The sequence below is a fragment of the Scleropages formosus genome, chromosome 2 (assembly GCF_900964775.1).
Source record: "Scleropages formosus chromosome 2, fSclFor1.1, whole genome shotgun sequence".
Lineage (NCBI taxonomy): Eukaryota > Metazoa > Chordata > Actinopteri > Osteoglossiformes > Osteoglossidae > Scleropages > Scleropages formosus.
Genome location: NC_041807.1, coordinates 26873930 through 26927531, shown reverse-complemented (window position 1 = coordinate 26927531; position 53602 = coordinate 26873930). Strand labels below are relative to the sequence as shown.

General features: G+C 43.2%; 3 protein-coding genes across 6 annotated transcripts; all 3 read left to right on the top strand.

Annotated features, from left to right (window-relative positions):
* Nucleotides 1-702: 702 nt before the first annotated feature.
* rbm38 (RNA binding motif protein 38) lies at nt 703-12355 on the top strand. Of its 2 annotated transcripts, none has more exons than XM_018756676.2 (4): nt 703-1158; nt 3624-3747; nt 5486-5540; nt 11000-12355. In XM_018756676.2, exons 1-4 carry the CDS (start codon nt 934-936, stop codon nt 11307-11309), a joined length of 714 nt encoding a protein of 237 aa, XP_018612192.1. In that variant the 5' UTR covers nt 703-933; the 3' UTR covers nt 11310-12355. The 2 variants fall into 2 exon arrangements, with proteins under 2 accessions (XP_018612192.1, XP_018612191.1); XM_018756675.2 differs by having other exon boundaries at nt 3624-3762.
* A 13476-nt stretch (nt 12356-25831) lies between these two features.
* On the top strand, nt 25832-38121 carry ttll3 (tubulin tyrosine ligase-like family, member 3). Of its 3 annotated transcripts, none has more exons than XM_018756673.2 (14): nt 25832-26233; nt 28270-28538; nt 29710-29811; nt 30197-30300; nt 30698-30866; nt 31065-31120; nt 32738-32866; nt 33030-33144; nt 33325-33444; nt 33972-34164; nt 34390-34538; nt 34870-35113; nt 36166-36601; nt 36677-38121. In XM_018756673.2, exons 2-14 carry the CDS (start codon nt 28472-28474, stop codon nt 37448-37450), a joined length of 2658 nt encoding a protein of 885 aa, XP_018612189.1. In that variant the 5' UTR covers nt 25832-26233; nt 28270-28471; the 3' UTR covers nt 37451-38121. The 3 variants fall into 3 exon arrangements, with proteins under 3 accessions (XP_018612189.1, XP_018612190.1, XP_018612188.1); XM_018756674.2 differs by having other exon boundaries at nt 28270-28547; nt 33972-34125; XM_018756672.2 differs by having other exon boundaries at nt 28270-28547.
* Nucleotides 38122-38511: 390 nt separating this feature from the next.
* Nucleotides 38512-45868, top strand: LOC108936905 (cytochrome b-c1 complex subunit 1, mitochondrial-like). Its single transcript, XM_018756554.2, has 13 exons — nt 38512-38790; nt 40782-40922; nt 41685-41771; nt 41894-42023; nt 42414-42612; nt 42901-42980; nt 43064-43179; nt 43301-43444; nt 43821-43981; nt 44109-44194; nt 44863-44951; nt 45045-45120; nt 45322-45868. The coding sequence occupies exons 1-13, from the start codon at nt 38728-38730 to the stop codon at nt 45384-45386; spliced, it is 1437 nt and encodes a 478-aa protein (XP_018612070.1). The 5' UTR covers nt 38512-38727; the 3' UTR covers nt 45387-45868.
* The last annotated feature ends 7734 nt before the right edge of the window (nt 45869-53602 follow it).

Below are 53602 nucleotides of genomic sequence, written 5' to 3'. Positions count from 1 at the left end.
CTCTCTACACTCATTTGATAAATTTTCAACGTGTGTTCAATCATCTTAGGCAGACTGAGCATGTTACACCTTTTTACTGTTTTTTTTTTCTTTAATTAAACTTGTGCAAGGACCGCTTTTCAAGTGCTGTGTAGTCAGATACTATATTCCCACCTATTACTTCATACTGTGTTAACTTGTTAGCTAAAGAGGCATGTGATTCATCTTCTAATCAGATGGGTTTTAACTTGTCTTTAACACACTTTAAATGCGTGGTAATTACAGTGGGATTTTCTGCCCGATTTTAGGGTGGGGGGATGTTGCTTAAATACTTTAAATGAACACACTGACTCAGTGACTGTATAGCAAATTTCTGAACTGTAGAGCTGCTCTTAAGTTTAGATCAAAATTGTATCTAAAGCCTAGCTGTCTTACAGTGATTCTGTAATTGTATTATTTATTAATAGTACTATCTTTCATACAACCGGGGACGTGCCCTTCAGTTTTTCTTTGTGTCGTTACAGACAAAAAGCAGGTGCTAGTGGGCAACTTGGGCGTGGGGTGCGGAAGGCGGGATCGTATTGCGTCATAATAAAACTATAGACGGGCGGAGAAAGTCGATAGATTCTCGTTTTCCATTGGTCAAAAGAATGAGGAGGCGCGTCCTAGAGATGTGCGCTATAAAATTCTTTCCGGGAGTGTTTAAAGCGGCACGGAAAAACCACCTGCCGCGAGATCGGAGAGAGAGGGTATGCGTGTGTCAGTACCACCTCGTGCCCCCCAACGGACGCAAAGACGTGAGAAGGGGAAAGGATATCCGTAAAATCAAAACGGAAAACGTGACATTCGGCTCATTTCGGTGCACCAGAATAACTAGTGTTTCCTTTCTGTGGGTCTGTGTGAACCGCACATTGGGCTTAGTATTAAAACAACGCTGACTCTGTTGTAGTATTTATGCTCAGCACGCAAATGCTTCTGCAGCCGTTTGTTACCGGAGCGCTGGACGGTATGCACCCCCCGGCTCAGAAAGACACCACTTTCACGAAGATTTTTGTGGGTGGTTTGCCGTATCACACGAGCGACTCCTCTCTGAGGAAATACTTCGAGGCGTTCGGGGACATCGAGGAGGCCGTGGTGATAACGGACAAGCAGACGGGCAAGTCCAGAGGATACGGCTTTGTAAGTACAGTATTATAGTACAGTACAAAAAACGCAGCGCTTCTCAAAGACGGACAAACTCAGCCCCGCTTGTGTCTAAATTTGTACTTCTCAAATCACGTGTGGCTGTGTTTGACCACGCGTGTTCCTCACTCTCCTGAGACTTTGAGTTTGAGCGGTGAAGGTCGAGTCGCTGTGGTGCGACCGGGTGCCCGACGGCAGTCTTATTCGCGGCGGGTTATACAGTTAAATTCCGGCGGTTATTGTGGGCTTTGTCCTTTTTTTGTGTGAAGGACAAGTTGACGTGGGCAGTGGCGCCTTTTTAGCCTGTAAAAAGTACATTTAAAAAAAATACAGGTTTGTCTTTAAATAAAAATAATTACAACTGTGGGTTTTGTATTGAAAGGTTATAGGTAAGTCCTGTAACCGTTTAGCGCGAGGCGCTGAATGAGGGCCTCGCGTCACGCGTGGGTGGGCGCGCGCGCCGCTCCGCTTTCCTCGTGCTCTCGCGCCTCGCCTGTGTTCTACCCGGACCGCCGCTCAGGGTCCGAAGCCCAAAGGGCGGAATGTGTAAGAAAATGGCACAATGTCTGGTTTCTCTACACACAGTATTCCTCCAGGGTACATGTCTGATGTCACGTACAACAATATTGCCGACGCAATAATTTATAACGCCGCTTTCACTTTTACTTTTTCAAAATCTACAGTGAGTTGTGTGAAGCTGGCGTCCTCCGTGATCCATGTTTCTTTTCTGACGCGCTCTGATATTCGCGGTTCTGTTGTTTAAACGTTGTTTTCCAGAAGATTCTTTGTGCCTCCTCTTTCTTTCAGAAATGTATTGACAGCTTTCCAGTTTAGGCTTTTCAGGCTTTTTTTTTTTTTTTTTTTTTTTTTTTCCCCCGCGCGGTCATGATTAAAACAATATGTGTGACAGAACTTATAGGACACATTAATTGGCAGGTATTTCAAACGGTTTGTTCTCCAGTCGGTAATTTTTTTTTTTTTTTTTTTTTTTGCCCACTTGAGCTCGGGGGTGGTCCGTTTCATAGTCTCCACACGGTGTTTACTCAGCTGCCGCCGGCGCGGGTCGCGCGCTGAGAGACGGGAGGAGCGCCTCGTGCCTTTGAAAAGCGCATGTCACCTGTCACCCTGTGTGAGCCTCGCGAGGGAGCCGTGCGCGCGCACTCAGCTTTGTCTGAGCGGTTTTAATGCACCCTGAACCCCGTGAGGAGCACAGTGAGTGGAGATCCTTCGTCCTTTATATGGTCATTTAGAACAGTGTCTAAGACGCGGGTCCATCCCCAAGTTTGATTTTTCGGTCTCTTATGAGTCATCATAACTGCACTGAATTGCTAATACATTTTTCTTGGGGTTTAGTAAATATCACTTTTTTTTTGAAGTGTCACTCTTGCTTACATTAACAGCTTGTGGTTTTGAGCAACTTCAGCTCTTGCACGACTTGATGAAATAGTATTTTTGTTAGTTCTCTAAAGTTCATAGAAAATGTCATAAATGATGTAAATGCTTTTTTTCCAGTCTTTTGTTTTGAAAATGTAGACTGTACCCCTGTTATGTACCACTTCATTAGCTTTATCAAAATGTCCTTTTGTCACTGTTATAATTAATACTGGAGCCCAGTTTGCTTCTTAAAACTATTGCAAACCAAAATACACTTGAATATTTACCAGGCAGAAATGATTACCAGTGAATCCTACTGGGAGTTGTCAGACTTGCCATCTGTATTGCAGTTGTATTGTAGTTGCAATGGCTTGTTAGCATTAAAAGGTTTTGTAGTTTTCTGTGCTATAATACCACATTGGGATACTGCAGCTCCCAGTTATCTAGCTAGGTTTGTTTATTCAGTGTTTGTGTTTCTAGAAAGAACACTGCTCACACATGTACAAAATAAACACTACTTTTTGGAAGCAAGTTGGTGCCGCATCTCATGTTTGGAGTTCTTTTGCACTACACACACTGTCTGAAACTGCTTGTCCCAAGCAGGGTTGCGGCAAACTGGAGCCTAATCCAGCAACACAGGGCACAAGGCTGAAGGGGGGGGTACACGCTCGGGGTGGGACACCGGCACACCAGTCTGCCTCAAAGCACCCCAAGTGGGTCCTCGAACCCCAGACCCGCCCGAGAGCAGGACCCAGCCAAGCCCGCTTGTAGTTCCCAACAAATGTTTCTAAGTTCAGGACTAGTCCAGTGTGTAAGGGGGGAATTATGGTAGTGTTTACCACACAAAAATGTACTGACTAGTTTGATTGTTGTACACATGTGTGGCCAGTGGTGAAGGGATATTATAATTAAAACCACTGGGAGCTTTAATTATATGTGTAACAGTAATGGGTTTTTTCTTCCTATAAAAAAGATTTTGCAATGTTCTGAAAAAATACAGGGATTCACTTTATGCTAAAGATGCAGAAAATGACATTTTAAATGCCTGAATGCCTTCCTGAGAATCGTGTCCCTGCTAATTCTTTTAGGTTACCATGACGGATAAGGGAGCTGCAGAGAGGGCCTGCAAAGATCCCAATCCTGTCATCGATGGTAGGAAAGCTAATGTGAACCTAGCTTACCTGGGCGCCAAGCCTCGCAGCCTGCAGGCAGGTGAGCAGGCAAGAGGTGAGAACAGACTTGTCACTCAGCCATGCATATTTGTGTATGTACTGCATTTGTCAATACATAGACATACACATGTTCAAATATGCACAGATGCAGAAACATGAATGAACCACATCAGATGTAGAGAGACATTATCACATAGTAACACAACAGATACATTTGCTTAGTCACAATTGGGACATTTTTTGGCACAGCCACTGAAATCTACTCACTGGCAACAGTATCACATTCATGCAGTTCTGTCCAAATTAATATGGGACACATTCATTAAGTATTAACCATTGCCCTACATTTACATCTGTGTTATTGTACTAGCAAGAACTTTACAATGATGTCACGAATCTCTAAGGATTGTTACAAAATCGTTTTTGTCATTTGGCACAGAAAATATATATGTGTATTTTAAAGGTACGTACAAGGCCTCTAAATTATTTATTGTTGTCAAGAACAATTGTCCATAACTGGACATCACCTGGTATTGATGTCCAGGTATTTATCAATTGGTTAATTAAAATGTTTGTATTTCAGCACACCATTAACAATATAATCGTAAGTGGAGGTTTAAATATTTTGTTTCAGAACTAGATAGATAAAGATTCAGATTCTAATACATGGTACAGTGAATCAGATCAGACTGGCTTGTAGTTGTGGATCATCAAGAGTATGCCTGTTACATATTATGGTATGACAGAACTTGTACAAAAGCAGTGTCCCATAGCAGCCAGTCTTGGAATTTAATATACAAATTGTTTTATACAAATAATTGCATAATTTTTGAATTTTATACACATAGCTAGAGTGCTGGAATAATATTTTTATAACTTGCAATTATCTATGAGTTAACTCAAGGGTCTTTATCCCTGGTGCTGGTGAACTTCAGTATGGGTATTAAGAGGGAAGGTTCATCCAGTTTCCATCTTCTTAATAAGCAGCTTGACTTCTGCAAATACTTGGATCTGCTCATCCTTTTAGAAATGCAAGGATAATGCAACCTGTTTTGTCACAGCCTTGAGCAGTGTTCTTTAGGCCTTAATTTCAGCCATATGAGGTGTTCTAGTGGTTCATAGTTTTTTTTTTTTTGGGTGGTGCTGGTTTAACTAGTGGTCTGCAGGAGACTGACTTGTGGATTTTTATGGTGGTCCTTTATGCTCTTCAGTGGCTTGCAGTTAGGTTGGCCATTTCACACAAGTGTAGCTTAAGTGTATGGGGTAGCTCTTGTTTTGTTCTATGGTGGAACAGGGTAGTCTAGTGGTTATAGAGCCATCGCCATAGAAATCGGAGGGCTCAAAAGCAAATCTTGCCTCCTACTGTAGTACTTTTGTTCAGTGTATTTACCTTCAGTTGATGCAGTAAAAATTACCTAGCTGCATAAATGTATAAGTTTTTTTGTAAATTTTGGAGAAAAGCTGAATGAGTAAATGTATTCTGGATAAATCAACTGTTTCTTGCTGTTGTATCAGAGAAATTAGTTTTAATTGTTCTGGGTTTTCAAAAAAATGGAAGTATTGGTAAGCTTACTTTGAAACCATTAATGTCCACTAATGTTTCTTCCACTTCTTCTTTGTGCAGTATACTAACTGAGCCCTTAGTTTGTGTTCTATCCCATATCTTCTGTGAAGTCTTACTGTCTGTTCTTTACACTTGCCTGTACCCTGTTTTGTTGTCCTCTCTTTAGTGTAACAGTTTCATCCCTGTATGATGTATTATGTTCTGTTTCCTGCAGGCCTCTCCTTTGGTGCGCAGCAGGTCCACCCTGCACTGATTCAGAGGCAGCATGGGTGAGTTTGAGGGACTGGCTGTTAAGCATGGTCTCTGGGGTCTTCACATCAGTGGCTTTTAATGAGCTTTCTAATTAAACAGGCATACAGGTTTTCCTTCATCTTTCCCAGGTTTTACTCAGAGTAATTGGCTTGTTGAATTAAGCCTGTTATGTGGTCCTTTGTTGTCCATATTATATTTCTGACACTAGAGAATAATATTGTGAGGAAAATTGTCTGTGATGGGCAGATGAAATAAATGAATCTCACTGTGGATACATGGCATTCTTATTTAATTTTTCTGCTCTTTAGTCTTTTATTGCTATGAAATGTAATTGCTGACATTTTCTACCATATGATAGTGGTTCCTTTTGTGTATGTACAGTCTTCATCTACCTGAAGAGAGTAAAGCATTTTTTGAAAACCTTTTGTAATGAGTTCTCATAATTTGAAGACATGCCTACCATTAGTTTCAGTGATAAATTTTGATTTTATTTTTTTCCCTGAACCCCAAAACTAGCACTCATTCTTGCTGAAATAGTACCAAATTCCATTAAAATAGTCATGTCAATTAATCTTAGTTATCATAATGCAACATTATAAACCTGTTTCCCTTCACCATTTTTCTATCCATCTGCACTTGTTCAGCTGTTTTGTAGTTACTACAGACACTTAATGAGCAATCACAAGCAGCACATGGGTAATGTATGATATTTGTGTGTATTATGTTAACTTTTAATGCAACATACAAAATGGAACATTAAAAATAAGTCAGTGAAAAGAATACAAATCAATTCATACTAAGTAAGCTGGTATTTGTTTCTGCTGCATAGATGAGAGAATGACTATTGGGAGTTGTGTGCAATGTATGTAGTATAAACAAGTCACTGGATAAAGTTTCCAGTCAGATACTAGTTAATTGTAAGTTGCTTTGGAGCAAAACATCTGCTAAATGAGTGTATGTAAATGTCTTGCTGCTGCCTGTTATATCACTACCTGTTTTGGCACCTGCCATGAAGCAGTAAGAAAAACAAGTTTGCTTCCAGATAAGGAGTGTTTTCAGCATGTTTCATGTTTTCACTTCTTGAAATCATTTTTCATGTCACTTGTTGTTTGGTGTTAAAACTGATGATAGTGCTGAAATCTGGAAGCATTTTTAAGGAGCTGGACTGAGGCTGTAGAACATTTACACCCAGGATGCTGGAACCAGGATCCGCTTGCCTCCTGTTTGTGAAATACTGCTTGTGATATCCCACCAACTTCTGCTCTTGTTTATCTCCAGTGTTACCATTCTTTGTTGTCCTTTTTCATTAGAAATGCATTACTTTGCTGAGGGTCTCTGTGATTTTCAGCATTAGCCCAGATTTATCTGCCTGTGCATTGAGTGAGGATTGTAGTAATAGCCCTGTTAACCTTTCCTGAAGGGCAGATTAAGGCCAGTGACCTTCTGATGACTTTGAAAACTTTCAGTATATTGCGAGGCCTTGTGAAAAGATCGTTTTTGTTCGGAGCTGTGAAACATTGACTTGCTCAGTTCCTGTCATCTGTGTTGGGTATTATCTGAATGCAAAGATGTCTTAGTTGGGGTGTGTGTGTGTGTGTGTGTGTTTTTTGAGTGTTTAGTGCTGTTTCACTTTGGAGGTTGTATACTTTTGCATGACCCAGAAACCTGTTATCTTGTTGATACTTGAGCCAAATTATGTAAAGTAAGATGTTAAGTTTTTGCTGTAGTCCACCTGCTTTTGCCCACAGTAGTCAGTTTCCACCTTTCTCCTGAGTAACGGTCTCTCCCAAAGGAGTACAGGAGGCTAGCTTCCTACTCCTCTGTAGTTCTGTTTCCTCATACATTCTCTGCTAGATTGACTGAAGTGCTTGGATCACTCTGGATTGCTCATTGGAACTTGTCTTATGGGACCATCTGAATGGTGTTAAGGAATGAATTTAAGGTGTGAACTTGACATTCTACTTATTTTCACAGATCATTAATTCCAGTAATGTCTAAAAGCTTCCTTTTAGTTTCCTCAGATTTGAATAGGTGGCAGATCATGCCTTTTATAAGCTGCTTTTGGCTACAAACTTTATTTAATATCACTTATTTGCTAATAAAATGTAACAGCATGCCACACAGGGAAGGTACGGTGGATTTCTTCACAATTCAAACCACATGAGAAGGTTGACTGTCAAGCATATACACAAGCAGGTAGTAGCTACAGTAGTAAAGACATTCCTCTACTCGATTGAATCACTCTTGAGCCATAAGTGATGCCATCTGGCTGTTACGAGTTCCAGGGTAAGGGGAAAAAATCTGCATAAGTTTGATGCTGACAGTCAGCCAAGGTATCTAGCATTGCTGCTGTTCACACCTTCCGTAAACCTATCAGGTGCCTCCCAGATATGAGATGCTAGCAGCTGGAGACATCTTGTTCCTCCAGTCAGCTTCAGCCTCTTGCATAACCATGTGGACTTGCTGAGTGAAGCAATTGACAGGCTTGACAATGACATGTATCAGAGGGTTCTGGATTTCTTGAGGTTCAAGCTGGCTGTGCTATTATGGATAACTGAGAATTTGAAAGCCATGTAGAAAAAAAATTGATAACTTGGCTAAAGTTTGTGATCTTGTAGTATGTACATGAAGTAGTGTTATATGGTGTAAACGTGTGACTTGGTCATCTGGTAACGATTTCAATCTTGTGCATGTAAGCTCTATAGAAAGTGCCTGGTGATGTGTCCTACTAGACCAGGATAGTGTATTCAGGAATCCACTCCCATCTCCTGTCACTCTGTTGCACCCTGTGCTCACCACCAGACTCTCAAAGGCAAAAGTGAGTTTGGGTTCAGAGAAATGTATATATCTTATCGTGCAGTATTGTGGCCTATATTATGGAATGAATTTGGCATGTGAAAGCTGAGAAAATTGTCACTGAAGAACATAGAAATGTAGAGGGTAGTTGGAAAATGTAACAGGAGTTTTCCCATCAGTCTGCTTTTCCAGGATGGCTTTCTTGCTATGATCCTGTCCCCAGCCTACCAGTTGGTCTTTGACATGACCTTGTGTCAACTGCCAGTAACAGAACTGGTGTGACCTTTGAGCCACTGTTGCGCCATTCACTGCTCCTCTCTGTGCCATAGCTATAAAAAGTGGCACGCTGCTGTGGTACAGGCTGTGCTCAGTGGGATGGAGAGGCCCTGCATTGCACTGCTCTTTTCCCTGGGGCTTTGGTGTTGGGGACAAGTGGGGACATTTTGTGCTTATGTGTAGGAGCTAAATAAGGGCATCATGCAAGGGGGGGAATTCTTTAAGGCAATGATATTCAGGGTGATATAAGAAGTTTTCATTAAATATTTGTTGCCATATGTATGTCTTTGAATAAAACAGAATTTAGTTTGAAGCTTTGACACATTTATTTTCTTTTTTCCCCTCAACTAATGTGTAGTTTACCTCAATCCACTCTGGGCACTTCATTTAACCCCTGGCTTTGAGGGCAAAACATTTGTCTGAATGTCCCCCCCATGCTAAGCTGCCTTTCTGCCAGTTCTACTGCTGTGAACAGGTCTGTGGTACAGTAACTGTGCAGTTGTCCCGAACATGGCCCCCTGGGTTTGTTTTTTGGTGTAGGTATGTCAAACTGTGTAAGGTCATTTTATTGTTTGAAGGGCTTCGGTCATGGGGGCAAGATGACCGATGCTGTCTGCCTGAGTTTTGCACTGCCTGTGGGCCTGAATTATGCATAATTCTTTCCATTGTGCTGTGTTGCTGTGGTCAAAAACTTTTGAGATTCATCATTTTGAGGAAACCTGCCAGCCTGGGTTCTCTTAAATTCTGTAAAGCTGATGATGACGAATTGTACTGTGCTATAATTGTTATGGTTTAAGATTTTAAGATTTGCGTTTATAAGTAGTTTTTTCCACTGTTTGGGTCATGTTATGCCTACAGATGCAAGACTACAGTTGGGGAGCTCAGTGGAACTTTTGCCTATATGGAGACTGTTGCTGTTCTAGATGCAGCTTAATGTAAAGTATGGTGCCACATGGTTTGCTGAAGTACAGGAAGGAGGAAGGAGCTGGGATCAAACCTGAGCCCCTTCACTCTAGTGTATGTTCTCTTCTAATATCCCTGAAAAGTGACTTTGATTTGTCATAATCACTTGCAGTGCTGTGTATTCCCCCCCCCCCCCCCCCCCTTTCTCTCTCCCCTGTAGAGATCATTCTGGGATGGAAATTGAGATTTTTACAATGGAAACAAAAAGTCTTGTAACAGACCTTTCTCTTTTCTTTACCCCACATGATATTATTTGGGAGTGAATAAACATTTAATGAAATGGCAGTCAGTGTCTGCTGTACACTAATAGGTTCCAACATTTGAACTCATACATCCCTCATATCGAGTTCTATTCGATCTATGGCATTCTCAGCAAAGAAAACTTAACTTGAACTCTGCACCTATAAGGAGCTTGTTTGGATTGCTTGCTGTTCAAGTAAGAGTTGCTGGCTTTTTTTTTTTTTTTAAATCTTCTGTCAGGCAGGATAAAAAAGGAAAGGTTCTCTTTCTATTCTTCTTAGCCACTATGCTATCCATACCTTCTTGGAAGGGTTCAGTGGTATAGCCTCAGCTTACCAGTTTGCAAGTGCAACTGTTAAACAGCTCCCTGGAGATGCAATGCCAGTTACTGGTGTGAAGTTCCTAATTTACTGCTTACAGAAACTTGTTCAACATACAGTGAGCATGAGCTGCCAGTTGCCTGTTCATAGATCATTTTATTTGCATAGCTCTCTGTTTGTAGCTGAACATGCAGAAATGGATGTATCGCTGTGTGGATCTACAGATGTTGTTGGGGGGGACCTGTCAGTACCTAGCTTAGTTTTTAAGCTTTTAATTGTACCTTTTAACAGATGTAACTGGACTTCAAGTATCTCACTGTACTTGAAGGTATCCTGAACCCATGCAATAAAAATTATATAGCAGAGTAAAAACACAACTTATTGTATACAAACCTAACACTGTAAATTGCTTTTAAAAAAAATAAATGACCAAGCCCATTGGTTGATGCAGAAGCAATTGGCCCTTCACCTGATGTTTAGCTGCCAGTGACAAATACTGAAGTATTTTTGGTTTTGGCCCATTAGTTGTACAATACTGTTTAGCAGCTTATGAACACTTATCTGACAGAAAATGAGAAATGAATTATTTAATGTTGCATTCTCTTTTTTTGGATTGTTTAAATTGTTGCAAATATTTAAAGCAGTTTTGTCTTTTATGTTAGGAAGTTATCTAGTTCCTCCATGAATTCGAAAGCTAATTTGAGCCTTGACGCTTGTGAACTTTTGAAATTTCTGCAAGCCTCAGAACCATATTTAACCCTGGTTATTAGCTTAAAAATTGCCAAGGCAAACCCATATATCAGTTTCTTTTTCCATTCTGAGTGTTTAATATTCTGCAATGTAGATGTTTGCTCTTGTTCTCATTTTGTCTCTTCCTACAGGCTAGTCCAGCAGTATGTGTACCCACAAACTTTTGTGCAACCCAGCCTGGTGTTGCCCTCCCAGATCTCCTCCTCCGGCTCCACATACATAGACTACAGTGCTGCCTATGCTCAGTATGCTACCACTGCATTTGAGCAGTACCCTTATGCAGCCTCTCCAGGCTTTCTAGGCTATAGCTATGCCCCAAGCCTTGCTGCCCCTACCCCTGGCCCAGCTCATATTCAACAGCCCCTACCCACTGGGGCTACTCAGGCTCCCGCATTTGTTCAATATGCCCCCCAGCAGCTGCAGCCGGACCGCATGCAGTGACACAATACGCTGGTGAAGTCGAGCAGCAGAGGGACTCATCGCAGCGTGGGAGACAGGATGACAATTGCACTATAACAAGAGGATGAAACTCTGATGCTCCACTGTCTCAGACACAAAGGGCTTCTTGAATTTGCATTCTCAATATTATCAATGTTTTTATTATTGCTGTTTTGTGTTTTCACAATTGTTTTACTTGATGGAAAAGTCACCCAGGCTGAAAAATTCAGCATTGTGCGTTGTAAGCTGGTAATTCAGCAGGACTACTGGGTGCTTATTGCTCAGGCTGGGCTGAGCATGTTGGCTCGGAGAATAGCCACCATTCAGAAGGAGTGTAGCAGTTGTGGCCCTGCTGCTTGATGAGGCCCTTGGGTGGGTAAAAGCATTCCACTGGAGCAGGCTTTCTGCATTGTGCTTTCCAAACCTGAGGAGGAGCTTCTGTTTCGATGTTTACCTGCTCCAAGCTAATGTACTTAAGAGGACAAACCAGGGTTGTACAGTCAGTCTTCCTGAGCCAAGTGATGGACCACTGGTACATCAGGAAATCCACTTTCACGAGGCCTTAAAAACTACAATCTCAATGTTTCCGTTTTTGCTGTCTTGTTTTCCGCCACACTCACAACTGTGAATATTTGTTCACCAATATTTGTATATGGGACTCATATAATGCTTGTAGTGAAATGTCTGTCTCTCAAGGTCATACTCACTTTCTGTACCTGTTAAATTATTCTTGATGGATGTAGATAATCATCATGGATTTCAGTATGCAGTTATGCTTGGGGGACCAGGGTGGTGATAGTTGATGCAAAAGTAAATATTGTAGTTGACACTGTAAATGCCAATATTTTACCTAACAGCTAACTGAAGATAATCATGTTAATGTTTCATTTAAAGGGGACATTTTATCTACATCAAGCAATTGCTGCAACTAAGGGAAAATTACAGTATTTGTTTGATTTGGATAGTTTGGTTTTTTGCTAGGAGACTGATCAAACCTGGCTGAGGTTTTAATACTGAATTATTTTTCAGCATGTTTATTTATGTACAACAAAGCCATACAAATTTCCTATTCAAATAAAACTTGTCAATTAAAATGTCTTTGCTGAATTTGTAAAAAATAAATTAAATGTCTTATAGACTGTTCCCAGTTTTATCTGTATGAATTTACTTTTATCAGCTGTAACCAGTTGCTGTGTATCTGATTCTGGTGATGTGGTGTAAGGTATCCTGGTGCTCTCCTTGTCTGTTCAGCGTGAGTAACTGTATGGCTCTGCAGTGAAATACAATTTGAGTGATCAGATCTGATGCTCACATGCGTGAGACTGGGTGTATTTTCCACACGTGACTTGGTATCGCCTCCATGTGTTGGCCAGTGGTTATTTTGCTGGCAGTAGGTGGAGGATGAGTTTATCAGCAATTTGCAGGGCTTCCACCCTGCCTCAGAACTTCAAGGTCTCTGGCATCCCCGCATGTGAGACAGACCTGAACACTTCCCAAGTCAGTACTGCAGTTTCACGTGATCCGTTCTCCCTGGTGGGGGTTTTTTTTTTTTTTTTTTTTTTTTTCCCTTCCCCCCTTTTTTTTTCATATCAGCTTGACCTAAGTTCCCACTGTTTTGCATCATATAATGTTTACTTAGAGTATTCTTTTTTTTTTTTTTTTTTTTTTTTTTTTTTTTTTTTTTTTTTCCTCCCCCCCCCCCCCTCTCTTCTCTTCCTTCTTCCCCTCCTTTCCTGTGGCTGACATGCACAATGCTGTCCCTGAGTGGAAATTACCTTGTGACTTGTAAAAGTGGCTCCTGCCCTCTTTCCAAAACACTGACATGTATATAAAACATTCATCTGTATTATGATGGCACCATTTTGCCCAAGTTGACAGGAATTCTTGTGAGGTGGTCACCTGGCTATTCCAATGAAGTTTTTCCCAGCTTTGTTTCTCCTTACTCTTCTTCCTGGAGCTCTACTGTCTGTCATGACAGGGTCATCAGACATTGTGGGCATCTGACAGCTACATGTCCAGGATCTGATCAGTCATTGAACAAAACCTGTATAGCTCTCTCAAACACAGAACCTTTCTTGGAGCTGATGGTCAACTGCCAGTGTATCTTGCAGTGTACTGTCTTTATCAGTTCAATTGATCATTATCTTTTCTTTATAAGCAAAGCTTTTCATCTTAATACAAATGAAAATTAGAAAATTGGAGACTTATAACATGTTTGATGTTGATGTCCCTGGTACAACTCTCATGACAGAGAGCCAAGGAGTGATCTAGGCAGGGTGATCACATGCATACTTGTTTAGCATATTAAAAAGCTTTATCTAATCTACTGTTAAACCCTTGATACTGAAGCAGCCCAAACAATGTACACACTGTACAGGTAAATTGGCTATATAAGTACCCAAATATATCTGATTTTGCTGAAGCACAACTTGTTGCCTATGAACTTCATTTGCAGTTTATTTTGACTTTTCCTTTCAGCTACAAGTCTTGAGGTTGATATCCTGTCATAAGTGTTTTACTTAATTCTTTATGGGCTGTTTGTATGCTTGTATTGATTCCAATGCCATTCTCTTGACTTTGCAATTCGTGACCATGTTTACTGCCTAAGCCAACCCTGAAGGTGACATTAAGAGGCTTCAAACTCTGAAAACCATTGGTCGGCAGTAGAGAGATTTTACACAAGAGAAGGCTGTTAAATCAAGTTACAGTAGCGACAACTGAGCACAGGAGAATGGGGCATAAGGTTAGAACTACAGGTATTCTGGTGGGTTTATGGTAGCATGAAAGCTCAACACTGCCAGACTAGCTATGCATCCTTAGAACGGGGCTCCTCTAGGGGGGGAAACTGGTGCAGGAGAAAAGCACGAGATGGTCAGAATTACGGCAGTTTTTCTACAGGAGCCTTTTGAGTTCACTATTCAGCTGCTTCTCTGCTCCACAGAGGAATTTGACAACTACATCTAAAGTAAACAGCGATCCTACCAGAAACCAGGAGCTGTGGCGATGCAGGGATTTGATAGATCTGCAAAGTCCGCTATCTGCCTTGGGCAAGATGAAACCTCCTTGGAAGGAGGTGCAGAAGGCAGTTACAAAAGCAAGAGCGAGTTCAGTCCCATTCTAAAGTGCGGTACCGTACAAAGCCTATTAACATTATCCAAAGCTGTTACATATGCTTTCAATTCAATCTGATTCCATGTGGAGTTTGCATATTCTTCTCATCTCTGTGAGGGTTGCTTCCCCCAGTTTAATGATTTTTTTTTCCCCCCCCCCCCAGGTTAATTGGTGACTACGTTGCCTGTGTGTGTGTGTGCGTGCGTGAGAGAGAGAGAGAGAGAGAGAGAGAGAGAGTGTGTAGGTGGAGCTACCCTGTGATAGACCTTGCGCCCTGTACTTCAGAGAGAGGCTCCAGACCACTGTGACCCTCAGAAATGACAGTCAAGGAATAATAATGATTAAGGTGGAAGTTTTGAGAGAAACCATCTATATGCATGACCAAGCAGGAACTGGCTTGGACAGTTGTAATAAGGACCAAACTCCAGCTGTGATGAGTGTTGTGCCTCTGTGCAAGAGATCTCCATGGTGACAGCCTGATCCCTACAGCACTGAAGGAGTTGAAGCCCTACTAAAAGAAGGTTCTGTGGGCTGCAAGTTCACCGACGTGGCAGACATTGTCCCACAGTGTCACCTGATCTTAAAAAGCTTCTGGTCTGCTGTTCTGTAAAATATGTGAACGGCACCAAACAGTAGCAGTGCAGTGAGCTCTGCACTGTTGACAGTGCCTATTGCAGTGAAGGGATCCACTGCGCCAAGCTTTGCTGGGTGGCCTTTGGAATATGGGAGAAACTGATAGCTGCAATTGTATGGCGGTATTAAGGCTATAACCATCGTGCTGTTCCTGGAGGAGAAAAAGGTGACGATTGGTCCTCTGTGACCCCTCACCTTTATTATGTCTCCAGCAGGAGCCACTTATTTCCGTTGGCCTCATCTCTCATTCTAAGATCTTTTACACAGCTGGTATTACACAGTGGATAGACGGGAAAGTTAAGCATTTGCCTTTTTTTGACCTTTTCAAAACCGTATCGCGCAAAGTTTTAATTTTTTACTTTCAAGCCGTTTTCAATGTACTCATTCGTACAATTTCTCTGCTTCAGAGATGCAAGACATCGCTGCAGTTCTACAAACTTTGTTGCACTTGTATTAAGTTGCTTTTGCAGTGTGTCAATTTTGTGGTTAACTGTCCTTTGGGGGGAGATGGGGAGGGTCACTGACCCTTAAGGAAGCTGCCTTTAGAGAGCTCTGCAGTTTGCATAAAGCCCCCCCATGTCATCACCAGGTTTAAAAAAAAAAAAAAAAAAAAAAAACAAACTAAAGTGTCGCTCATTCAAACACCTACTGATAAGTTCTTGGGCACAAAGAGGGGGTTTCTTTTGAGTTTATTCTTTGCCAGATTTCTTTACCTTCCATCAGCTGGCAGACACCGAAGCCTGCACCCTGTCATTGCACTCTGAAGTCACATTCTGATCCAGCATCTCAGCGGTCCTCTGAAAGGGATGCAGTTGCAAACATAAGGCCTGACACCTACTGACAGGTTGCATCTTCCATACTGCTATAAGAAAAAAAATGTAGTGCATAAAAGGATTAATGTGTGCAAAAAGCAGTTATAAAGCAAAAAGTTAGACTTTTCGGGCTGATTTTCTTTTTTTTTTTTTTTTTTCTTCCCCCAAGATCCAAAGCAACTCTATTTGACCCATTTACACAGCAGAATATTGCTGAGAAAATTGAGGTTAATTGCCTTACTAAGGGGCACTACAACAGAGCCTCTCCTGGGACATAAACCAACAATCCTCAGATTACAAGTATGTCCTTTAAACTGCCCGTGTTACATGATTCTGCATCTTTTGCCAGTTTACAATTAATTGACAATTGCTTTGACTTTCATTTAAACTTGTCGATAAGAAGTGACTGAAATGTACCATCAGTGTTTTTACACATGTGTTTATAAAATATTCTGAAGCACTCGTGCTACTGGGTGGCGTGACTCTTCCCTCTTGGGGGTCTTTGATGAAGTCGGCATGCTCTCATTAAAAGATAAGCACTCGCTACTGCCTACTGCATTATCTCCACCACTGTCACAATGTCCTTCTCTCTGTGTCTTGCATGTATACCTTACATTTCTCTGTAAGTATGTCTTTTCCTAAACCTCAGTGAAGAAGTGAATCCCACACATCTTTATTTTTCTTTCGGGTCAGATATTTTAGGCTGGGATGTGTGGCCTTTACGTATCCGTCAACTCCCCACCCGCTTTTGCTTTGCACCTTCCTCCTATCCGTTCGCACACGCACTAATGAATGTGTTTGCTCACTTTTCCGTTTTGTCTGTATTCTCCAGTGGATAACTGTCATACCTATATATAGGACCAGGACGGCAGTTCTCACTAGCACTTTAAACAGCCATTGGCATCTGGAGGAGAAATCACCAAAGCCCACTCAAGTGCTGGGACTGAGCTGTCTGCTGCATGAGGATGGGCTTGCCAGAGCCAGGGACCCAGTTTATATTTCATGAACACTCTGCCCAAGACATTATTACTGGGTGAAGAGATTTAAGAGCTTTCTGAACAAGAAGACAGAAATGCAGTTCAACACAGAGCCTTACGTCTGTGTGTTCTGGACCAGGCATAGTGGTGATGAGTGTATTGTGGCTTGGTTATTTTTATAGTTATCAGGTCATTGTGTCTGGCCCAATTATTTGGATCTTTTGCATTTAATCTATGTGGCCATATTGTGGGTAAATCAAGTTGTGACATAGCGAGCTAACTGCTGTCTTATTCTCAAGACAGATGGAAAATGCAATCAAGTACTTTCTTCTGAAACATGGAAGTAGAATCTTGGTTAAGCTGAAATAGTTCTGATCTTGGCATTAAATATCCATCTTCTAAGATGCTGCTAATGATTGGAAGGACCACCAAATACAGACCTGGGAGCAGAGGTGATGAGACACTAGAGTGATCAGAGAAGGACACAGCTGCCAGGAAACAAAGAACCAGGCAAGAAGGTGGGAACCAAGGTAAAATGTGTTAAAACGGAGGAATCTTTTGAGACAGGATCAGTGAAAAGAAGCCAAAGTGCTTGACAAAAGATGAGGACCAGGACACGGTTAAAGGTCTACTGACAATGGAGAAAGGAGTATTGACCAAGGCAGAAAGCTTTAACCTGGCACACCAACGACTCCTTTACTGGCTCCAATAGGTCAAGTAATTGGGTCCAAGAAGTCTAGTTTTGTCATTAGGAGATGGCTGGCTGCTGAAGACTGGGAGTCATTGCTGCTGTTCAATGCCATTCAAAACTGCTACATGGCTGAACTTTCCATCTGCTGCCCATTAAAAGTCAGTCCAGCTGATGGAGCATGTTACTGTCAAGTGCAAATTAGTTTCTTTTTCCTGAATGATCACAGTGTTAAGTCAATACTTGTATGCTGAGAGGGGTTTCGCTTGCTGGTGAATTACCTTCATTTCTTGGGAGCTGTGAGAAAGGGTTCAGGTCTGTGCTGCCCTATGCTGGAGAAAAGAGAGGATGAAGGCCGACGCAACCTTACATTAGCTTACGCTCTTCGGTAGCAAGCAAAGTAGAGGTCAGTGAGCTTCACATATGGTAGGGCTCCCAGGAGGCCTTGGGCTGCTGTGCTGCTGAGCATGGTGCTAAACCTGAATCACTTGAGTAAACATCCATCTGTACCAAAAGCCATGTAAGGATTGGCTCTGGCACCGAGAAATAAAAACTGAGTTGATTTTGCCAGTTTCCAGAAGAGCTGTGTGCCATGAGTTCAGTCAGGTTTAGAGTCCACGTGGGGCAGATGATAAGGCAAGGGCCACCCCCCCCTCCGTAATGGTTGAGATTAGAGGACAGCCTTCCTCGCATAATGTTCCCAACTCCAGCCTTCTACCCAGTATGCAGGAGGGCAGCTGCTTGCTCTCACTTTCACCGACACAAACTGAGTGGCACCCAGATTACAGCTCTGCGCAGACTGCGCTGACTGGGAGTCGCAGAAAGTGAGAAAATGTGGGGGTGCTGTGCTCCTCCCGCTCCTCTCCGTTCGCCGCCTTGACTCGGCTCTGCTCCCCCAGACTGCGCTCGCAACCCCATTTTTTGAAAGTACAGCCTGGTAATTATAACAATCTACAAAAGCGCTGTGAATGTTGCACAATTTATGACCTGGTGGCGTGAGCTGTGAACAACAGTCGTCTCTGTGCAAAACGAACAGTGCCCATTTCATTTGCAGGCAGGAGATGCGTTATAGAGCCCCTGGGGGGCCTCCCCCCCATTCTCTAACCCTACCCCCACTTCCACATCGCCATCAGGAGGGAATTTACGCAAGTCTCCGCCAATGACAAAAGTTAGTGGCCGGGGGAAAGAAAAGAAGGAGCTACACTAATGAGATGGGCGGCCCATCGTGGCGGAGCTCAGTTTCGTGCACAGCGAAGCACTTGAGCAACTCCTCGACGACAGCTTATTGGTGTTTTTATAGTGGTTGTAACAGAAAAGACATACAAAGAGCATCTGGTAATTCCTCTCAGTTAACCTGCACCTAAAATTTTTTTTAAAAAAAAGAAAATTTACTGTGAGAAGATTATTGGTACACTTTAGTTAAGCTTTATATGTGTTTGAAAATACAGATTTAACACACACCGGCTGAAACTGCTAGTCCCAAGTGGGGTCGCGGCAAGCCGGAGCCCAACCCGGCAACACAGGGAGTAAGGCTGGAGGGGGAGAGGACACACCCAGGGGGGGACCCCAGTCCGTCGCAAGGCGCCCCAAGCAGGACTCGAACCCCAGACCCCCCAGGGAGCAGAACCCGACCAAACCCGGTGCACCGCCGCACCCCCTTAGGGATTTAAATAATGTGTTATTTGTTCAGATGGGAATCATTTTTATTTCTAAAGTGACAGTTACAACGTGCAGGTCAACAAAATGTGTGTGATCCATTGATACTCGCAGTGCATAATTATAGATAACCGACATGCTTACGTCCCACTGCTGTGCCACCACGTGTCGGCGGTGCCTCTTCGTTCCACGCACACCTATAAAGCAGGGAGTGTCTTCTGTGCCAATGCATGTTTGCTTTGTGTGGTAATTGACTCCTGGGCCATCCGCCTGCCTGCGGGGAGCAGAGGAATGGCACGTCGGCTTATCGCCATTAAGCCCCCCTCCAAACAACATTTGTCTCGCTCGCTCTGACCTTTTGTTGTTCAAATATTGCCAAATACAAACAGCTCCAACGTGGTGACCCACGTTGGACCTTGGCAAACTTTTCCTGCCTCATTGTTAGACTTACCTCCTAGTTACCGCCTAGACAGGCCTTGCGCTGGAAACCAGAGCAAGTCCGCCAGTTCGTCCTGTGAGTTTTCTTTTGGTTCACGTGCACAGCGTATGGGCTCTTTATTGGTCTCTCGGCTTCGCCGCGCACACAGCCGCATTCGAAACCCTGATTAGGGTAACGGTGAAAAATGACAGCCGAACGTGGGGCGAAACCTGAGCGAAAAACAAAGCCAACGCTGGCTGCTTTACGCCCTGCAAGTGTTAGCTCTAAATCATCCCAGAATTTTGCCCCCCTTTGTCTCAGTTGCCACAGCAACTGTCTTTATGTCTGCTGCTCACCTGGCCTGCCTGGGGACCTGGGGCCTTGGGGTGTCGGGCGGGAGAGCGTCGGGGGAGAACACAGCACCGCCACTGTGGCACTCGCTTGCCTATATGTTGTCCGCGCACAGTTTGATTAAGGTACGGCGTGGTGGTAACATCTATAATATCTGTGTGCGCGGGATTCCTTCCCTTTCCCTTCGCCCTTCCTCGTCCGGTCTGCGATGCGTCCGACAGCTGCTTCGTGCCTCAGAGGTCTTGACCGAGTGGGCAACGTCACGCGGGTTTACACGCTACGGTGCTCGGTGCTCATGAGCCGAACTCGGCCGAAAAACAGCAACGCCCCACGGGAAAGATGGAGAAGCCCTTATGTACAAGTCTGAAAAATGGAAAACTACCTTCATTTGCATGCGCTTGCAAATCTCCAGGTAGCCTAACAAGAGCGCCAACTGCCATGCAAATGGCATGCAAATGAATTTCCCCCAGAAACCCTGGAGGCAACAGACAAAGGACGGGAGTGTAAAAAAAGCGTAGCTTGGGAGGGGGTGTTCACAGGTGTATGCGTGCGTGCGTCTCTGTGTCTTCTGCATTGTCCCAGCAGACAAGATGTTCTTGGAAGCACAAACGATGACATCATAATGGAGCAAAGAGTTTGCCATAGTGGAGACAATGGTGTCCTGTCCCTGAGGAGGAGGAGAGCCCAGATGAAAGGCCTGGTGCTGAAGAAAGGCTTCTCACACTTATGCAAACAACAAAACCACGCCGCAGCTCAAGCTCTGCTTTTACGTGCACGTCGCCATTCGCTTCCGATCGCGTGGCAGGCAGGCCGGCGCGTGGAGGAGCACGTTCGCTCAGAGCAAGGGAGGAAAGGCACGAAAAGGGCCGATGGAAGATTCACACCTCACCGCTGGATGAAGTTCATCACTGTTTAACACGAATGGATGTCTTGCCCTCGCTCGCTGTCTGGCCACCAGAAGAAAAAAACTCAAGAACAGACAGTCTGCCTGCAGTTTATGTGTGTGTGACTGGACCTTGGGCGACAACATAATGGAATGACCAGACAGCCCAGTGCATCAAAATACACACACGCAGGCTGAACCCACCAGTCCCGAGTGGGGTCTCGGTGAACCGGAGCCTAGCCTGGCAGCACAGGGCACAGGGCTGGAGGGGGAGGGGACACACCCAGAGCGGGATGCCAGTCTGTTACAAGGCACCCCAAGCGGGACTCGAACCCCAGACCCACCAGTGAGCAGGACCTGGCCAAACCCACTGCACCCCCCCCCCCCCCCATATCAAACTATTACCTTTAAAATATATTTTCCAGAATATTTTTTAAAATGGGCAAAGTGGAACAAAAATGGTTTAAAAAACACTTTATTTCAAAAGCTGAAGTGATTTTCTTTCATAACAATAAAAATATTTTGTTATGCATGGCATTGCATGTCATTTTTTATTTTTTGTATTATGGTATTTTAGAGAAACATTTTTATTTATCTTTAAGTTACTATGATGTCAAAATGTATTAAAAACTCATGTATAGAATACATTATATAGAACTGTGTACATGTAGAATACATGTATAAAATAGAATAAGCTGTCAATCATAACTGGACCCTCCTTAGTTCAGTCATACAAAGATTAACTCATTCTAAGTATATTATATTAAACTACCTTTTGATGCATATTCCCTTTGCCAGTTTTGCCCTGTAACTTGGCTGTAAAACAGTAGCTTAGTTTTTTGTCCCAATAAGTGCAAATTCATCATCCCCCAATGTCATAAACTCTATACTGGCAGTAAGGGCAAATAAAGTTAGCAGTCATGTTGAAGACTCATCCCTTAATTGTAACTACAACATTTTAACGTCAGTATTTTCACATCACAATGAATACAATTAACAGAACCATTAAATGAAATTGTGCTGTACTCAGCCACATAATACAGATTTATTTGTGTTGAAATAAACAAAACAAGAAAAGAGGTGTGGTCAAACAATGCAGCTAATTACCATTTTATTGTCAGTGACCATGACAATGAGTAACACTCTTAGGGAACTGGTGCGGGACGTTGCCAAAAGTCTTGGCTGCGAACAACAATACAACCGCAAATTAATAACCGAGCAGGCAAATAAGAGAGGGAAAAAGGTTTCGGTTTTGATGAAGAAGGCCGGTTGTCCCCTGTTCCCCTGTAAATAAAACAGACAGAAAGCAAACAATAAGACAGCACATAACAGTGTTGAGCGACACATACACCTTATTCATATCTGTGCTCAGTGCTGACACAGGGTAGTAGGGTCAGCCTGAATCATTCAATTAATTTATTTCTATTTTTTATTATTTTCGCACTAAGTCATATCTTTGTCACATTTAGCTGATACCCTCTGTCTAACGCGGCCAGTCGCTGGTGGTGACTCAGGCCTCATAGGCTGTGCATTTGGACATAGCGTTGAATCCAGCACAGTCTTGAGTCTGAGAGGAGTTTGCATGTCCTCACCATGTCTGTGGGTTTCCTCCAGGTGCTCTGGTTTCCTCCCACAGTCCAAAGACATGTGTTTCAGGTGAACTGGTGACTGTGAACTGCCAGCAGCGTGCGGCTAACCCTATTTTAATCTACATTAGTTTTGTGGCCACTTCTTCCGTATGATTGAGAAATTAAACAAAGATTTACTTCACTCATCATCATAATGTTACAAGAACTAAAGTGAAAAAAGGAGTTGTTCTCTTGGCCAATTGAAATGGCGTGTGACAGTTTGTGACCTTGCCACCTTGTTACTGTTCCTGCTCGTATCTTTACTTTTTTCTTCCGTGTTGCTTGTTGCCCCCCACCCCGCTCCACCCCGATGTGTGTTATCCTCACGGTACCCCTCTCTGTGTTCACCAAGCGAAAGGAAGCACATTGTGCTCCAGTGCCGTGCGGCTGTGTGGGTGGAAGGCAGTGCCGGAGCTCCAGCTGCCATCGCCTTTGTGCTGCTGCCCTGTTATTACTGCCGTACCAGAGACACAACCGAGAGGGACGAGGACTGGGCTCCCGTAGCTCCCTTACACACGCAGACACATCAGTGACCGTAACGCTTCTCTGCAGGAACATTTTGCAACTGAAAGAAGGACAAAATACTGTGACGTTTAGTCACTCCGCTCTTGATTAGTCAACGATGACCAATATGGGAGGCACGGAATATTAAGATTTGATGAAGAACAGTAGAGGGTTGTGTGGAAATGAACTCAGTTCATTTTAATTTGCTGCAAATTTTGCCGAGTTCTGGTTTTCTAATTTTGCCTGTAACTGTTTCTGGATCCTGCTCTTCTTAAAAAAAAAAAATATATATATATATATATATATATATATATATATATCAACCTCTTGCTCCTTCTGAGGTTTTTTTAGAGTACAGCTTAAGCAATAGCTTTAAAAATAGACATATCGATGTACATACTGTACTTGCTACAGATAAAGACAAGAAGTGTAACAGCTGATGGTGTAGTGTTCAGAGCTGCTGCTTTGTATTGAAGGACCTGGGTTCGAATCACCCTTCCTAGTCTAATGCTCTGCATGAAGGTACTTGAACTGAGCTGATAGTTAAAAGTACCCAGCTGTATAAGTGAGTGAATATTACACATACATTAGCATATGTAGGTCAAAATGAATAAATAATAGTAATCATAATTCATTGACAATACTTGTCTCAGGAGACGTATGGATTATTAAGAGGCACTCTTGTGATTATTTTAGGTTATTTATGTTTTGTATTTTAACGTGCTATAAATGTGATGTCTTTGCTTCTTGTTATGGTTCTGCTGAAGTGACGTGTGAGTTATGGTGTGAGACAGGTTTTCCGCCCAAATGCCTTCAGATATTAGTCGAGAGACACTGGCGGTGGAGCTTCGCAATTGCCCTGTGTTGCTGCGGCCTTTGCTTTGCGCGGAGCTGCTCCGCCATCTAGTGAAATGTGCTCAGAATGAAAGAGCGAAACAATGGAATCGGCAAGAAAGAGAACCTGCGGAAACTTAAAATCTTGGCTTTGAAATAAATATAAGAATCTAAATCTACATACGATGATCGAAATAAAAAATGCAACGGCTGAGTTACCGGGAGTTTGAGCGGGAAAATTGGTTTATTGTAAATAGTTGTATTGTGGGTAAAATGGAATTGTGTTCAACCGTTGTGGGGAATCGTAGGGAGTATACGGGGGTGACTATTGGCCAGCGCAAGCGGGAGGAAAGTGCGACAGGTCTGAAGCGGGTTGAGAGGGCTGGTTTGAGGTATAGCATCTTCTACTCCTTTGGGTGGGCTGGTGATCTATTCTGGTACGTGTTTAAAAAAATTAGAATTCCCAACTCTTAACTATAGCTGTAAACCCCAAGCCCTACTCCTTAAAAAAAATGGTCCTTGGTGTGGTTTAATATTTGATAGTTAGGGTAGATACTGAAAGTTATGAGTACTTTGTTGGTGTCCCATGATAAAGTTCTTGGAGTATTGATATTTGCAGTTGTGCTTCTGAATGCATTAGTCGTGGACCTTTTGGATATTGGATGATGATGGAGATGACCTGAAGCAAAGATGTCGAGATTTGTATCTGACGCTTTGACCGGCGTTTAACGTTTGTTGAGTTTTTATTGAACTTTGAATTAATTTTTACTTTGAATTGTGCGTTGCTGTTGTGGGTGTCTTGCTTAGAGATGTCGAATTGTGTATTTGTATAGTCTTATATTTTTAAATGGAGTTAAAAAGGGGGAAAAAAACGACTTTGAGAAAAACGGGGTCCTCGGATCGAGAGCTTTGTTTTCCTGTTTTGGCACCCATGGCATAGGCCAACATGATCTCGCCGTGTGCCTTTGTTTGACTCAATAAACGTCCGTAATGAACACGCTGTCTCTCTGTCTTTATTGGCCTCATCCGAACCCAGAGCGCAGAGAATATGAAGACAAATGAGCATCGTGGCATGACTGACATGACACCAGCAAAGTATCTGTTTTGTTAAACCAAATTGCGTATTAAAATGACGCCAAAAGAGAAATTATTACTGAGTTTCAATATCTTTTGAATACGAAAACGGCTCCCCTGGTCCCGAACACGGCGTACCCTTCCCGCCGCCTTGCTTGCGAGTCGTGCTTCCCGGATAGGCTCCGCACCGGTGCTACCCTGCAAAGGACGAGCTGTTGTGGACACTGAAGCTGTCTGTCTGGGTACAAGCAGGGAAATGCTGTTTGTGTGGTTGAGTAGGTCGGTCCGCGCGAAGATTGTTGTGCGATATTACCATTAACCTTTTGTGTAAGATAGCGAACTTTTCTATTATTTACTCACACACACACACATTTTCAGAACCGCTTGTCCCATATGGGGTCACGGGGAACCGGAGCCTACCCGGCAACTCAGGGCGTAAGGCTGGAGAGGGAGGGGACACACCCAGGACGGGACGCCAGTCCGTCGCAAGGCACCCCAAGCGGGACTTGAACCCCAGACCCACCGGAGAGCAGGACTGCGGTCCAACCCACTGCGCCACCGCGCCCCCCTATTATTTACTCATTCGCTCTATATCTATTCTTACTAGTCGTGCGGTGTCACTTTAGCAGGAGCGCTAGTTTGGTCGAGAGAAGTACAAGAGGGGGGATTCGACCCAAAAGCCATCAGGTTAAGGCGTGCGTTGCGGTCTTAACCACAGTTGTCCCCAGTTGACTGGCCCAGGCAGCCTTAAGCGCGAAAATACATCGCCGGCCGAGCACAAATCTACGGCAAACACAAAAAAAACAAAGCTCATATTCAAGCTACCAAACCTTGTGGCAAAGAGGAAAAACTCGAAAACGACTTCGTTATTTCAACTGGCTGTTGTTGTGGGGTCCGCAAATTAATTTTCATCATCATCATCATCATTGTCGTCGTCATCATCAGGGTAACGACTACTGTTCGTGTGAAACACCACCATCATCATCATCATGTTCTCTAGTTTAATGCTTTCGGTACTTCTCGTTCAAAAATAGCTTCCTCGCGGCATTTTAGCGTACTTGGTGTTCCGCGGAAATGACTAAGTATGAATACTTCATATCTTCTGACACACGGCAAGTGGACCACAGCAAATGACTCAAGATATGCGAACATAACCCGCTAACCCGGTAGCAAAACTCAGTGACAAGACACCGCCAGCGTCAGTAGGCGGCGCTGAAAAGCCCCTTTACAACGTAGCCCGAAGGCGGTTGTCATGGAGACCGCGATAAACAGAAACGAATTTGAGTGCCGGTGACTGCGCAGGTGCAGCCAGTGCAGCCGCTGAGATGGCGAGAACGACACGGGATGCGCGAGGACAGGTGAGACCCGGCAATGACAGGTGAATGAAGCCACCTCATTATTATCGTTTATGAAACGGGCACCCGCGATGTGAGATAGCGAACATTACCGTCGTGATTTACCAGTTGTTTTTAGGTGTCGGTTCTGGGTAAGTCGGGGGTACTTCGGCGAGAGCCGGGGGATTCGAACCGAGATCCTCCGCATTGCAAGGTGACGAAGTTAAACACTACGCCGCCTGCTGGCCTCTCGGAGTCACAGCTGCAATTCTTATTTGTAACGGCAAGGACAGCTGAGTCCAAATTGGTATTTCGGGAGACGCTAGCTGGTAAACTGAGAGAGTAAATACGGCAGGAGCACAACGACATGTTCCTGATGGTGAGCCTCCTGACAAGTGTCCGTGTGTGTGTGTGTGTGTGTGTGTGTGTGTGTGTGTGTGTGTGTGTTTGTGTTTCTATAGTACCACGGTGTATATCCCTTCTGAGATTGTCTGCGTGCCGACGGCCTGTATGTTTAGTGCATTTCCATCTTTGGCGATGGAACATGGTGAAAACACACCTCTAAGGTGAGCATCAGTGCTGCTTTCGCTCACACACATATACCTTCGAAAATGAGGTTAATGGCACCTCTGTGTGTGTGTGTGTAAACGTGGTGAAAGCCGAGCGCACGAGTCTCTGCGCAGTACAGATACGCTGTCAGTATGATTTATTTATTTGTGTTATTTTTGCACGCAGTCATGTCTTAGGCAGATTTAACTGACACCCTCTGTTTTACTTATCCGATGGCCTGAATCTTCCTCGTTTGATTCTTTGTGGTCAAACATGAGAAGAAATGATTCCCGCGTGTGAATATCTCATGTGAACAACAAACAAATTACCGACCCGGGTGAACGCATGCAGATGCCAAAGGGTGACCCTAAACTGCCCTGTGTGTGTGTGTGTGTGTGTGTGTGTGTGTGTGTGTGTGTGGATGGGTGGGTGGCCACCCAGCGATGGACTGGCATCCCATTCATGATGAACCCCCCCCCCCCCCCCCCCCAGCCTTGCACCCAATGCTTCCAGGATTGGCTCTGGTTCGCCGTGACCCTGCTCAGGACGAAGCACTTATTGGAACTGGATGGATGGATTATTATTTAGTGTTTTACGCTACAGTTTCCCATAAAGATTGTGTGATGAACAGAAACGAATTTGAGTGCCAGTGACTGCGCAGGTGCAGTCGGCGCAGCCGGTTCTCCATCATTATTCTCCCGTATTTCTACTCCGCACATGGTTACAGACGCACTGCCTGGCCTGCAGAAGGTGTCTTTGGACCCTGTCCATGTGGGAGTTTTTGTGGAAGTGTATCCATGTTGATCCAGCTCATGATTCACTATGTCACCTGGATCTGAACACAGTCTCCTCCTGAGAAATACCTGAAAAGATTTTCCAGGTGTACTTCCAGGATTTATGGGAAGTCTTCCAAGTCCCGCCCACAAGCATGCGGTACCATTGAAAGCATTAAATGTCCTCTATAAAGTACATTAGGACTTTGCATTGTAGCAGATACAATTTGGGAGATGCACTTAAAAAATACACCATCTAGAGCTGTCAAAAATGAATGACTGGATCTCAAAAGGTACAGGAGAATCCCTACAAGTATCTGACCTCATTGTTTCTGTCTCATTCAATCATTTTCATAAAGATGAGGTGTGTCAAAGTCAACTTTATTGTCATTCCCATAATATGTTTAGCAAATACAGTAAGTGCGAACATAAAGGGCAATATACACTATTATTACTACAATAATTTACAGTAACAAGCTGCAAAATTAAAAGCGCCCCGGGATAAAGTGCAGCGATATGTAAACAGATTTTACAGGGGATAGTGTGAAAAAGTAAGGTTTTTTTTGTGCAATAATTGTGGAAATAAGCAGTAGTGTGACCTAACCTAGGTCGATACGGAATGTATTTAAGAAATACAGCGGCTTTACACGGGATGGACACAGATTTAAGTGTGTACATACGGCTTTATGTGTTTGCTTGTGTCGAAGCCTTCTCTGCAACCCTTTCCATGTCATACAGGTGCCGTAGAGCCTCTGTATAGAACTCACACTTCACAGCCAGACGAGCTCTTCGAAACAGGGATACGACAGGGCAGTTGGCATCAGAACACAGGAAACACGCTCGAGAGACACTTCAGAGGTCATCTGAGGAGGGAGGAGGGGAAGCATGACAAGGGAGCGCTGCGATTTGGGGCGCCGGGATCCGTAGGGACAGTGACGGCATGGAGGATCCAGTACCCGAGAGCGATTACAGGGCAGAAAGAGACGAAGCAGAACGTCTGCCTGGAGGTGCATATGGTGAGACTCAAACTGCTTTGCAATGCTCCTTGGATAGAGTCTTTTTACCTGACTGTGTCTTCTTCTCACACTCTAACTGAAAATCACTAATGTTAATTATATTTTTCTATATTTCTCTGTGTTTATTCTCTCATTTAAAAGCACATGCAGATTGTTTTGATGCGGCAGTGTTCACCATAAATTATGAGCATGAATACCAAGTATTAATATATCTATCATTGTTGTGTTGTCATGTCTTTGCGTGTAAAGTATGTTTAATATATACTAGTGAAGCACTGTGATTTCTAAAGTCATTTTGAGTAATATTCACTACTTCACTTTGCCATTACCATTGTTTTTTATACCGAATTAGGCCTATGTGACTAAATGTATTGTTATGCAGAGTACATGAAGGTACATCATCCATGGAGTTCCAGCAACTTTTTCAAAAAATGTTTTGACAAAACAATTGTATTTATTTTTACTTCATTAAAAATACTTTTTAATAGTTCACTGTAAGGTGGTGGACAGTACACATACCATTAAAAACCATTTGATTCTATTTATGTCTTTTTGTACAGATGTGTACTGTATATCACATACAGTAATAAATAAACATATAAGCTCCCTATAGACGTAGACAGTGTTGACATAAAATGGTTTTAAAGAAAAATTTAGTTGGGCAGCATGGTGGCGCTGCTGCCTTACAGCACCTAGGCGATGCAAGAAAACGTGGGTTCGATCCCCGCTCAGTGTGCATGGAGTTTTCATGTTCTTCCCCGTTGGTTTCCTCCCAAAGACCTTCAATTCAGGTAGATCAGCGATGCTAAATTGCCCTTAATATGTGTGTGTGTGTGTGTGTGGCTACCCTGAGGTGGACTGGCATCCCATCCACGGTGTACCCCCATGCCCCCCCTCTCAGCCTTGCACCCAATGCTTCCAGCATAGGCTCCAGATCACCGTAACCCTGATCAGGACTTGGAGTTATTGACAATGGATGGATGGAAAACTGTAGTTTTTAATTGACCTTATGTGAAAAAAAAATGGAAAAGAAGCCAGATTTTCGGTCATATGTGTGTCCGCCATGTCCATCACCTGTGTCCCTTTTCGATGTGTATTGCTCGCTGGTTCCAAGAGGAACATTAGAAAGGCTTGTGACAACAGTGCGCCGTTCCCCTTGTAGACCTGACTCCTCAGAGCAGGGGAGACCCCCAGAGGGAGAATCCGAACCCCGCCCCAAGCCGACGGAACACACACACCCCCTCAGCATCCCAGCCTGAGAGTGGTAAGGCACAAAAGCGCGGCATCACAGGAAATCCTTCCTCTCTCACACACATATGTACACACACTGCGCAGAAAACCTATTTCCTTACATGAGTACTGAGATAGCATGCAACATATTTACACTTCAGACGGTAAAAATATGCTAAATGTCCTATCTACACGTGTGCTGAAGAAATCCACAAATTATACATACAAAATATCCAAACTTTATGTAGCCCCTAGATGCAGCTGGAGTTAAACACAAGCAACTTACTGACCGGGGCATATAGAGTGTGTGTGTGTGTGTGTGTGTGTGTGTTATTGAGCAGTTTGAGACACATTTGTGCTGCTATAGATAATAAATTTGGGAAATTCTAAGCGTGTACGTTCACTTTTGTGTGATGCAGCACTGCCCGCCGATGGTCGGATAAGGCGCAGCTTCTTCAACCTACCTGTGATCAACCCAGACAGACTGCGCACAGCAAAAGCTTTGGTGGACAAGGCTGTGAAGGTGTGCTCTGCTGCAGTACACGATCGTGTTCGTATTCGCAGTACGGCGTGCAGCCAGTCAAAAGTATGAGCGCGCTTGCCAGAAACCGCTTTTCTCACGAGAGATCCAGTTAACGAGTTCGACCAGGAAATGAGCCGATGTGTCCTTAGCTCTTCTGCAGCATTTCCCAGAGATGCAGGACACTTGTGGGTTGCTTTCCTTTCTCTCTTATGTCCAGTTTTTCCCCACACAAGTATCGTCCAGGTTGTCCACATGTACTCAGTTTGCACTGATGCTTCATGTCTTGCTGAAAGTCAAGGAAATGAGTTAATTTGCAACCGTTTTTCAAAATACCAGTTCTCACACTCTCTCTCTCTCTTTTTCTTTCTCCCTGTCTCTCTCCGTCTCGCTCTGTAAGTTGAAGAAGGTGTTTTCTGTGCAGGGTCCGTACCCTGTGGTCCGTGCTGCCCTCAGGGCAAGGGGATGGGTGGAACGTTACCTCCCACGCCCGACCCCACAGATTAGGCATCCCCATGGAGATGATGATGATGATGGCGACAACAGGGATGACAGTGATGACAATGATGGTCAGCGCTCTGTGAGAAACCTGAATGTATCACATTTCAGGCTGAATTGTGTAATGTTAGAGACGTAAAGAGGACAGCTCATTCGGTATTCTGCTCAGCGTGCCAAAAGACATCTTGACAATGTAACCGTTAATAATGGGAGATATGATTCCTCTTTCAAGTGTATTTTTGGATTAATGCCTTCTTACCCTTGATCAGATAGTGCAGAAGAGGTGGAAAAACAAGACGGCTCAGACAACTTGTATGACCTCATGGTGAGTTTTTCTTTCAAACTGGGACCCCTGGAATGCAGTCTTGTCAGTACATTTTCAGTTGTGGGTACAGTGCTGTCGTAGCTACAATAATACATCAAATTTAAATAAGTCAAGTTGCTTGCAAGGTTGAAATTAAAAATGAAGGCAAAAATTGTAGCTAAAACTGGATATTAATACCAACATAATACAGGCGTCCCTCCTTTAACAAGCATTTTTCTCCCTCAACATCTGCTCATAAAGTGTATAACCATTAATTTAAATGAGAAAATGAGTATGTTCTTAAGCCACAGAAGGTTCACCCATTGTAAACACAGAGAAGGTAAAAGACAAAGTCCAGAATATCAGAACTGATCCGAATACCTTTAAATCCCGGCTTATGACCCGTATGTGCAAAATCACATGTAACACATTTGCAACGTCCTTTTATGACTTGCCTTCCGTCTCATAATTTATCAAACTGTTAATGTTCTCCATATTTTCTTGTATTATTCTGTTCTTGGATGGTGAAGTGACACAACGAAAGTCTCCAAACTCCTGGTCTGTAGGTTTTAATCCAGCTCAGTCTGGGTAGAGTTAGTATGTTTTCTCCATGTTTGTGTGAGATTCCTCCAGGTGCTTTGCTTTCTTCCCACAGTCTGTAGACATGTTTCAGATGAACTGGTGACTCTAAACTGTAGTTAGTGTGTGTATAAGTGAGTGAATAAGTGTGTGTGACTGACTTGTGATAGACTGGTGTCCCATTTACCATGGTGTACAATACCTTGCACAGTAGTCACAAAGGCTCTGGACTAATCCACTGGACAAGCATTTTATCAATAATTGCTGCATTCTGTTCTTTTATTATAAATTACTTTAGAGTTGTAAACCATGTATGTTTCTTTTTATTTGAAAAGGGCTTTGAGAAGCTGAATTATAGTGCACTATGTAAAAATAATAATTCTTAGAATTATGCCTACCAGGAAATGCTCATCATTAATCATTCGTAACACTCGTAACCTGTCTCTGCTGAGCTTTTCATGCATATAATAAGCAATAAACAGCTAATCAATTCATATAAAGTCATTTGTAATGGTACTGCCTTTCAAGGGAATTCTATGTGATTAGAAACAGAGTTTTACATAAGGCTTTCCTTAGTTATACTTTTTCTAAAACTTATTTGCTTTAGGGTGCATTAGTGTTATAGCTGATAAAGAGTCATGAAATTTCAATGATAAGCGTACGAGCGGCCATGAATATTTGACAACTGACACATGCCCTGTTTTGGAGGTATTCTGTTTGCCGTGCAAGATGCTTAACATCACCAAGGCATGTATTTTGAATAAAATGTTCTCATAAGGCATTTCGTGTGAGAGTTAACAGCTTGTTATGCACATTTGCTGGTTAAAATTACATTTGCTTGTATTTTAGGAATATTATGAAAGGAGCCTTTGCTATATGAGGCTAGCCTGTACTGCAAAAATAAATAAACACTACTTTACAGCAAAAAGTTGTTATTGTGCAGATAAATGCCATTTGTTTCCATGCCAATATTTATTCCTGTAATTACTTTGCTTCTTTTTGGTTTGACCTTTTTTGCTCTCCACTTCCTTCCATTCTTGCTCCTTCGTATCACTGAAGTCTCGCCTGGTTCGTAACGAATCTACGTATCTCTACTGGACAATGCGGAGAGATGCGATTGACTGTCGCACACTGCGAAAGGAGCAGATGATCAATCATTATGCAAAGGCAGGAACTTTCACCACAAAGGTCAGTTACAAAACATTTCTTCCAATTTCAGGTTTCCAATGTAAATTGAGATGTTGTGCAGCGCCTGATGGAGCACCATGCTGGAGTTTGACGTGTCCACAGATAAGGACATGTTTAAAGTACTGAATGGTCTCCATCTGTCCCTTGCCGCCTTGTCTCTCAGGTTGGTTTATGTGTAAACCTAAGAAACCTGCAGTGGTTTGACGCAGCGGACCCAGACACCTTCTTCCCACGTTGCTACAGGCTCGGCGCAGAGGACGAGAAGCATGCCTTCATTGGTCAGGCCATCCTGCATTGATCGCTTTTTCTCTCCTCCACTTCATTCTTCTCACTTGTCACATAAAATCAAAGTCCTGTGCTCTCAATGCTGTGCATCTAATATATTTCCTTTGTTGACAGTCCTTGTCATGTTCTCCACCCCCCTCTCGTCCAATTTTTTCTACCATGTTGACCTATAGAGGACTTCCGGAGGACAGCCTGCAACAGCCTGTTGCAGTACGTTGTTGAGAGGCATTACAGGCAGCAGCGGGAGGGAGAAGTTGCCAGGGTCAAAGTCACAGGGCCAAGCCACTCTCAGGGTAGGATGTAGATCCTCACCTGTATATGCATCTCATTACATTATTATTTTGTTGCTTAGCTGGTTCTTTTTATCCATTTGCATTTAAATTTATTTACTTAGCAGATACTTTTTTTTTATCCAAAGCAATGTGCAGTGATTCCAATTTAAAATTTATCTGACACCTTTGTCCAATGTGACTTACAACGCTAGGTATATTACACTAAACTTTCATCCAAGCAATTTACATTTTCTAGCTATTTTGCGGGAGCGATTAGAATTAAGCACCCTGCTCTAGACTAAAACAGCTGAAATGCTCCTGTGCGTTAAACCAACAAGCTGCAGATTTCAGAACCACATCCTTACACTCATGATACTACCCACTGGCTTGCTTTACACGCAAATCCCTGGAACACAAAAATTTACATCTTAATTTCTCCTCTAACTTACTAAATGACAGACGAACACATTCTAAGTACTTTAGGAATCAATGCACCAACTTTGCAGGATATCCTATCACATTACCCTTCACTCCATTCCTTCCTCTAGGTCAGAAGAAGCAAAATAAGCGTCGAGCCATGCAAATGGTTGGCTCTGGAATGATTGACACTGCATTACAAGTTTGCCAGGACTTCCTGGACTGTTTAGATCATCATGATATTGACATTGCCAAAGAAACTTCATCTTCTCTCACAGAACAACAGTGGGCAGAATTTCTTCACAACTATTACCTTGTTGTGCAGTGAGTGTACTTTATTTGCCCAGAAGTTTATTTTTGTTTTAAAACGTAAAATGTTTCTTTTTTTTCCTGGGTTGATGTTGACTAAAGTTTCACTAAAGTCTCTGTGAGAGTGTAACCTGTTCTATTAGAATGAACTTATTTTCAGTTTAGTCTTAGCGTGCACTGGTGTCTGCGTTTGATAACAGTAGATGCCAAACCACCAGTGTCACCGTCTTTTCTCTCTAGTGATGGAGTGGAAATGGAGGATAGTGCTTGGTATGTCGATCGATGTCACACAATGCTGCAGAGGCTGCAAGCGGTCTGTCCGCAGCTTGACACAGACGGAATCCATAACATCTGGATTGTCAAACCTGGAGCCAAGTCACGCGGCAGAGGTGTGGCTTCGAACATGGTCACGGCACAGCACGATAACCAGACTGTAAGCGCAGACACATTTTCATAATGTTCAAACACAGAAAGATCACGGTCACGGTACCTTACGGTCCGTGGGGCGAAGGCGCAGACACGACACAATGCCAGTGTTCAAACACAGAGAGTACACAGCATTGTAAATATAACACATGTTTTAATGATCTAAGGAAAGACAGCACATGACATTCTTGATCAAGTTCCATCTTGCCTTCGTCTCCATGAATTACATGACTGGGTTTGCATTCGCATGTGATCAGTCCAAGACGTCACTGTTGCAACTCTTGCTTCATACAGGCATCCTGTGTTTTAATCGACTGCATGACATCCTGAAGCTCGTGGACAGCGATCCTTCTTTGATCAAGGACAGCAAGTGGGTGGTGCAGAAGTACCTGGAGCGTCCCTTTCTGATTCATGGCACCAAGTTCGATGTACGCCAGTGGTTCCTGGTTACCGACTGGAATCCCCTGACTGTATGGTTCTACCGGGAATGCTACTTGCGCTTCTCTACTCAGCCCTACTCTTTAGAAACACTGGATAGGTAAGAAAAGCAATAGAAGAGTAGAAATCTGGTATAGCTCTAGAGATGGGGAGAGGTGGAAAAGAATCCAGGGCGCCACAAAAAAGTGATGTCACAGAATGTGTGTTATCTGCACGCTCTTGAAAAATTAAAGAGACATTGAATACCTATTTCCCTTGAAGAAAAATTAACTTGGTGATTTGCAAGATGACATAAAATTAGTTTTTCTGGGCATGGGTAAGGCAATGAATTTATTTATTTGAATGTATTCATTTGAAAATAAATACACTCATTCTTTATGAGTTCCCATGCAACACTGCAAAAATGATTTTTAAGAATGTATACCTTTTTTTCATACAATGGACTTTTAAAGCATCATTTTTAGCCTTCATTTGACCATTCTCCTTATGCAGTGGGTGTTTCTTGTATAATAGCATTGTTGCTTGTACCAGGCTTTTTAGGATGGGGGTACACACTTGGTGTCTTAAACCTAAAAGGTTTTTCTCTCTTGGTGGTGTCAGTCTGGCTTTTTTCTGGATAAATTGACTGTATTAACCTCCAAATGACCTAGAAATATTGACTGCTGTCATAAATTAAACCTTAACAATAATACAAATCTAGAGATCAAATGAAGATTATCTAGCCTTAAACATTTGTTAGTAACTATACACAGTGCTTCTAATGGCATACTGTCTGCATTCGATGCAGACTAAATAAAAGACAATATATTTTAATATCATAAACGTGTAAACCAGATTATCAAATTGTCTCCTGGAAAGTCTGGAAAAAGTGCAATTGACAATTGTGAAAGTTGCAAGGTGCAAAAAGATAAAGGCCAAAGAAAAAATATAGCATCAAATAACAAGTTCGAAATCATTTTTTGTCCAGGATGCATTTTTTTCAGAAGAAACCATTTTAATTCAGTTTTCTCATAATTATCCTAACTGATTTCAAGGAAGAAGTGAATTCCTTTAAGGGAGCGACAAGTGATGAATGGAATAAGCACTATACTACCACAAACACAGGCAAAACAATGACTTGCCGCTAATACTTGTCTGTTTCCCCCCCGGCAGCTCAATACACCTATGCAACAACTCTATCCAGAAGCACTTCCAGCCATCAGAGCTACGTCACCCAGAGGTGCCTGAGGACAACATGTGGTCATGTGAGCAGTTCTGTTCCTTCCTGTCCAAGCAGGGCCGGGAAGCCCAGTGGAGGGACATCGTGGTCCCTGGGATGCAGCAGGCGGTGGTACATGCCCTACAGACTGCTCAGGACCTTGTGGAGTCGCGGAGGGGTAGCTTTGAGCTCTACGGGGCAGACTTCATGTTGGGCCGAGACTTGAGACCATGGCTGATTGAGATCAATGCCAGCCCAACCATGGCCCCCTCCACAGCTGTGACAGCTCGTCTGTGTGCCGCTGTACAGGAGGATACCCTACGTGTGGTGCTGGACCGCCGACTTGACCGGAACGCCTCCACTGGTGGCTTCGAGCTCATATACAAACAGGTATTAACAACGAACAAACACACACACAAGTGGTGTTAAAGTCAGTGTACTTGACCATTTTTTTCCCTTCCTTAGCCCGCTGTTGAAGTTCCACAGTATGTGGGAGTAAATCTGCTGGTGGAGGGGGCTTCCCTGAGACGACCTCGCCTTGCTTCTCAGAGAAGGAACACCTTCCTCCAAGAGCATGAAGCCGACGCCCAGCCTAGACCCAGCCAGCTGGGACAAGAGGCAGCTGCAAAAACTGCCAAATCTGCTGTCCGCAAACCAAGAGCAACTGCAGAGAAGCAAGTGCAGCTCAGGCCAACCATATCCTACAACAAGACGCCTGCCGCGACCATATTCCATTCTACAGAAAATGAGAACCACACAGAGAGTGAGAGGAAAGGACTAGCGCCTGTAAGGAGACGGAACCCTGTTGTGTTGGGTCGGCCTTTCAGTCTCTCCCCACTCAGGGTGCCCCGGAAGGTCACCGCAGACCGTTCCGGCCTCAGAGTAGAACCTAGGAACCCAAGACGGCTGGGTTTCACCAGAGCGACAGCTGTCCACTTACCCCAGTATAACCTGTCCCGCTCTCTGGATACAGCGTGGAACACTTACCGCTCTCATATCCCACACCGCCTGACGCAGCCCACTCTGAAGCCCTTACTACGGGCCCCTCGTGACCTTCCCGCCCTGCAGGGTCCCATCTTACCACTGAAGGTCATCAGCCTGCAACTGAGTCTGCTAAACAACACGCACACCATTCCTCATACTGCACACGTCTCAAATCCTGGCCTCCAGATGCGCCAGTTCTTATCCCCAAAACAGGCCGTGACCCCCTGCAAGGAAGGTGGTCACAAGTCCTCATAAGAAGTACAGAGCAGGAGGGCCAGAAACTTAAAAATAAAGTTGGTGCGGGATAATTTTCCGTTGCAGATTGTCTGTGTTTATCTGAATTTACCTGTGGTGTACTTATTCATGGAGGGAAATCCCATCACCATTTGGATTGTACTGGTGCCATGCAACTCTTGGGATGCGGGTTTTTAACCCAGCATCAACTGTTTGGAGTTTGCATGTTCTTTGTGGGTTTCCTGCCATAATACAAAGACGTTCATTTTAGATGAAATGGTGACTCTAAATTACCCCTAGTGTGTTTATATGAGTGAGATAGTGTGTGACTGTTCTGCTCTGTTGTGTGGATGGGTAGATAACTGAGGAGATGAATGTTTCTGGCATTGTAAGAAGCCTTGGACAAATGTTTCAGTTAAATACAAATTTTTGTTAAAAAATACATTTTTTAATCATTAGTAGTTTTATAAAAGTGCATGGCCCTAAGGTGAAAAGGTTAGAATACATAACAGGTATCCCCAGCACCTCTGATACTGTATATTCTAACTGTTTGACCTTATGTTGATATGACCATGCACTGTTCATAAAACTAATAATGATTGAAAAAACCCTGCACCACGGTGGCACCCTGGGTTCAGCCAGTGCACGGTGTGGGGTGGGTATGGGATTTGAGCCCTGCTTGGGGTGTCTTGCGATGGACTGGCATCCCATCCTAAGTGCGCCCCCTCCTCCTTCGGTGTTATGCCCTGTGTTGCTGGGTAAGGCTCCGGCTCGTCGTGACGACAAGCGGTTGTTGATGATGGACGGATGGTATCCCCAGCACTTTCTAACAACTTCCAGAATGAGCACAACTATCATGTCAAATGTTACTTTTTCAAGAGAAATTCACACACTTGTCATCCACATATTTACAGGTGAGCTTCAAGTGTACACCACAACATTAATATGTATCTCCTTCCAAGCATGTAACTTAAGGCAGTCTGCTTATCATGTTCTGTAATGCAATAAATGAACGAATGGATGAATAAATGTATGAATGTTCCATAACTTTCTCAAAAAATGATACTGTTCAATGCATACAGCTCCACTGAGTTTGCTAATAAATCAACGAAAAAAAATGTTACATGTTATAAAGAGACTATTTCGGGCTCTTTTTCACGTCTGTCGGTAACTATGCAACCGCACAGCGCACAGAACAGCTTCTTCACGCCTACGTGCACTGCTGAGTTCGTGACGTAACGTAGCCGCGTTTGTTACGTGCGCGCCCCCGATGCAAAAGACGGTATCCTGAGGGAAAGATGGCCGCGTCCGTTTGCCGAATCGGTGGCACAGTGGGGAGAGCCTTCGTCAGAGCTCGAAACGTAAGACTTTGTGCCATTGTTTGAAGTAGTTATTTAAATTAGCTAAGGCTTTCACCACATATGTCGGAGTGGTAGTTTGAAATGAACGTAGCACAGAGTTCTTCGGATGTCCTGAATGTGCTCGTGCCCTTCGCTTCGGCCGCTTCGCCGGAGCTCCGCGGCTAAGGTCAGGAGTTTGTCATTCCGGTCGGGACGCCTGAGAATTGTGAGGTTCCTTGTGCTGAGGACAGGCTTATGTTTACTTCGAAACGTATTAAAACGTGACGGTCTGCTGAGTGGTGCAGAAGCCGGTCAGCGCCGGCTCTTCTCTCCTCTGCTCTGGGCTCCTGGCTGAAGCACAAAAAAACTCCATTGACTTGAAGTTGAGCATACGGGTACTACAGCTAGAAATGCATAGCGACTCGACTGTCTTTCGTTTAATTTCACTCCATTTCATTTACGTCACTTCAGATCAGCTCAAACTATTGTATATTTTCATTCGAAAGAAAGTGGACATTTGCCTCATTCAGTGTGTAACCTAACGGGCGCCGCAGTAACATTTATTAATCTTCAAGTTCATATAGGCTGTAGCTGATATTTTTGTCCAAATGACAGTAAGATAATCAACCACCACAGTGATTTACCCATTTTCAATGTCATTGAATCATTGTACCTGAATCAAGGGCATTAGGAGGGGATTCAAGCTAAGAATTGTCAGACAGTTCAAGGCAACAACTGCAAGTGCTGCACCATCTACTGCATTTTATTTCCACCCTATTTCCTACATAGTTTGTGGCTGGTTCAGTAATGTCCCAAAACATATTTGGTGTTTATATGAAGGGTTGTCAGTACTGAAACAGTCTGTGTGTGCATCTTTATACACATTTTTGTATGACATACATGCTGGTAGCGCAGTGGTTAGAGCTGCTTCCTTTGGACCCAAATGTTGCAGGTTTGAATCCCATTTCTAGCTGTAGTACCCTTGAGCAAGTTACTTACTCTAAATTGCTCCAGTGAAATTACCCAGCTGTATAATTGGGTAAATACCTAAATAGCATAACACTATAAGTTGCTTTGGGGAAAAGCTTCAGCTCCATGAATAAATGTAAATGTTAATATAGACTGTGAAGTGTAAATTTTAAGATCAGGTGAGTTTCTGTATGTTGGTACATAACCCAAGACTACAGATCACAAGTTTTTTTTTTTTTTTTTTCTTCTTTTTTCTTATTACTTTATTTGACTGAACCTGAGTTTTGGAGTTAGGATTGTGGCATCACTTCAGGTCACCTATGAGTAGCTGTCATATTTCTTTTATAAGACCCCTCAGTTGCACCCTCTGGCTGCCATTACTGCTTTGTGAACACTCCTTTTTTGTATGCCACAAAAGTTACGGAATTCTGCAAATGTTTTTGTCAACATAGGTTAATGGCAATGAAATTTGATTTTCAACAAACAGCTTAACCATTGTGATTGTGAGAAAGCAAATGAGTAACAAGGTGTAGTGCAGAAAGTGATAACTCTATCAGTCAGTGGAAGGTGATAATATTGCTGAAGACTTAAGTGCTTCCATTTTTTTTTTTTTGAAAAAGTAATACTGGTAATACTGACTAGAAACCTAGGCTGTGTTGTCATTAAAAGTTTAATAGAATTTTTAATGGAATTTTCACCAGTATTTTCATTATCATTTTTCATTGTGCTTAGGCATCTATAAAGGTTATTAATGTGTAAACCTCTGCTTGGTTTCACTTGAAATCAAGAAACTTTTTATTTTTATAATTTTACAAAATCTTAAACTAGATTTTCTGGTACTCAGGAGTTAAATTATATTGAGATGTTTTTAAGTACAGTTTAGTTCTCTGAAGTATATAGTTCGCTTGGTGATGGCTTTTGAATAGGCACGTTTCAGTGTTTCCTGTTGCTTCCGTTTTCTTGTAATCTGTGTTCCTTTCCTGCAGCAAATGTTGTGTTGGTTCCATTTTACTCTTAAGTGTTTGGATGTGTCTCCTGTGTAGCCCACTGTGCTGGCTCTGAGGCGTGGAAAGGTGAGCGTTTCATATGCACAGAGCCTTCTGGGAATTCCAGAGACCCGCCTCACCACCCTGGAAAATGGATTAAGGGTTGCATCTGAGGAGACCGGACAGGCCACCTGCACTGTGAGTCTGCCTTTTATAGCACATACTTCACATTTATATTTCCTATAGGGTACTCTTAGTTTTACTTTTCATTTTGTCACTGTAGTTGTTGATTGATCAGGCTCTAAGATGATCTGAATTAGTGTTGAAGTTAAATACAGTGAAGCCTCATGATCGTTTTCCTTGGGGCACTTCCCTGTCATATCATTAAAAACCTTTGCATTGTTATTAATGAGGTTTGCAGTGTTTTCAGGAAAATAAGACCAGAATTTTGACTCAATTTTGTTACTGGCTTCATTTTACCATTTGGCGTTCGTTTGTTACTGCATACTGTGTATTGAGCTTTAGTTGAAATTGTCCTCTTTTACCAAAAATGTGTTCCATAAGCCTCCTCACACTACAGTACAGGTTTGTGAGACTGATTTACTCTTTTGAAATTTTTTTCCATTCTAAATTAACTGTGCTTATAAGTCATATATGTCTGGGTTCCATTTTTCTGTTGCCTGATGTGAAATTTGTTTGATTTCCATTAGACCTAGTTCGAAGGTATTATTAATCCCCCATGTCCCCCCAAATATTTATTGACAGAACCTGTTTCTTTCCAGCTGACTGGATAAAGGTCATCTTGACAGAAAATTTTTCTTTTTTTGGTACTGAAGCATGTAGTCAGTGATTGTAGATCATTTCAGTGTGATGAGCTTGAGATCAACAATGGAGCAGATTGTACTGAAGCTCCAGCCTGTCCTGTCCTACTGTCCACCTCAACAATGCCTCTATCCTCAGGTGGGCCTGTGGCTCAACTGCGGGAGTCGCTATGAGTCAGAGAGGACCAATGGAGCCAGTTTTTTCCTGGAGCACATGGCCTTTAAGGTACTTGCAATGCAGCAAAGCATGGAAAATGGACTTGTGGTCATGTGACTCAGCCCATTTTCTTGATGTGCTCCTGTCTGCCACACCTGAGCTTCCATGTGCCTGCTTTTGCTGTACCACAGGGGACAAAGAAGTTCCCCCAGTCTGCCCTTGAGCAGGAAGTGGAGTCCATGGGTGCCCATCTTAGTGCCTACACTTCCCGTGAGCGAACTGCTTTCTACATGAAGATTCTGGCCAAAGACCTTGCCAAAGGTGAGGTGGTTGAGCCACTGAGAACCACTAGCCTGCTCTGAGATGTCAGTAGACATCTTCTCTGTCTAGTGGAGTAAAAGCCTTGAGAAACCGAACAGGTAAACCGATTTGCCGGTCATGGCTGTCCTCTTATCAAGGTCACCCTTAACCTATTTAAACACACTGCTCACATTTCTTACCTCTTTCATAACTTTAAATGCACTGATGAAGGCATCTTGGATGATAATGAAATGTTCACAACTAAGCCACTCAGTCCTGCGTACACTTAACAGCACAAATACATTTGCTCAGTGGTAAGTTATGGATGCCTGATGTGTTTAATGATTAATTCTATGTCTGCGGATACCTTTTTTTTTTTAATATAAATCTTCTCTGCCTGGCATTGTCCAGCGGTGGAATTGCTGTCTGAGGTGGTGCAGAACAACATTCTGAGTGATTCAGACCTGGAGTGCCAGCGTGGTGTCCTTCTGCGTGAGCTGGATGAGGTGGAAGGTAACCTGCAGGAGGTTTGCCTGGACCTCTTACATGCCACTGCCTACCAGGGTACACCGCTGAGCCAGAGTGCGCTGGGTCCATCACACAATGTCAGGTACACTCATATATGCATGAACACACGTACATGCATGTTTTCACATGTCTGTACAAAGCATTGACACACTAATAACCAACATAAGTGTTCTTTACCATGCCATCTTAGTTTGTAATTAAGGCTGTATGGAGATTTTCACTTACTGAGACTTTTTTTAACTGAAACCGATTAAAAGGTTCATAACTTTGAGAGAGTGCAAATGTTTTTGAAGAATCTGATGTTACAAGTTTAGTTTGATTAACTGACATTAAACTTTATTCTTTTCTGCATTCCTTGTATGGTCTGTAGGACTCTGACCCGCCAGGACTTGGTGGACTTCATGAACACCCACTACAAAGCACCTCGTATGGTGCTAGCTGCGGCTGGAGGTAGGGCCCCAGGGCTGCTGTACTGTACTGGGTTCCATGTGTGTTCCTCCTGACTTTCTCACATGGCTTCTGCTCTCCTGCAGGTGTGCACCATAATGAGCTGGTGTCACTGGCCACAAAACACTTTGGCAGCCTGTCATCTGAGTATGAGGGGGATGCTGTGCCAGTGCTTTTGCCCTGCCGCTTCACAGGGAGTGAGGTGAGGGATGGGGCTTGTATGATACGTCTGCTCAATCCATAAACTCACCTGATCACACTCTTGTGCTGTTGCATGTTTATGTCATCTTTGGCTCTCCCTCAAAGTAACTTTTTCCTTACAGATTCGCATGAGGGATGATGCCCTGCCTCAGGCTCATGTTGCCATTGCTGTGGAAGGTGCTGGTGCCAACAACCCAGATATAATCCCCCTCATGGTGGGCAATGCCATTATTGGCAGCTGTGACATCACATGCAATGGAGAAAAGGTGGGCGCTTTTAATGAATTTCATAAGAAATTACCAATATCCAATTACTGAAATGAGACTTAAAAGCTTTTTTTTTTTTTCTCCTCCTTTTTGTGCTTCATGGGTTTGTGTTTGATCAACACAGTGACAGAACGGATGCACTTATGTCTTTAGCTGGCACATCTTATAGTCTAATCAAGTCTGGTATACCTAATCAGCTTGAAAACCTTAATTGTCAAAAATACTAAAAATGTTGTCTATCTCTTGGCATAATTATGATTCCTGTGTATCTTGTAGCAGTATAAATATGACTTTTATGGGTTGCTTGAGTTTGAGTGAAATCATTTGCATCTAATTGTTTGCATGACCCAGCTCAAAAAATTCTACTCCTGTCTAGAACTTGAGCAGCCGTATGGCACGCATATCTATGACAGAGAAGCTCTGCCACAGCTATCAGGCCTTCCATACCACGTACAGCGACACCGGGCTGCTGGGCATCTACTTTGTCACAGACAAGCACCACATCGATGACATGATGCTCCTGGTGCTGGACACCTGGTCAGCCTGCCATCATTTACTCCCTGCTGCTTCCTCTGTAACAACAGCTGAAACCTAAATGTGCCATTTGATCTCAGAAGATCGAGGAGTACCCATTGTTGTCCTATGTTTAATGTCTGCCTTGCAGGATGAACCTGTGCACAACAGTGACAGAAAGTGATGTGGAGAGGGCTAAGAATGCGCTGAAGGCCAGCTTTGTGGGCCAACTGGATGGTCAGGGTTTCTCCTTCCTCTGTGTCACACACACTCATTTGTGTGTCCTTATGCAGAGAAATGCAGTATTACATTGCTGAGCTAAACTTAATTCAGGATGTTTATTGTATACATATATATATACTCAGCTAAGCCTGGTGTGAAGTGAAATAGTTTTGAACTAGATGAATTGTAATAAAAAAAAAAAAAAATTCTTCTTTATTGTGATTTGAGAAAGGCTTGTACAAAGTTGTGTTAATGAGGTGAGAACAGTCCATCAGATTTTGCTGGCAATTGCGCTTGTTTTTAACATTTTTGTCTTTTTTTAAAACATGAAACTCACTCCATCCAAGCTATCATGCAAATCATGTTAATAGGACTTGTGATTGAAATCTGTCACAGATTGATTATACCTTTTTTTCTGGGAGATACTGATACTGTAATATTCTGAAAATCACTTACTAGATATTCAGGGAAAATATGTGGGGCTTACTGAGTTGAGTATAGAAGAGTAACAGTAGGCTAAGCATTAGAATAATTGTAATTCAGTCCTTTTCTAAATTAATTTAAAATAACACAAAATGAGAACCATTCTTGCACTTTCTATAGCTTGGCACTTACTGACAGTTGATGCTCCCCGTGACTTTGCTGTGTCTGATATTCTTTGACTGTCTACTTTCTGTTCCAAGGAACGACACCTGTTTGTGAGGACATTGGGAGACACGTCCTCGACTATGGGCAACGCATTACACTAGCCGAGTGGAATGCCCAGATAGATGTGAGTATAGAAGCAGGCACGTAGGCCTCTCCATTTACAGTCTGCTTGGTGCTTTACTGTGACCTTACTTCCTGCCTTGTCCACCTTCCACAGATGGTGACCCCAAAGATGGTGCGAGACGTATGTTCCAAATACATCTATGACAAGTGTCCTGCGGTGGCTGGCGTCGGTGAGTCATCACTGTTGGTTTTGTTACAAATGCAAAATTAGCCTGTCTACATGAATCTGTATAATCATTATGTTTAAGAGTTAATGCCAACTTATGAGAATTTATGAAAAGATAATTGTAAAAGATAAGCCAGCAGTTTGAAGTGTGCAAATGCAGTGTGACTTAATCTGATTTAATTGTAGCCACGTTGCTTTGTTCTAGGTCCCATCGAGCAGCTGCCTGACTATAACAGAGTTCGCAGTGGCATGTACTGGCTCCGCTTCTAAACCGCCGTGTGGAGACGTGAGGGCTCTGTGGGAAGTGGCCCCATCATCTTTTCGCCTCTTTACTCAGATCCTTCCACCTTTTCCCTTCCATTGCACCATGGCACATGCCTTCGGGGTGGAGGACCGATTCCCCCCTCATTATTGCATTGTGTGTTTCTCTCCATCTGCCACAGATAAACTTTTGGGTTCATCACGTTAGTTTAGTCACATTGCATCGGCAAATAGATTGTGTGGCAAAGTATTTATGGTAGTTTTGTGTTTTTCAGAGAAAGGTTTTGCATCATGTGAACTGATTCCTGATACATGGGATTTAGATGTTAAAACTTTGTTTGTGGTTTGTACTGAAGGCTGGATTGACCACACATGTAATGGTAACGGTAAAATTCATGCAATAGAGGACAGGGAAGGGTTTGTGTTGGTTTCTCTACTACTGTAAATATGAGACTCAGTTCAAAGGTAAAAAAAATAAAATGTGAAAAAAATTGTGATATCTTTTTAGTTATTTTATTTTGTGAAAGGGGGTGTGGTGGCACAGCAGGTTTGGCTAGGTCCTGCTCTCTGGTGGGTCTGGGGTTCGTGTCCTGCTTGGTGTGCCTTGCGTCCTGTCCTGGGTCTGTCCCCTTCTCCTTCAGCCTTGTGCCCTGTGTAACCGGGTTAGGCTCCAATTCGCCGCAACCCAGCTCGGGACAAGCAGTTTCAGACTCTGTGTGTGTGTGTGTATTTTGTCGAATTTTGATTAGTGTCTATTTGGTGATTTGTACTTGACTGTGATCCTACCTCATACACAATTTCAATCCCTCATCTTTAATATTGTTTGACAATGAAATGTAGCTTGAAATATAAATGAGAAATTCTGTGTAGAATTGGCAACCCTAGTTCCCTAGCAACTAAAAAGATTCATCTGTTTCCAGGTATAATAATTCTGGAAATGGTTATTCAGTGGAAAACAAGATAGCTCTTGTATTAAAGGAAGAGATCAGCAAACTTAAGTGATTCAGTGTTCTGTCTTCTGGAAAGCAGCTAAACAAGTGACAGTAGTTATTTTTCCTACAGGACACCCAAATGGCAGTGTCGAAGACAAAATATGCAATAGGCTCTTCTACCATTTAATGGGACTTAATTGAGACGTTCCATCTAATGCACTGTGGCACAAGGCAGCACTTAATTTATTGTACTTCCTGTACTTGTTTGCACGTTTAACATTTGTACTATTTTATTATAATGCACTTACTGCATTTAAATGTTCTTATCTTCCAAGTCAGTTTTGACAAAAGTAGTTAAATGAGACCAGTCTCCTTCCTCTCCTTCCTGTCAAAACTCTAGAGCGGGCAGCCTGTGATGAACTATCTGAATTCCTCACCTGGGTCCATCTCCTCTACCAGTCTGGTTTCAAAGTTGGTCACTCCACGGAGACAGCGCTTCTGGCGGTGTCTGATGCTCTCCAATCAGCTAGAGCCGCCTCCCTCTCCTCGGTCCTCATCCTCCTCGATCTGTCTGTTGCATTCAACACTGTTAACCACCGGATTCTATTCTCCTCTCTTAGTCATCTTGGGATCAAAGGAGCGGCACTGAGATGGACTGAGTCTTATCTATCTGACAGATTCTATCGAGTGGTCTGGCGGAGCTCCCGTTCTTCTCCTCTGCCTCTCTCAATCGGTGTCCCGCAGGGCTTGGTACTAGGTCCTCTTCTCTTCTCGATCTACACCACCTCCCTCGGCCTGGTCATAGCCTCTCATGGATTCAAATACTACTGCTATGCTGATAATACCCAGCTCTTCCTCTCCTTTCTACCTGGAGCATCAGACATTTCTGCACGCATTGCTGCCTGCTGCTCAGACATCTCTACATAGATGTCTGATCTCCACCTCAGCCTCTCTAAAACAGAGATTCTTCACCTTCCAGCTGGCCTGTCCTTCTGTCATTTTGCTTACCTCCTCTGCTAAGAGTCTGGGAGTGACGATTGACGCAAGTCTATCTGCACATCGAAGCCACAACCCAGACCTACAGATAGATCCTGCATAATATCCACAAGATCCCTCCTTACCTCAACTGACTCTGCCCAGCTACTTGTCCAGGCCATGGTGACATCCCGTATGGACAACTGCAACTCTCCCTTGTGTGGCCTTCCTGCTGCTGCCATCCAATCTCTATAGCTGATAATAAATGCTGTTGAATGAGTTGTGTTTGACTTGCCAAGCGTTCCCCCTGTATCTCCTCTGCTCATCTCCCTGCACTGGCTTCCTGTGGCTGCCCAGATCAAATTTAAAACCCTGGCTATTGCCTACAAATGCATCAATAGAACTGCTCCTAGCTATTTACAAGATTTCCAGAAGTGCTACACCCCAATCAGACTGCTTTGCTCGTCGACTTCTTCTCGCTTGGTGGTCCCACGTGCGAAAGGTAAAGCACGGAGGTTCTCAGTTCTGGCTCTTTTGTGGTGGAATGACCAGCCCCCTCTCACTCATAACTGCTGAAACTCTGTCTACATTCAAGAAGGGTCTGAAAGCTCACCTCTTCTGGGCTCACTTTGCCCATGATCTCTCAAGCTCATATATGGTGTAAATGTTTATACACCATAACTTTATGATCATGCCCAGATAAGTCTTTACACAGCCACTACTCCTGTATTGTATGTAAATGTTTGTGTACCTTTAAAAAAAAATGTAGGAAGGTGATCAGGAATTGTCTCTTCTGAGTTCTATGCACCTTCTCGTGCGATGAACAGCGGTGCATGTAGTGCAAAGAAACAAACTAGATTTACTTAATCACATGTCTGCAACTATGTCTCTTTCTCCTGAGGTAATGCACAAATTGAGATACGTCACTTTGGAGAAAAGCATCTGCTAAATGAATAAATGTAAATGAATAAATTCATGTGAAATAAGTATTGCTGTCATATGGGACTTGTAGTAGCTCTGTTGGGCAGCAGAGGGCTTCCTGGGAGTTTACAGTCCCCGTGGTGAGCACTCAGTCAGATGGGTTCAGTCATGGCCCCTGTTTCCTGCCACATTTATAAGAATCAATAGAAATACAGTAGACACATGGTAAGTGTGAATGTGCTCTAATGATATCACTCCTTTGACATTATTAGAAACTATTGTACCTTATGGTGTCTGTATCATGTACATTTATCTTAATTCCCAGGCAATTTGCAGTGTGCAGTTTATATTGCATTTATTCATTTAAGTGACGCTTTTCTCCAAACAACTTACAATTATTTACCCATTTATATAGCCAGGTAATTTTACTGGAGCAATTTTGGGTACGTTCCTTGCTCAAGGGTACTGCAGCTGGAGGTGCAGATTCCAACATGTGACCTTTGGGTCCAAAGCCAGTAGCTCTACTATGGTTCCAGCTGCCTTTGTTTATTTATTATGCAGTTTAGTTATGTATCCATTTATACAGCAAGTCATTTTTGCTGGAGCATTTCAGAGTAAGTGCCTTCATCAGGGCTACTACAGTGGGAGAGATCTATGAAATCAATGTTATGCATAAATGATGTAGCCAGTAGTGCAAATTTACATGATCCTACATACAATAATCTGAGCTACATGGGCCATAATCTGGTCGGTGGATTCATTAACACCTAAAGCAAAGATGGTTGAGGGTGGAGACCAGCTGCAAACGTGGTATTAATATATTGTCAAAATGCCACCACCATGGTTTTTGGAGCGGTAGCCTTAGGCCTCTTTCTGGGTTGCCATGGCAGCAGACGGAATAGGTGTTGTGTGTGCTGGCTGACATAGGACGGGCTTTTTAGCGTGCTGCTCCCGCTTCTTCACTGGAAAAGGTCAGGCCAGCGACAGCACGGGACAAATCCTTTCTCTGTCTTAGAGCCAGGAAACAGATATTTAAGTTAAAGAGCCCAGCACACCCGCCTTGTCTGAACGATGTACCAGCTGACCCTGTCTTTACCCTATGCAGTTATACCAAATACATACTTCAGTGGTTCTCACTTAAAACCAGTCTAAATATGGGATCCTGCCATGCCTGTCTAAACCCATGTCCTCTCTCACCTGAACCCTAGTCGCACCTGGCCGCTTTGTCTTTCAAAGAAAATCATGTCCAAAAGAAATACTCGTTTACTTATTTGATGTCACACTCCGGTCAAATCGGTACAGTAATCAGATGCCACCTGTGGAATGTATTTTTCTGATGGATCCTGCATCCAATACCCTGCACGGTTGCACACTGAAACCTTTTCATCAACACACTAAAGGCTGATATGGAATCTGATGATCTTTTCACTGTTCTTACAGAAAATGGCACAGCTTTGCCTGCATACAGGACCGCCTGTTTACCACCCAACCTTGTGCAGCCCAGTATGTGTAGTAGTCAGGCATACATCAATGCAGGCACACAGAAGGCAGAAAGTGTGTAAACAGATGTGCAAAATTGTTTCATCATCAGTGAAATGTTCTCATTACAAGATCTCCAACACACACAGCAATGCATGATCCCATCAGCAAAGTGACCTCTTTGCAAGAACAAGGCACCAAACCCACAGTGACATGGATTTCATCAAACTCTTCAGAACCACACTGGAGGTCTTTATCCCACTGTATAAATCTGGCAAACGAACAAACACAAGTGAATTACTGAAAACCCTCAAAAATACCCCACAAAAATGTCTTCGCTCAAATTCTTAACTGACACAACTTCAATCAACATAAATTGAATAAGTACCAACCAACATCAACAACCGCTTGTCCTGATCACAGGCTAATGCGGGAGGGGACACACCCTGGACAGGACGCCAGTCCATTGCAAGACACCCCAAGCAGGACCCAAACCCTAGACCCACCACACAGCAGGCACCAGTCAAACCTGCTGTGCCACCACACCCCCTAAACTGCCTAAATGCACAGGGCAATTACATACAGTATATGGACTTACAGTGTAATGATTCTCTTCAGAATCTGCAATTATATGTCACGCTAATAATGTAGGCAATTATGTACAGAAATGCAAAATGTCCAGTGCACAGCAAATGTGCACAAACCTGAAACAAGTCGCCGAAAACGTCATTAACGCACCAGCATTTCTTTGCCTGGCTGAAGGGAATTTACTGTACAGGATTTTGCTGAGACAGAAGGAGAGAAGGAGATATTCTATTGTACTTAATTACAGGCGTGATGTATGCAGCAAAATATCTGGTCGTCGGTGCTGAAAGGTGTGCAGCTGGTGTGTGAGTATCAGTGAGATCCCCCACCTCGGGCTGCTCAATTACTGCTTTTCACAATTATTATGACTGCTGTTCCCTCGTCTCTCTCTAATTAGGCCATGTAAAAGTATCTTCGCCTAGAAGAGGAGCACATTAAACAGAGAGAGGTGAATCATGGCTGGTTTTATTGTACAGACAGGTGATGACTCATTCTTATGCTTCATCAAAGCTGGAGAAGAAGAAGACGCACACGCATACGCTCTCGGTAAGTGTTTTGCGTAAGAGTTTACATTAAAGTGAGTCTGGCTTCTTCTTGCAATAAGGAAACTATTGCTCTTAAGTTGAAGGCAGCAATGACTCACATTTATTTGTTCAGTGGGGGTGCGGTGGTGCAATGGGTTGGACCAGGTCCTGCTCTCTGGTGGGTCCGGGGTTCGAGTCCTGCTTGGGGTGCCTTGTGATGGACTGGTGTCCCGTCCTGGGTGTGTCCCCTCCAGCCTTGTGTTGCCAGGTTAGGCTCTGGTTCTCTGTGACCCCGACTAGGACAAGCGGTTCAGACTGTGTGTGTCTGTGTGTATTTGTTCAGCAGATACTTTCCTCCAAAGTGACTTTTAACAAGCTTCATGTAGTGTTATCAGCCCCCACACCTTATTCCCCAAGGTGACTTACACTGCTAGATACACTATTTACACTGGGTCACTCATTCATACACCAGTGGAACACACTCTCTCTGTGTCACTCACACTATGGGGGAACCTGAACAGCATGTCTTTGGACAGTGGGAGGAAACCAGAGCACCCAGAGGAAACCCATGCAGACATGGGGAGATCATGCAAACTCCACATCCCACAGCTCCCACATCCTCTTGCACCACCCAGGCACTCTGAGACAGCAGCGCTACTTGCTGTGCCACCATGCCAGCCGCTTCCTGCACACACTAAGCAACAGGTGAGTGTGTATCTTCAGCGTAATGCCCTGTCCTCTGGATATTTGACACACAACATGTGATGGTACCAGAACAGAAGAGAACCGAATGAGATTTATTGGCCAGTGTGCTGATGCACACATGGAATTTACTGTGGTTCTAGGTGCCTTCAGTATTTACAGACAACTGACACAGAATTACAGAATAAATAACATATTTACAGAGTATACAAACACAGAGTATAAATAGTAATATAAGCACAAAAAAGAAAATAAGAAGTAAATTAGAAAAAGTGGTTGGATAACAGGGGGGTGCGGTGGCACAGCAGGCCTGGCCTGTGCCTGCTCCCCAGTGGATCTGGGGTTCGAGTCCTGCTTGGGGTGCCCTGCAGCAGAGTGGCGTCCCACCCTGGGTTTGTCTCCAGCCCTGCACCTTGTGCCGCCAGGCTGGACTCCAGTTCGGGACAAGTGGCCTCTGACTGTGTGTGGGAGTTGGATAATGTTTCACTGACAGGAGACCTATAGGGGAGTTTTAACTGTTCATGAGAGTGATGCCTGAGGGGAAAAAAAACTGTTCTTGTATCTGGTCATTCTGGTGAACAGTGCTCTGTAACACCTGCCAGAGGGGAAAAGTGTAAAGAGTTTGTTCCCAGGGTGTGTGGGATCAGTGACAATTTTACTTGCCCACTTCCTCAGTCTGGACTTGTACAGGACCTGAAAGGTAGGCAGGGGTGCACTAATGATCCTCTCAGCCATCTTGACTCTTCATTGTGATAGGGTAGTAAGGTAGTAAGAAAAGACATCCAATGGTTTAAGGGTGAGGGACATTGTGGCGCAGTAGGTTGGACTGGGTCCTGCTCTCCAGTAGGTCTGGGGTTCGAGTCCCGCTTGGGGTGCCTTGCGATAGACTGGCGTCCCGTCCTGGGTGTGTCCCCTCCCCCTCCGGCCTTACACCCTGTGTTGCCGGATTACGCTCCGTGACCCCGTATGGGACAAGCGGTTCAGATGGTGTGTGTGCAGTTTAAGGTTGTTGAACTAAGTCGCAGTTCGACTCTGTATAAATGGGACCATATGGTTTTCGTCCTGACGAGACTGTGCTGGGTCCTAGCACCCTGATTCTCTCGTATGTCTTCCTATGAGAACCCTGTACATATTGTAACAACTTGCAATACCAACAGTTTGAGCGGGAGCTGTGCTTACTGTAAATAATTGAATTATGGGAAGAATGAGTGTTCAACCATTGGTTGGACTTACGGGGAATGTAATGGGGTGACTCTGTCAGCAAGAAAGAGTGGTGATCTATTCCAATCCAAGAAAAAAAAAAAAAAAAAAAGATATATAGGTGAGGTGTATGGTAACACCCTGGGAACAGGCCAGGCGACTGCCCATCTTGAGCGGTAAATGTAACTGGGTAAGTTTTCCTTTAATTATTTATTAAGTATGGTTTTAAGCCTTGGGGTATGTCGTTTAGTGTTTTAAAGGTTCTGCCATGCATTTCTTATATTAGTTGGTCTTATTAATTTTAATATATTTTTTTAAATTTCATTGTTTGCATGGCAGTTTTTAGGATTAATTAATTTATTGAATAAAGATTTTAACTATCGGAAATGATGAATGGAGAAATTTATTCCTGTCGAGTAAGACAGTGTGTGGAGCCAGATACCCTTGGGTGGGTTGGTGATCCATTCTGATCCGTAATTAAAAAAAATATATATATGTATATAGGGGGCGAGTGGGAAAATTGTTGTTTCTGCATATATATGCAATATATATGTTTCATATATACGTATATGCTGGTTTCAGGTAAAGATACTTAAGGTTAAAGTTACAATACACCTTGGTAAGGTGTCTGGCAACACCCTGGGAACAGGCCAGGTGACTGTTCCTCTTGAGCAGTAAAGTTACCGGGTAAGTTCCTTTTAATTATTTATAATTTTAAGCCTTGGGATATGTTTTTTTAGTGTTTTAAAGGTTCTGTCATGCAGCCTTTATATTAGTTAGTCTTGTTGATTTTTCTTATTTTATTTTAGATTTTATTATTGGCATGACAGTTTTTAGGATTCATTTATTGAATAAAGATTTTAATCACCGGAAATAATGAATGGAGAAATTTTTACCTGTTGAGTTG

Excerpts from the sequence above, each read along its gene's own strand:
- LOC108936905 (XM_018756554.2), top strand. The coding sequence starts at position 38,728 with ATGGCCGCGTCCGTTTGCCGAATCGGTGGCACAGTGGGGAGAGCCTTC. Across the intron at positions 43,982-44,108 it reads CTCCTGGTGCTGGACACCTG|GATGAACCTGTGCACAACAG; the intron begins GTCAGCCTGCCA and ends TCTGCCTTGCAG. Across the intron at positions 44,195-44,862 it reads CTTTGTGGGCCAACTGGATG|GAACGACACCTGTTTGTGAG; the intron begins GTCAGGGTTTCT and ends TTCTGTTCCAAG.
- ttll3 (XM_018756672.2), top strand. The coding sequence starts at position 28,472 with ATGGAGGATCCAGTACCCGAGAGCGATTACAGGGCAGAAAGAGACGAA. Across the intron at positions 33,145-33,324 it reads CGAGAAGCATGCCTTCATTG|AGGACTTCCGGAGGACAGCC; the intron begins GTCAGGCCATCC and ends GTTGACCTATAG. Across the intron at positions 33,445-33,971 it reads AGGGCCAAGCCACTCTCAGG|GTCAGAAGAAGCAAAATAAG; the intron begins GTAGGATGTAGA and ends TCCTTCCTCTAG.
- rbm38 (XM_018756675.2), top strand. The coding sequence starts at position 934 with ATGCTCAGCACGCAAATGCTTCTGCAGCCGTTTGTTACCGGAGCGCTG. Across the intron at positions 3,763-5,485 it reads GGCAGGTGAGCAGGCAAGAG|GCCTCTCCTTTGGTGCGCAG; the intron begins GTGAGAACAGAC and ends TGTTTCCTGCAG. Across the intron at positions 5,541-10,999 it reads CTGATTCAGAGGCAGCATGG|GCTAGTCCAGCAGTATGTGT; the intron begins GTGAGTTTGAGG and ends CTCTTCCTACAG.